We start from the raw sequence: 71,601 nt of genomic DNA on the forward strand, positions 1-71,601 counted from the left end.
TCATGGCCAAGTTTGCTTCTGGTGTTCATAAGGAAGGAGAAGCTGTTTACAGACCTCTTAATAATGCTTTCCTTTCTAAGAGTAGAGAAAAGTCAGTGGAATGCTAAAGACATTTGAAATACAAAGCAGCCAGCTGTTATTCTCATCAGAACATCAAGTGCTATGGATGGTCAACCGTTTAAGTTCTATTTTAACCTGGATGCAGCAGAGTATGAAAATCGCCATTGTTTGATATCACAGTGAGTCAAAACTAAGCTAAATTTAAGTGTGGAATAATTTAAATATTTAAAATTTTCTTCTGCCCTTCTTTTTAGAATCAGAATAAAAAGCAGTGGAAATAAGCAACGAGAGATAGGTCTCTAAACACTTTGGACTTCATTGGAAGATATTAAAAACAATTATTGACCTGTGATTCATTTCCTTACATTGATTTATCATGAATTATTTGTCTCTGTGAGTTAAAGCTACCACGTTTAGACTGATTTTTATGAGCCAGTGTGCTGTGCTAGGCAATTTTCATCTTAATCAAACCTACAACAGCTTTGTGTGATAGGTAATTTATGTCTAATTTGCAAAGAAGAAATTATTCTCTCAGAGGAAAATGATTGTCAATCAAGATCCAGGAAGTGACAGGCCAGAGCGTGAGCTCGTGTTCATCCCATCGCAACCCACTGTCATCATAGCCACAGCATCTAATGGTCCTGCTGCCTGAGAAGTTTCTCTTGTGCTTATCCTGGAATATTCCTACGTATTTGCTATCTGACTCAAATATAATTTCTTCTACTGAGTCTTTCTTGACTGTCAGGCAGATTTCATTACTCTCAGTTATCGTCCTGAGAATTTTGTATATGCATACCTCTTTCAAAGTACTTTTTACACTCCTTCAACTGTCTATCTATTCCTGAGACTCTGAAATCCCATAGGGTAATTGTTCACTTTATTGTACTCCTGATATCCAGCATTGTGCACACTTAGGGAAATCACAACCAACGTTTATTATTTGAAAGAATAAAAGGTAAAAGCTATTTCACAAATGAGGTAAGATAGAATCCAAACTGTGTATGCATGCAGTGTAAAATCAGATAGAAAGCAATCATGAGTGCTAATTAGGCTGCCTTGTGTAAGCGGAGCTGGCCTCTCTAACGAGGCCGTGAGTAATTTGCAGATACGTCTCTGGCCTTTAGAATGAGCTGCAATTCACCGACTTGCCAATTTTACTTATTCTTGTAGGTGATGCTCCCAAAGATATTTGTGCCTCAATTTATTTGTTGTATTCAATAAAAGGTTATATATAAACCAAGTTACAAATGAACCGATAAGATCATATGTCTGATTTTGAAAAATACATGTATTCAAACCATGTAGAAAGGAAACAAACTGTCCTCTTTACTTCTGTTGTCGTTGATGAGTTCCATACACCAAACATTTGCCAGGCTGAGTAGTTGACGTAGAGGTGATTAGGGCACAGTGTTTCATTTCACAGGTGGTGGGTGATAGGAATGCTCAGAAAAAAGTCTGAGGGCAACGCTCAAGTGCAGGTCCACGTAAGCAAAGGAGAGCAGAGGAGAGACCAGAGCGTGATCACTGCTCGTTCCAAGGTCATGGCTGTCCTGTGCGGCCCTCACTGGAGCTCAGTAACCATTTACAAGGTTATTCTTTCAGCAAAGCGAGTGCATAAGCAAACTAGAAACACTACGTGAGGTCGACTTGCATTGAGCATTCCCCGAAGCATCGCTGTCAGGTTGAAATAGCCTCATTTCACCACTCCCCAGTTGGTAGATGTGTGGAAAACCAGAAAGGACAGCGTCAGTGTCACCCTTCGTCACTGCCCGCCTCCAATAAGCCTACCCCCTAAAGAAAGAAGAACGCCCTTTAGCCACCTTCCATCAGGATCAGCAGTTCCCTAAACTATTATTTTTTGTAGCAACTGGGAGCCATGAGTGATAGTAAGTGGCTTCCTAAGAGCTAGCCTTGAGATGTTTACTTTTGGCAGAATGTCAGACTGGATATTCTCAGGGCCCCTTTCACAGGGGCGGGGGGGGGAGGGGTGTTGGAACACCTACAGCCTGCCCTAAACATCTTTCAGAGGCACGCATTCTAAGCATTATTCACATAAAAGCAAGGTTCCTCTGGAGTTCAGCTGCCAATAGACAAACAAGGGCTAGCAGAACTTGCAGGAAAGTGAGCGGAGCCCCTCGACTGCACCCCCTTCTCAGCCTTACCTCCCTGAAGCTGAAGGAGTTCTGAGTCAGAAGAGCTCCCTGGCTGCAGGCAGAATGCCCTTCCTTTCTAGAGAAAAACATTGCAGCCACTCAAGCTCTTCAAATATTAAATTAAATCAAACATTTTTGCATTAAAATGATTGAAGCTGTAATCAAAATTCTTTGCACAGAGAAATTAACAGGCCCAGAGGGCTTTACAAGTAAAATCTACCACAAAAGCCAGATGCTCAGAAATACATCTAGCAAGAGATGTTTAGGATAGCATGGAGAACATTAAAAACTGTACTGAAAGACAATAATAAAGACAAAAGCAATGAAAAAATCCTGCGTTCCTGGGTAGGAAAACCCAATATCATAAAACTCCAGACAGAATACACAGCAGTATTCCCTCTCCAAAGTAATCTAGAGTCAACCCAATTCTAGTCAAACACCTATTGGCTCTTCTTTTTTTTTAAAGAAACTTGACACTATGGTTCTAAATAACATGGAGTAGCAAACACATAAGAATAGACAAGATGCTGAAGAAGGACAATTTGAGAAATCATTTCCTACCAGAGAGAAAGACATATTGCAAAGCAAGGGTCAATTAAGAAAATGTGACGCTGGTACTAAAGTCAACAAATCGAGAAGAGGAACTGAATAGAGAGCAGAGAACTAGACTCACACACACGAAAACCCAAAATATACGCGATGGTGGCATTGCTGATAACTGAAAAAAGAATCAAGGTTTCCAAATAGCCCTGGGACAGTTGGTCATCCATGTGGGGAAAACTGATCCTTTCCACACACCATATATCAAAATAAGTTCCTGATGGATGAAAGACTTCAATGTAATACCAAAAAACCTCAGATATTTTGGAAAGCAATTTTATAAAATTAACAGTGAAGAAGGGTTTTCAATAAGGCCTAAAATGACTAATCATAAAAGACTGGTAGTTTGATATAGAATTATATCAAATTATTTAAAGTACATCAAAAGATTTAATAAAGAGCATAAAATCGACAGCCACAAGCTGGGAGAAGATTCATACAATACATGTTTAAGGGCTTCCCTGGAGGCCTAGTGGTTAAAAATCTACCTGCCAGTGCAGGGGTCACAGGTTTGATCCCTGCCCCAGGAAGATCCCACATGCCCAGAGCAGCTAAGCCTGGGAGCTGCCACTGCTGAAGCCCATGTGCCCAGAGTCTGTGCTTTGCAACACGAGCAGCCACCACGTGAGAAACCCCAGCGCCGCACCTGGGGAGGAGCCCCCGCTCGCCGCAACTGGAGGAAAGCCCGCGTGCAGCGACGAAGCCCCAGGACTGTGCGGTGCTAAGTCACTTCAGTTGAGTCCACTGGATGCCAGGCTCCTCAGTCCATGGGATTCTCCAGGCAAGAATACTGGAGTGGGTTGCCATGCCCTGCTCCAGGGGACCTTCCCAACCCAGGGATTGAACCTGCATCTCTTAAGTCTCCTGCTTTGGCAGGTGGGGTCTTTACTACTAGTACCACCTGGAAAGCCAATTTCTACTTCTGCATTAGATCAATTATTGGGAGAAGGATGTAGCTGACAAGCCACCAGGACTCCAGGTCAGCTGGAGAGAGACCTGTGTGACTGCAGCGCCACCGGCCCTGGAGCACGAGAGGTTCTATGTATATAGGGCAGGGCCAGGTGGCTGGATGGGAGAGCCCGGAGGGAACTCCACGATGGATGATGGTGGTGGTTTAGTTGCTAAGTCGTGTCCAACTCTTGCAACTCCATGGACTGTGGCCCGCCAGACTCCTCTGTCTATGGGATTCTCCAGGCAAGAATGCTGGAGTGGGTTCCTTCCCCAGGAAATCTTCCTGACCCAGGGATCGAACCCTGGTCTCCTACATTGCAGGCAGATTGTTTACCAACTAAGCTACAAGGGAAGTCAAATGCAAAGATGCAAACTGCACAGAAATTTCCTCCTGTGCTTCTCTGACAACCTCACTGGAGCTGGACAACCTTTTTTTTTCCCAATAGAAAAGAATCAAATTTTATTCCATTATGAATAGTATTGAGAATCTTCTCTATTGTTCTGTTTTTGATGAACCAAAAGTAAGGCAGTGGGGAGAGGAGTTTTGGCTCCACAGATCAGCCCCTCGGCTCCAGAAGGTGAGCTGTCGGGGATCTGCAGGTGCTGGCAGTTTTCTGGAGTGGCAGGTGGAGGCTAGAACGCAGCGAGGATGAAGCAGCTGAATTGCTAGGCCAGGCTCTTGCCAGCGGAGAGGCAATGTCCCACACAGTGTCTGTGGCTCTAAATAAAGGCTTGAATTATTTAGCTCATATCATTTTTTCATTTTGCAGCAAAGTCTAGTCAAAGCTGGTTTCAAATTGGATTTTTAATTTCCTTTGTCGTGATGGGAATTCACAGCATCATCTCATTCTGATCAGGGCATTGGCACTGCCAAAAACCAGCCTCGCTCTCTGGAAATTGGGCTCTTCTGCTCAGAGTGTGGATCATTATATCACCCTTAGCAGCTAAAGGAAAACAGCCTGTCCCCCGTTAGAAGCAGGGGCTTCCCTTCCAGTTGGTAAAGGATCTGCCTGCAATGCAGGAGATCCCAGTTCAATTCCTGGGTCGGGAAGATCCCCTGGAGAAGGGATAGGCTACCCACTCCAGTACTCTTGGGCTTCCTTGGTGGCTCAGCTGGTAAAGAATCCACCTGCAGTGCGGGAGACCTGGGTTCTATCCCTGGGTTGGGAAGATCCCCTGGAGAAGGGAAAGGTTACCCACTCCAGTATTCTGGCCTGGAGCATTCCATGGACTGTATAGTCCATGAGGTCGCAAAGAGCCGGACACGACTGAGCAACTTTTACTTCACTTCACTTTCCGTGAGAAGCATCTACTGCTTCTACAGACATTCCTTGTATGTTCTAATGATCAAAGAGGCAAGTGGTACCCAAATGAGGCCCCAGACGAGGGGACAGCAGAACGATGGTTGTGACTCATCCCTATGATCAAAAGTAGAATAAATCTAAAATATAACTAACTCATGAACTTTAAAATAATGTCAATTTCTTTAAAGATTTTTTTGATGTATGTCTAAAAATGTGGTTATTTTGCTATCAGTGGATCCAGTCATATAAAATGCCCATTAAATATTTCATTATGTGTTTCAGTGCTGAAAGCTTTCTGTTCTTAACTGGGGGAAGCTTTTGGCTTATGTTCATGTTCAAATGATCAAGAATAAAAATTTAACAGTCTTAAATATTTAGGAATTTTAATGGTACTTTCTGAATATAAATACAAGACATATTTCTTGAGGAAACTTGTAAAATACATCAAAATACAGAGAGAGGTGAATAAAAATCTCCTCTACAATCCCAGTGCACTATTCATATTCTGACTTAATTCTTTCCAGTCATCTTTATATTTCTAGAACCCAATTAACATAGCTTAAAAGGGAAACTTCAGAGCAATGTCAAATTTGAAAACAGATGGGAAAATTCAGCATGAAACACAAACACATGGAATCCAGATTTGGATTAAAAATTGAGATAAATCATACTGTTAAATGTAAATGTCAGGTTCTTTTGGTAAACAGTCCAACAAAGTTCCGTGTAGTCAAAGCTGTGGTTTTTCCAGTAGTCGTGTATGGATGTGAGAGACCATAAAGAAGGCTGAGCACCAAAGAATCTATGGCTTCAAATTGTGGTGTTGGATAAGACTCTTGAGAGTCCCTTGGACAGCAAGGATCAAATTCGTCAGTCCTAAAGGAAATAAGCCTGAATATTCATTGGAAGGACTGGTTCTGAAGCTGAAGCTCCAATAACTTGACCACCTGATGCAAAGAGCCAACTCACTGGAAAAGACCCTGATGCTGGGAAAGCTTGAGGGTGAAAGGAGATGGGGGTGGCAGAGGCTGAGATGCTTAGGTAGCTTCACTGACTCAACGGACATGAATTTAACAAACACTGGGAGATAGTGGAGGACAGAGGAGCCTGGTGTGCTGCAGTCCATGTGGTTGCAGAGTCGTACATGACGTAGCAACTGAACAACAAGCCTCATGGCTTGCTTTATGCTCACTGTTCCCACTAACTCCCAATAAGATGGCATGAGAAAGTAAATCTTAGGCCAAATTATGCCAAATAAACAATTTAATGGCTTATGTTGGAATAACATGACTTCTGGAGGCCTTATTTCCCCCTAGAATGTGGGTACTGAAATATCTGGTGAACAGGCCCCTCTTATCAGGGGGCCATCATCTGAACTCAATTTCTAAAAGGCCCTGTTGTTGTTTTTTTCTTCCACAGAAAACGATTCTAGTTTAGTGATATAGTGGCTGAACTGGGGAGGTGTTTCAAGTCCATTCCTGTGATGTCCAGACACAGCTAGGGGCACAGAAGCTTCTAAAGAGCTTCGTGGCAGCCAGAGACAGATTCATGGTAGCCAAAAAAAGCCTGGAAGGTACTACCTGTAACTGTTCAGGGGCTCTGCACAACGTGCCCTCCACAGCACCTAAGTATCTCTCATTAGTAGGAATTGTGATTCTGTTATGGGATGCTCAAGCTAAGACTGGACTCCAATGATTTTTGAAAACTCGAGGCCTACAAATTGAAGACAGGCTAAGGTAGGGTTGAGAGGGGAGTGACAGGAGGCTGCAGTTAAAAAAAAAAGTCTCAGTTCTGGATTCTGAATTCTAGATTAGTGTTCTGCTCACAGAATAACTGCGCCCTCTGATGGACACACCTGGAAGCTCTGATGGTTTCACACTGCCCTTTGGGAGACTTGCACCTACTTCCCTAGACTTTCTTCCCACCGGTTTAAAAAATTTTTTAAGTCCCTAAGTCAGCTGGCAGGCTTGTTAAATACTGTCCATGACTCAGGGCAGGTTTGTACCTCAGGCCATCTCTCTGTCCCATGTAGTGGACAAACCCAAATGCTAAAACTCCCTAAGAGGTTTTTTTTGTCAAAGCCACAAAACAGTATGAGCTTTGGCCCCAAGCCCACTGGTCTCTGCAAGCTGGGGGGTCTGGGAGACACACAGCCAGTAGGGAAACCTCAGTGGAACAACTGGACTCACGGAGTCTTGGAGTAACTGTATTCTTCAGTTCAGTTCAGTCACTCAGTCCTGTCCGACTCTTTGCGACCCCATGGACTGCAGCACGCCAGGCCTCCCTGTTCATCACCAACTCCAGGAGTTTACTCAAACTCATGTCTATTGAGTCGATGATGCTATCCATCCATCTCATCCTCTGTCATCCCCTTTTCCTCCTGCCCCCAATCCCTCCCAGCATCAGGGTCTTTTCAAATGAGTCAGTTCTTTGCCTCAGGTGGCCAAAGTATTGGAATTTCAGCTTCAACATCAGTCCTTCCAATGAACAACCAGAACTGATCTCCTTTATGATGAACTGGTTGGATCTCCTGGCAGTCCAAGGGACTCTCAAGAGTCTTCTCCAACACCACAGTTCAAAAGCATCAATTCTTCAGCGCTCAGCTTTCTTTATAGTCCAACTCTCACATCCATACATGACCACTGGAAAAACCATAGCCTTGACTAGATGGACCTTTGTTGGCAAAGTAATGTCTCTACTTTTTAATATGCTGACTAGGTTGGTCATAACTTTTCTTCCAAGGAGCAAGCATCTTTTAATTTCATGGCTTCAGTCACCATCTGCAGTGATTTTGGAGCTCCCCCAAAATAAATTCTGTCACTGTTTCCACTGTTCACTTCCAAATGTGGGGTGTGCGTGCATGTGTGCGTGTGTGTGTGTGTTGAGGGGAGGTGTATTTTTCTTTTCTTTTTTTGCTCTCACCAAGCCTTCAGAATTCAAAGGTTTCTGCTTGTTTGTTTGTTTTCAGTATTGCAGTGTGATCTTTAAAATACTCTGAATAATCAAAGGAGGGGGATGTGGACCAAGCCAGGTGGGGGGAAGGGGGGAAGCATAGACAGCTGAGAGTTGGGAGAAAGGATTGCAGCAGCTTAAAGGAAACCACAGAGAGACGGCAAGAAGAAGTCCTGAGGGACATACGTGGTGGTCCAGTGGCTAAGACTCTGAGCTCCCATTGCAGGGTGCCTGGGTTCGATCCCTGGTCAGGGATCTAGGTCCCAAATGCTGCAACTAAGAGTTCGCATGCCACAACTAAAGATCCCGCCTACCACAGCTAAGACCCAGTGCAGCCAAATAAATACATAAATATTGTTTGACAAAGAAGTCGCAAGCCATGGGATTCAACCAGATGGCAAGTGACAGGGGATGACTTTTTAGAAGACAGGTAAGCACTCGGTCTGTAGCACTAGAGGTCTTTGGGAGCGCACCTTGGTACCCAGGCCCAGGGTCGCCCACTGCTGGGGTCTCCTGTAGTTGGTCACTAAGGGGAAGTGGAAGTCCCCAAAGCTGGGGGACTCTGGAGCACGTGGTTTAAAGGACAAACTACTGTCTAAGAACTAGACAACCATTATATTTGAAAAGTCATGTGAATTTGAATTGAAGCAGTTGATTTGATTTAATGTTTCCAGATATATATCAATACACAGAATTTGTTTACATACATCATAAATTCAGTGCATTTTGTCAGATCCTAGGGTTTAAAATGAGGCCAAAGGAGGTACGAAAGTGCCATCTAGAGGGAAAGTGGAGAATTGAGAGGAAAATACTCGCAAGGTATTTTGTCTTTTTTTTTTTTTTCCTTGTAAAAGCATCAACATGATATTATGCTATAATGGGGATAATAATACCTTGTCTTGCATGGTGGTAACAGGAGTACAAGGTGTAAGAAGTAAAGCACACAGCAGGCATTCCGTAAGACGGACATATTGTAATATTCTCGGTTGCATTCTTTTCTTCTTCGGTTGGGCTTCCCTGGTATCTCAGATGGTAGAGACTCTGCCTGCAAATGCAGGAGACCCGAGTTTGATCTCTGGGTTGGGAAGATTCCCTGGAGAAAAAAATGGAAACCCACCCACTCCAGTATTCTTGCCTGGAGGATTCCATGGACAGAGAAGCCTGGTGGGTTACAGGCCATGGAGTCTCAAAGAGTCAGACACGACTGAGCGACTAACACTTTCCATTCTTCTTGTTAGCCAGAAATGATGCTCCTATTATCATTAACAACACTAATCGCTGACTGGTTGGCCGACTAAATTTTAAGTCTAGGATATCCGCTTAATAACCTGTTAACTCTAGGATGTCCATTTTAACTCTTTCGGATCGAATGAAATGATCGAACTGATATCCTTAGAGGATTGCTTAAATGGCTGCTCCAGAAGCTCCTAACTGAAGAATTCCTTGGTGGTGCAGTGGTCAGGACTCTTCTTTCACACCTGAGTGCCCTGCGGATCTAAATGAAAGTGATAATCGCTCAGTCGTGTTGGACCGTTTACAACCCCATGGACTGTACAGTCCATGGAATGCTCCAGGCCAGAATACTGGAGTGGGTAGCCTTTCCCTTCTCCAGGGGATCTTCCCAACATGGGGATCGATCCTAGGTCTCCCATATTGCAGGCGGATTCTTTACCATCTGAGCCACAAGGGAAGCCCAAGAATACCAGAGTGGGTAGCCAATCCCTTCTCCAGCGGATCTTCCTGACCCAGGAATTGACCTGGTGTCTCCTGAATTGCAGGCGAATTCTTTACCAACTGAGCTATCAGGGAAGTCCCCCAGAGATCTAAGATGGCCATAATTTAAAATTTAGAGACCAGGAAAGACCCACCCCTGGGGGCCTTGGAGGAAGCATGACCCTGCTGAACCTTGATTTCTTCAGGTTTCCAGCCTGTAGAATGGTGAGAGTAAGAGTTTCTGTTGTTTTAAAGCATTCAGCTTGTGGCAATGTGTTACCCAAGCCCTAAGAAACTAAATCTGCATCTGAAGATGAGAGATCATCAAGATCCAGACAAGCAGTGAAGCTGAGTGAGTGTTAAGTGTTATGGTTATCAGAAATATTCCTTTTCATTCATTCCCGCCCCCCACCCCAGCATGAGCCCTCGCGCACACGCACACACACAGGCACATTCCTGAAAAATTGCTTGGAAGAGTTAGCTTCAGTTTGTAGATGGCCTTGGGAAGGACAGAAGGAAAGAGAAGCTTGCCTGCTCTGATGGATGATCACTGCATACACACTCCTGGAGGGAAATGGGATGGATGTCGGGAGAGGCCCCCAGAAGCGCCCCCTGTCCCCAAGGTACCAGGCAGCTTCAGGCCTTCTCGGGGAGAGGCGGGCTGAGAGAGGAAACCACCCCCAGAGCACGGCACCACCCTTCATGGCTGCTGGAGCCTAGGGCAGTAGTGAAGTCTCTACACGTGAACTTTGAAGACCTTAACCAGAATGTGGGAAAGCCCCTTGCGCAAGGACAGGGACAGGCCCGTTCTGCCCCGTTCTGATGTGGGCCGTGGGGAAAGCCTGTAAGAGCAGAAGACGAGAGGATGAGGAGGACCCAGGGGGTGAAGGGAGGAGGGGGTCCAACAGGACCAGCTGGGACAAGCCTCTTCGTCAAAATGGAGCAAAGTTTCCCCGAGTCTTTAATGAGCTGGGACAGTAGCCAAGGTCTTAATGCCATTCCGGTCTTTTTTTGTTTTGTTTTGTTTTTACTGTGTCTTCCTTGGAAAATTCCTTTTTATCCCAATCTTTGAACCTGCCCCAAATTCTCTTTTCCCTTCCCTTCTCGTAGAACCCTGTGCTGCCTCATTTCCATTTAAAATTCTATATTTTATACGCGTGTAATTACTTTCTTTTTGTGGCTCCTGCTAACCAGACTGGAAGCTTCATGAAGGTAGAGATATATTGACTGGCTCACCACCGTATTCCCCCCAGTTCAGTCTGCTCAATCAACACTGTGCATATTAGACAGAATCTTGACACAGGTTGTTGGCATGGATTGAAAACTGTTGGCGGTAGTGCAAATTTTAGATTATTAGACTATATCAAAAACAATAACCATGTAAATATTTGCATGACAGGGAACATCCCAGTACTGAGAATACAAGGTGCTGCCTTGAAAATGCTGAAAACACTATTGTACCCATCCATGTGTTCCCAAATCATTGTCTCCTGTAGGACTGGTGTATGTTACATTGATTTCTCTCCAATACATTTATCATCTACAAATGTAGACTTGTGAACCCATACTCGCAGAGGCAGGTTGTCTAAAGTCTCTAGCTTACCCCCCTCATCTTCACCAGCCCTCCTGTACCCAAAACTATGCCAAATGCATATGAAATCCATGCACAAACAGAGGACCCACTTCCAGGTGGATTGCTGCTTTTAATCCTTTCCCTTACAGAAATTCTGGAGTCCACATTCTCACTTATTCATAGCTTGTCTCTACCCAAACCCATTTAAAAATTAACGACAAGAATTCTTGATTATTCTGAAACCTGTCATCAAATTCAGTTCTTTTTTTCCCAAAAGAGTTCCCCGTACGCAGAGCACAGAATCTTGCGATTGGATGACTGTCCCGGTTCCTATTTTCTCCGCTTCCCATGTTTCATTCACCACAGCTTTTTACGTGGTTTCTTTGAGCAGTTCTACCCAATCCTTTGGTGCCGCCACTTGATCCTTTTCTGGTCTATCTGGCTATGCTTTCATCTTTAAATATCTTAATCTTGATTGTATATCCTTGGTTTAGGAGAGGTATAGCCAACAAAACAGAACCTGGATACTGAAGTCAGACTCTGATCATCACGGAACCCTGGGAGCTTAGGGGGCATGACAGTTTGCTTTTTCTTACTAATACCCAACCTCTCCAGTCTGTTACAGTTTCAGAATTGTAGCCTGTGGAGGAAAATGAAGGTGCAGTGTCCTCTGCAGTGAAATCCAAACCCTTTTCAGGGAATGATCCGATTTACCCTTCAGGAAGTTGAATGGTCTCTGAGGACCCTTTCAAGGGCCTTGCGTTTTCTCCAGAATCCAGTCCACGTACTCGATCACGTTGGTGTAAATACCTGGCCGCTCCTTTTGGCCGCAGCCTTCACCCCAACTCGTGATGCCTACCAGGTGCCACACCTCGTTGTGTTTACAGGACAGGGGCCCCCCCGAATCCCCCTGTGACAAACAGAAAAGAAAAGGGCACGCAGATCAGTTCAGACTTCGCATCTTAAATACCTTGCCCTGGGAGTGATTTCACCTGAAATTCTGTCTTGGCCCTTTAATAAATTTCAAAGAAGCAGATTACCTGTCCCCCACACCAATCTATCCACGTCAGATTTTAGGGTAAGGAAAAAACAAGCCCACTGTGTTCCCTGCTCATTGGCAGAAGACTGTTTTTTAAAAAATGCACCAAACCGAGGACTCCCTGGTGGCCCAGTGATTAAGAGTCCACCTGCCAATGCGGTGGCGGGTGGGGGCTGGGTTCGATCCCTGGTCTGGGAACTAAGATCCCACATACTGTGAAGCAACGGAGCCCACGTGTCACATTACTGAGCCTGAGCACCGCAACTTGGGAATAGTCCCCAGGCCCTGCAACTAGAGAAACCCCCTGCGCAGCAGCAGAGACCCAGTGCAGCCAGATATAAATAAATTAGTAAAAAAATTTAACTTAAAAATTAAAAAAAGTTTAATGCATTAAACATTCCAATTTGAGTTTATTCAATTGGCTGAAGACAGGGTTACCTTACAGGCATCCTTCCCTCCTTCTCTGTAGCCAGCACAGACCATCTTGTTGGTTATTCTGTGCTTTCTGTAACCTTCCTGGCATTCTTCATTAGTCATCAAAGGTACCTTGGCTTTCTGGAGAGTATTCTGTATTTTGTCTAAAACAAAATTTTGATTTATAAATGGAATAATCACATACATATAATATAAATTTAAATATAAGTACCTATATTTAAAATCAAAACCGCACCTATTTAACAATCTAGAAGAAAACAAAAATCAGGTTTAGCTCACAGACCTTTGTAATTACAGCGTGTAGAGAAGATGGTATTCTCACTATTGTACCATTTTGTTCATGTTAATTAAGCTCAAAATTAATTACGGCTCTAACTGGAATTACTTTCCAGAGAAAATAATTGGATAACAGGCTAAGACATTTACTGAAAAGTGCTAGGTTTTGAATTACACTTCATTAAAAGTAATGAGTCTTTAAAGAGATTGTCATATTTAAAATTTCCAATCAAATAGGCGAGGTATCATCTTCATTTGGGTGATTTTTGCCTTTCCATCCTTATGAATACACTTTCTGCAATTGAATAATGTTATTATTTTACTCTCATTTTAGCTGTGTGACTTGAGATAGCAGAAAATGTTGTGATTAAACTGTGTTCTGTATCTTCAGCTGTAGCACACAGAAAAATATAGTTTCTTACCTCTTAGTTTTCTGTATCCCCATCCGGTCACCCAGCATTCAGTATACATCACATTTCTATCTCCTTTGGAAGGTAGGCATATGGGCCATTGAGAATCTAAATTTTAAAAATCACAGTTTAGTTATCAGAAACAGAATACATCACATTTCCCAGGAAAACTCTCTCCCTTCACTTTCTGTGATTAGGGTGTGTTCTCAGGTTATTATATTCGGGTTTTTGTTTCCTCTTTGTCATGTGTTTTCATTCCTCATGGTCAGAGTTATCTATCACACATCAAGGATGAGGGAACAGAGACAGCCTCCTCCTTAACTCTGTTACTCTCACGAGGTCTGGGATCCTATAGAAACTGCGTCCTCATTCTGACTTGCCATCCTTTCTTGCTGAAAAAGGAGATATAAATCATCTCTAACATTCCAATATATTATGAAGTCATGTCATTCTGCGAATCTGAAGAAAACTTGCCATTTGAACCCCTCCCCACAAAAAAATAGATTCAATCATCAGGACAGCATGCCAGCCTTTTATATGCATATGCATTTTTTAAAAAGATGGACCATTTTGAAAGCCTTTATTGAGTTTGTTACAATATTGCTTCTGTTGTTTATGCTCTGATTTGTTTTGCCTGTGGGATGCGGCATGTGGGATCTTAACTCCCCGACCAGGGATCAAACCTGCACTCCCTGTATTGAAAGGCAAAATCTCAACCGCTGGACCACCAGGGAAGATCCCAGCATTCAGTCTTAATGGACTGAAAGCGGAGCTTTGCAGCTCTTCTCCCTTTTTAATGACAGTAATACGTGGAGGGATTGCCAAGGTCAGGCCATGAACCTGGGAGTGTGAACCCCAGCATCACTGTAGACAACTTTCTGTTTGAAATTTTCCATACCTGTGTAATTCATTACTGTTTCTAGTTTCAACAAGGCAATATCATATCCACTTTCTGCCTTTTCATATTGATCATGAATTATTATTTCTTGAACCCCAAAGAAAGATGTATCCTCTTTTATTTCTGATTGATTCAAAATGCTGCTATAGACACGCAACACATTAGGTGACTCGACCCTAAGGAGTAAGCAAGAGAGGAAAAGAGATTTCCGTTAGCAAATAATTCCCAACCTTTTGAGATACAGTGCTATTTAACTCACTATTCCTAGTCAGGGAGGGGCTTTTATGTGGAAAGAAGTGATTTTCTGCTAAGATTTTTCAGTCACATAGTCCTCTTTTATGGAAGGTCCTGGGCTATCAATTACCTTATATTAAATGCACAAACATCAGTGAATAATTTTTCCACCCTTCAACACACACACACACACACACACACACACACACAGAGTTCTGGGTTTTACTTTAGGTGTGGCTGTCGATTGGCTGTGACCCTGAGAAATTCACTCATACTTTCTGGCACCCCACTGTCCCATATGTTAAAGCTAAAAGACACTAATGACCTCAAATCTTTGAGTTATGAGTAAGCTGCATAATGATAAAAATAAACCGACAAAACCACAAATCTGAGTCTAAAAACAACCTAGAAGATACTGCAGTGCAAAGAGGAAATCTGGTCAACTAAAATTCCCTGGGATGCACACAGTCCATATGCTCTCGATGGAGCTTTTATATCTGGCCGGTAATGAAAATGACTGAAGTAGGGAATCCAATATGATGATGCATAATAAACCCTTCTTTCTATGTCTGGAAATAGAGTGAGGGGTGCGGACAGAGGAAGAGAGAGAGAGCGGAGAAGAAGGAGGAGGAGGAGACAGAGTCAGAGCGGAGAGGGAGAATAAGTGGGAAATTACATTCAGGACGCAGGAAATTCTCTTTGAGTTTAGTCCTAAACCCAAAGCCCAGGACAGTGCACAGAAGGTGATATAATCAACAGGAGGTAAGCAGAAGTCCCCTGGGGATGTGTCTACATTTAGCCAGAAAAGTGGAATATTATGGAGTCAAACAGCCATGCTCCTGCACCTCTTCTGATGCTGGTATAGAATATGAACAGCTCTTCCTTTTAACTTTTTTCCCCACTAAAGACAAAAGTAATTTAGCAAATAGGAAAATTGACATCTTTGAAATAAAATACTAGAGTAGATTTAATATTAATATATGCATGAGCATGGTGAACGAGTAAAAGCAGCAACAGTACTGAACTCGTTGAAACAGTGAGCAGCTGTTAGTATCCACTGGTTTCCAATGATGGCGCCTCCGCACAGGTGTCTCTGGGTGGGTGATGTCATGTGCAGAGTTATCTGCCACGGCCATTCTCCATGAACAGACTGGGTTCCTCCAACAATTCTGGTCTTGATTTTTGTTGTACACACTACGACAGAAGGATTGCAGTGAGTAGCTTCCTAAATCTTCATTTTCTATCAGTAGTTACGTTCCTTCAGGCACACAGGGAATGCCCTTCCCTGGGTTCAATAATGTACCGTGACCTTCACTTGAAGATACTTTAGACTCAAGTTGGCAAAGCACGATATGAACATGAAACCTGAGTGAGTGGTTCACCTTGTAATTGCACGTTCCCAGATAATTCCCCAAATAATAGAGAAGGACAGGGCAGCCTGGCATGCTGTAGTCCATGGGGTCGCAAACAGTCGGACACGACCGAGCGGCTGAACAACAACAAAATAATGTCTCATCTGGGACTTCGAGGCTTGCCCTCCCTCAAATGACAACCCCAGCGATTCTTTGAAAGCAATGGTTGTCAAGTGTGGCCCCCAGACCGACCTCCCAGGCATGACCTGGGAATTTGTGAGAGATGATCATTCCTGGGCCCCACCTTGGACGTTGTGAAGCAGAAACTCTGACAGCGGACCCTGACCGCCTAAGTTCTGATCAGCCTCACTGGCGTTTGAGAGCTCCGGTTAGAGGTGAGCACCATTTGCAGCCTTTGTCCAGTTCCTCCCACTGCTCTCCCACCCCAGCTGCCCTTTGGCCCGCTTGGCCCCTCCAGCTCCACCCACACCCCAACCCGGCTTCTCTTCTGTTTGTGAACAGCTTCTGCCCTTTGGTCTTATTGACAGATTGGGGTTTTATGCTCGACCCTTGATATTTCCAAGGACTTTGATTCAAACTCACCCCTCAGTTTCTTTCTTGACTTGGAAAATTAATATGTCAGCAGTAACTAAAATATATTAATATATAATATATAAAGACCTTGTTAAGATGAATTATAGATCTCAGTGTTCATTTCTCAGTTCAAACAAAGTGCTGAAAATACCCATGCTTGGCCTTGCATTTTGAACTAATAGATGTTTCTTTGGATGGCAATTGCTCTGTGTCTTCAGAAAGTTAAGTTATAGTATAAACCAATGACAGTGAAAGATATAAGTGTCTCAGTCAGATATTCCCTTGCATATTAGCACATTTTTAATCTAATGCAATAAAACCTAATCAACTCATTTCACTTATATCAGAAGGTGCATTAAAAAGACATAAGATTTTATTTTCCTTTATCTTATAGTTTCTGTTTAGCTGTCAGTCTACACCTGATATAGTCTGCAACCTTTAGAGACCCGAGGCCATAGATTCATTAGAAAGGAACATAAGGAGGGACATTAGAACATTAGAAGCATAAGGAACATTAGAAAGGAAAGAGGGAAGAGAATGGATTCTGCAATTTAAGGTGTAAGTGCTGGCTCCCCTTTTTAAAGCGATGTCACCATTACTGACAATAAAATCGACTCCATCCTTTCTACTGCTTGGTAGCACCAGGACAACAGAAAGATCGTAAATGCTCCTTTTTGTCTTAGGGAAATTTATTGTAAGAAAAACAGAGAAGGTATGAGATACAACTCAACTGACTGTAAAGAAGCTAGAACCATCCAGAGTCCCATCAGAGCCCCTCTAAACCCTGCTGCTCCTGCTGCTAAGTCACGTCAGTCGTGTCCAACTCTGTGCGACCCCATGGATGGCAGCCCACCAGGCTCCCCCGTCCCTGGGATTCTCCAGGCAAGAACACTGGAGTGGGTTGCCATTTCCTTCTCCAATGCATGAAGGTGAAAAGTGAAAGTGAAGTTGCTCAGTCATGTCCGACTCTTCACGACCCCATGGACCGCAGCCTACCAGGCTCCTGAGTCCATAGGATTTTCCAGGCAAGAGCCCTGGAGTAGGGTGCCATTGCCTTCTCAGCTCTAAACCCTAGGAAGGCAGAATTTCCCAGCTAGGAGGGTAATATTGGACACAATGTAACATTGTCTGTTCTACAAAACAAGTTCTCAGAACCTCAGGATTTATTTATTCACCTCTCAGTAGAGCCAGTATTTCTGACACAGAAGATTTTCATACTTTGAAATCTACTACAAAGCATAATTATAGCGTCCATTTCACTCATTAAATCTCAGCTGCAACTTAATTTATATTACATTGTAATATTGGGCAGTAAGCAATAAAAGTCTAGAAACATGCAGTGTATATAAATCATGAACACTAAAGTCGTCATAGGTTATTATGATAATTTAGGGAGGAATGCGTGTAGGGAGAATGTTCCTATTCTATCCCTTAGTGTTGTTTTGTTACTATGCTCAGAAATTGGCCCCTGGAATGGAAGTACTGCTGACCTGGTATTATCATTTTTATATTATTATAGGTCTTGCTTAATATAGATAATCTTTTTATTTCCACTCTCTTATACTCATTGTTACAAGTTAATAAGGTTTTACTGTAACTTTTGCTAATATTCATAAATACTCTGAACACTTGCGGGAAATCTGAAGGCCCTGGAGAAGGAGTTACTGAATATTTCTTGTATATATAACAATTTTCCAAACATAAGATGATTATTTATATTTCAATTAAAGATCAAGTAACAACCAATAGAAAGAAGATGACTAATCAAGATGCTGGTTGATATTTCTATTATAAAGGATAATAAGAAAGATCACTGACCTTGATATCAACAAACAGACATAAAAATGTTGACTAAACCTGAGCCTCACCAGGAAATACTGGTTATATAAATGTATCAAATTATAAAATGTTTAAGCAAAAAATGTTAGTCACTCAGTGGTGTCTGACTCTTAGCAAACCCATGGACTATATAGCCCACCAGGAGCCTCTGTCCATGGGATTCTCCAGGCGAGAATACTGGGGTGGATTGCCATTCCCTTCTCCAGGGGATCTTCTTGACCCAGGGATTATAACATATATTTAATTAATGCCAGGCAATGCAGAGTTTAGTTAAAGCCCAATATTTACCTTTAAAACAGGTCAGCCTGATTGACAGCAGTGAAAATAACAGAAAATTGTAACTACATTCATTGTTGTACTAATCTTCTCCCCTCTGTGGCCATTATTGATTCTCTTAGTCATGACATACTCAGGATAAAATAACTCCTTCAGGTTATTACTTTTTTTCAAGTGACGTTAAACTCACCATTATCCATTTTACATAACCTTAATGTGTATCCAGAGATGCTTCCTGTCCCATGAAGTATTTTAGTTGGAGATCCATTTGCAGAAAGTTTTAAGTAGCATTTACCCCTGCAGGTTGGAAGCAAAATGGTATAAACATAACACATCTCTCAACAAGCTGGGACAGGAGCGTCTATGGGACTTGACATGTCTTACTTCCTTCCGTTGCACGATTCTTGAGATGGAAAATAGGTAAAGAATTGGCAGCGGATGCTATTGGTACATGTTTTCTGGCAGGCTTCATGCCCGTCCGCGTCTACGATGTCCAGTTCTTCTCCCAAGAACTCAGTGTGGCGATAGAATGAAGAATGGCAGAACACTGCACCGCAGAAGCACAGATTGAGATGCGAAATGCAGAACCCTCCCACCCATTTGCTGACCTTGATCAGAAGGAAGAGCTTGCACTGATTACCTGGGACACTGTGCCGGCAGTTTTGTAGACTAAAACCAGAAAAGGCTTTGTTCTTTCTAAAGCGTGCGCTTGGCAATCCACTTAAAGATGTTTTAAGGAGACACAGATTTCTAAGAGTGAAAAAGGGACGTCAAGAGGCACCATGTAAACCGTATCAAAGAAGAAGACATTTTCATAATGCATATAGAAATCAATTCCTGTTGGTATTCAATAGGGAAGGGGTTTCCGTTTTGAAAGTACACTGAGTCAGACTCTAGGTTGCATAGGTGGCAGACATTTTCCAAACTGCCTCTCAATTTTCTGAGCTTGCTCTGTTCAACATCACTGTTCCTAGCACCTTCCTTTTTCATTTCCTTTCTCTCAACTTTCCTAGACTATCTCAACTATCCAAGAATTTTCACACTGCCTAGAAATCTGCTACTGAAGAGTTGCTGTAGGCTTAGACAGAGATAAATGCAGGCTCCACACCCAGGCGGCATTTCTCTGGGAGGAAGGAACCTTTCCTAACTAGTACAAAATCACAGTCTAGGGCAGTGATGTCCAACAGAGTTTTTTGCAATGATGTAAACACTCCACATCTATGCTAGTCACTACAACAGCCACTAGCCAGCCATATCATGAGTCCTTGAAATGTGGCTAGTACAGCTGAGGAAATGAAGATTTAGTTTTATTTAATATTCATTAATTCGAATTTAAGAGGCCAAGTCTTGGCTTGTAGCACCCATGTTCTTCTCTCATCCTGTAATGATGATAAAATACCTCCTCTTATAGGTATTGATTGGAAATTTTATAAATGGAATATGAAAGAAAGAGAACTGTGATTAAGACAAAATAACACCTTACAAAGGCATCTTTCTAAGTTCTGAAATTTTTAATGCCCTAAGGCTCAATCTGTGCCCTCCTCTCTGTTCAATTTTTTGATGATCTCATCAGTTTCAGCAGCATTAATTACCAGCTGGGGATACCTAATCACTGACTTAAATCTCTCTTTTTAACTGCCAATTCGATATTTCTTTCTCATTGACTACCAGACACCTCTTCCCTCTTGAAATCAACTCTATAGGAAATCTTCCCTCATCTCTTCATTGGTATTTCCATCCTTCCAACTTTCTTGAGCCAAAAAATTTTGCAGCCATCACTGACTTTTCCTTCATGCTGGTATTCAATCCATCAACAAATCTTACTGGCTCTACGTTAACAATATATCCCAATCTAATCACTTCTGTTTTACTTCCACTCTGGCCCAAGTAGTACAAGATTTTTAATCTATTGAGTGTACTTATCACATCTCCATGTTTAGAACCATATTGAGAAAATGAAAGTAACAAAGATATTCTCAGGTGACAAACCTACTATTGATACTTCTATAGTTATATCCTCCCCCGATTTAAAAAAAAAAAACCAGCCTTGCTTGATAAACAGGAGCTCAAGGGCTTATTTTGGCTGAATTTCTCTGGAGGACACTCCCCCCAGGAATGAACAGCCATGTCAAGCAAATGCCAAGAACTCTTAAGAATTCAGATTCAGATAATACCTACAACCTAGATTTTAAAGCAAACAGTCTTAAGATGATTTCTCCTTTTTTTTTTTTAGTGAATTTTGTTAATGGGGGCAACAAACATCCTTTTGATGATCATAGCAATTTCCCGTGCTTTTATTACAGTTTCCTGTGTTAATATGCATCATTAGGGAAATGACCTAAATTCTCAAAGCGTCCTCCACCATTATGCCCAATTCTTTTGATGAAGGCCACTGTTTGCCCCGCTCTCCACTTTGAATTTGACAGGTCACTGCAATTTCCAGCTCTTTGTACTCCTTTATCAATGATCTTAAACCAGGCGTTGGGCTGAGATACCTCTCAGTGACTATCATTATTTTCTTCCTTCTATTCAGAACTAGCAACCCTCTCATTGTTGCCACTGTGGTTCAGTCACTAAGTCGTGTCCGACTCTTTGGGACCCCATGGACTGCAGCACACCAGGCTTCCCTGTCCACCATCTCCCGGAATTTGTTCAAATTCATGCCCATTGGGTCGCTGATGGTATCTAATCATCTCCTCCTCTGTTGCTGTCCTTTTGCTGAAGGCAAAGACCTCCCTCACCTAAAGAAAAGCAAAAGTCCTGTGGTCACTGAGTGGGAAATGGAAAGAGAGGAGCTAGGATTCTTCCTTGCGGTTTTTATCTATTCTAGAGAGACATTTAGATAAAATTTGTAGTTGCTCAGAATTTTCAAGGGTGGGTTTTGATCAACTGTTTTAAAAGATAACACATGACCCTTAATCTTAACTCCTTACCTTTCAGATGCTGTTGGCCATTCTTCAGATAAGAAGGTAAAAAACAGACAGCTGGGATGGTGAGTACAAATGCTGCGACAGACAAAGGGATCTGGGGCCACGACAGTGTCGATGGTGATGTCCACAAACGCCGTTCTCGGGAAAACGTCCCTAATGCAAGCTGCACGGCAGAAGAAAGCATATTCAGAAGGTCAGTCCATTGGTAGCATCGGTAAAAGTAAAACCCCACTCACGGTATTCATAAATTCCATATCAACATTTGTTGGGAGGTGAGGGAGGGATGAACAGGCAGAACACAGGGAAATTTTAAGGCAGTGAAAGTATTCTGAATGGTACTCTGATGATGGAAACGTGCCACTATGTATTTGTTCAGACCCATACAATGTATGACTCCAAGAGTGACTTGTAATGTAAGCTTTGAACTTCGGGTGATTATGATGTGATTATGATGTTGGCTCGTCAGTTGTAACAAATGTACCTTCTGGTGAGGGATGCTGGTAATAGGGGCGGCTGACTATGTGTCTGGGCAGGAGGTAAAGGGAAATCTTTATCCTTTCCTCTCAATTTTGCTGAGAACCTAAAACAGCTCTAAAGAAACAAGGTCTTACTAGTAACTTTAAAAGATTTGTTGATCCCCAGATCTTTTACACTTTTAAAGTTAGGATAACTGAAGTGATTGCTGTAAGCTTTAAATTCCAATATAAATTTTTATCATATAGAACATCAGGAAGTTTTTTTCATGAGGAAAATAAAAGGTCAATGGATCCATTTCATCAGGGAGCACAAATTGGTATCCTAAGTGAGGCCTATTGTACATATCATTAGCACTGAATGGCTAAACTACCTCATTAAGAAAATAAGAGTTACCCAGGTTAGAAAGGCCACAGGACTTCAAAGAAAATCCAGATACCACTTCACGGAGCTTCGTTATGCCGGTTGGTGTCCCTGTTTGGGTGTTCTTCAACAGACAAGTGTTACTGAATAAAGACCAAAATGGAAAATTATTTTATCCCTCCAAACGCAAGTAAGGAAAACTATAAGATAATAAAAAAAATCACATTTAGAGATGGCCTGGGCATGGAAGCTAAAGAATTGCTCTGAAAACTTTGATCTGAGAGACTAGACAGCTGCTCTTGAGTCCCATCTCTGCTGGGAGTTGGTGGTTCTGTGAATTTTGTCAGTTTTATTTTTTCATCAGTAAAATGACAGCTTTAGATGGGTAGTGACATAAAGAGTGGAGATGTAGGAATTAAAGACTTCTCAAGCTCGTCTCAATTTTACCATTTTAACTTTTCCAATAATACCTAGCAACTCCTGATGTCCTGGCTTGCTGTTCACTTTGCATTGAATCTTACACATAAAATATGTAGAAAGGTGGGTTTGAGCTGAGCTAAAGACAAACCACAAAACCTTAATTATTAATTTGAGAACTTCATCTTGTGTTATCATTCATTGCTTTTCTTCAAGTAAATCTTTGACGCTTTATTTCCGCTCATCTCCTTTTTGTGAATGTGTAGACCAGAATGTGAAAATCCAAATACTAGTCATTTTGAGTTCTTCTTTCATTGTTGGATTTCAGATAAGTGTAGTACATGTATGTGCTGAGTCTCTTCGGTCATGTCCTACTCTCTGCGAACCCGTGGACTGTAGCCTGCCAGGCTCCTCTATCCGTGGAGTCTCCCAGGAAAGAATACTGGAAAGGTTTGCCCCTTCCTTCTCCAGGGGATCTTCCCAACCCAGGGACTGAATGCACACCTCCTATGGCTCCTGCATTGCAGGCAGATTCTTTACCCCTGAATCACCAGGGACGCTCCAGATAATTGTACCTCCCTATACAAATCCAATTTCTGGCAAGAATACACAGAAGAACTATACAAAAAAGATCTTTACAACCAAGATAATCATGATGGTGTGATCACTCACCTAGAGCCAGACATTCTGGAATGTGAAGTCAAGTGGGCCTTAGAAAGCATCACTACAAACAAAGCTAGTGGAGGTGGTGGCATTCCAGTTGAGCTATTTCAAACCCTGAAAGATGACGCTGTCAAAGTGCTGCACTCAATATGCCAGCAAATTTGGAAAACTCAGCAGTGGCCACAGGACTGGAAAAGGTCAGTTTTCATTCCAATCCCAAAGAAAGGCAATGCTAAAGAATGCTCAAACTACCGCACAATTGCACTCATCTCACATGCTAGTAAAGTAATGCTCAAAATTCTCCAAGCCAGGCTTCAGCAATACGTGAACCGTGAACTTCCAGATGTTCAAGTTGGTTTTAGAAAAGGCAGAGGAACCAGAGGTCAAATTGCTAACATCCGCTGGGTCATCGAAAAAGCAAGAGAGTTCCAGAAAACACATCTATTTCTGCTTTATTGACTATGCCAAAGCCTTTGACTGTGTGGATCACAATAAAATGGAAAATTCTGAAAGAGATGGGAATATCAGACCACCTGATCTGCCTCTTGAGAAATCTGTATGCAGGTCAGGAAGCAACAGTTAGAACTGGACATGGAACAACAGACTGGTTCCAATAGGAAAAGGAGTACATCAAGGCTGTATATTGTCACCCTGCTTATTTAACTTATATGCAGAGTATATCATGAGAAACGCTGGGCTGGAAGAAGCTTGTGCTGGAATCAAGATTGCTGGGAGAAATCTCAATAACCTCAGATATGCAGATGATACCACCCTTGTGGCAGAAAGTGAAGAGGAACTAAAAAGCCTCTTGATAAAAGTGAAAGAGGAGAGTGAAAAGGTTGGCTTAAAGCTCAACATTCAGAAAACGAAGATCATGGCATCTGATCCCATCACTTCATGGGAAAGAGATGGGGAAACAGTGCAAACAGTGTCAGACTTTATTTTGGGGGGCTCCAAAATCACTGCAGATGGTGACTGCAGCCATGAAATTAAAAGACGCTTACTCCTTGGAAGAAAAGTTATGACCAACCTAGATAGCGTATTGAAAAGCAGAGACATTACTTTGCCGACTAAGGTCCATCTAGTCAAGGCTACGGTTTTTCCTGTGGTCATGTATGGATGTCAGAGTTGGAGTGTGAAGAAAGCTGAGCGCTGAAGAATTGATGCCTTTGAACTGCGGTGTTGGAGAAGACTCTTGAGAGTCCCTTGGACTGCAAGGAGATCCAACCAGTCCATTCTGAAGGAGATCAGCCCTGGGATTACTTTGGAAGGAATGATGCTAAAGCTGAAGCTCCAGTACTTTGGTCACCTCATGCGAAGAGTTGACTCATTGGAAAAGACTCTGATGCTGGGAGGGATTGGTGGCAGGAGGAGAAGGGGACGACAGAGGATGAGATGGCTGGATGGCATCACCGACTCGATGGACATGAGTCTGAGTGAACTCTGGGAGTTGGTGATGGATAGGGAGGCCTGGCGTGCTGCAATTCATGGGGTTGCAAAGAGTCGGACACAACTGAGCGACTGAACTGAACTGAACTGATACAAATCCCAAATATCTCAAATAAATCTAAATTAAAAAGTTAATGATATTTTTCCCTAAAAATATTTCTCAAGAGAAAAGAAGTTAATCAATTGCAAATCAGATCCTTTTATATTTTTACATAATATATTTACCCCTGGAATATTTCAAAATCTAGTAGCGGGACAAGTTTTGAAGTATTTCACATAGGTTTTGGTTACTTTGTCTCAGGTGGGGAACTGTTATTTGGGGGGATATCTGAGTAGGTTTTTCTTTTTGATTCTACAAGTTCAGACTGTAGCATCCTTTAGGCTGAGAAGGGAACTGACTGACCATTGCAACTGTTTTAAAATTGCCAACTAAGAAATGTAGCACTCTATAAATTAGCAGCAGACAGAGGTTCAGTCCCTGGGTCAGGAAGATCCCCTGGAGAAGGAAATAGCAACCCACTCCAGTATTCTTGCCTGGGAAATCCCATGGACAGAGGAGCCTGGCAGGCTACAGTCCATGGGGTCACAAAAGAGTTGGACACAACTTAAGAGACTAAACAGTAACAACAATAAATTAGCTAAGAGGTGGATTTAACATTTTTGGTAAGTGTCATTGAAAGACAAATTCTGTATTATATAAGGAAGTGCATCCAAGCTGGACTTTAAATACATTTTTCACCAAAAAATCTATAGTATTAGTATTTTTAGAATTGTCTTGCATGGGTTAAAAATAAAATTTGACATCAAGTTGATAGGAAAAAAAAAAAAGAATTCCGTTTTGTTTTCCATCAGCCCATAGCTCACTCACCGATCCTTTATGCTTGGAAAGAGACTTGTGGAGAATGTAAAAAAATGACAGTGCATGTCGTCTGTACACCTCTGTTGGCATTCCTGAGCACTCTGGGTAATAGAGCTGTTATAGTTCATCCCCTTCATGTTTAGGTCCACATACACATCTTTGTTGCAAGCTGGAAATAAAATCAGAATATATGGTTATTTTCCAGTCTCTGGCGTCAAGTATGATCATTCAATCTCAGCCACTGTTCCTCCAGACTTGCTCTTTCACTGACTTTTCCTCAGAAATCCTCTAATTCTATTTTAATCTGCTCAATTCCTACTCTTCCATGGAAACAGTAAGAGGATGCCATTGCCTTCTTACACTGCAGCAATATGGTGCTGCTGCTGAGTCGCTTCAGTCGTGTCCGACTCCGTGCGACCCCATAGACGGCAGCCCACCAGGCTCCTCCATCCATGGGATTTTCCAGGCAAGAGTTCTGGAGTGGGGTGCCATTGCCTTCTCCAGCAGCAACATGAGACTTGTACATTTCTGCTTCAGTTTTATGAGCTGGCCTCTCTTGTCTCCTTCACTCCACTAATGGACTGATTCACTAACTAACCTATACTACTAGTATCTATTTCACTATTACGGCAAGTGTCATCTCAACCTTTATAGCTGCTTTCCTTGATTTGAATTAATGTATTTAATAAGGACTTTCATATAAAACTTTAAGCTGGAAAGGAGAGGGGAAAAAATGAATGATGTAGTTGGATGTGTCCGATGAGATAAATATTAATGACCTGTAATAGGATGGGGCTTCCCAGGTGGCGTTAGTGGTAAAGAATCCACCTGCCAATGCAGGAGGCACAAGAGACAGGGCTTCTATCCCTGGGTCAGAAAAATCCTGTGGAGTAGGAAATGGCACCCTGCTCCGATATTCTTGCCTGGAAAATTCCACTGACAGAGGAGCGTGGTGGGCTATGTCCATGGGGCCACAAAATGTCAGACACACCTGAGTGATTAAGTACAAGCACAGCATAATGGAGTGTTGGGGGAAGACACGCATGTGTGCTAATTTTCACTCTGTGTGAAGAGTGCTTCACTGAGAGGGTTTGTTTCCATATCGCAGGATTTTATTTTATAGCCATAAAACCATAGCTGGTGTAACGACCTGTATACATCACAGTAACTAATCAATATCAATTCTAGCAAGACATCTTACCACTTATTTGGTGCAAGCATTGCTTGGAAGAATATCCAGAAATTGCTCCTGTCATATTCACCATTGGCAGTGTTCCTGTAACACTGTCTTTCAGGATGCAAGTATACCTGTTTTTTTAAAGAAATAACATTACTGGGTGAAAATGTATGTTTTAAAATAATGGATCTTAAAAGTCAGCCCACAGAGAGTCAAAGAGAAGGAAACATTCCTCTATCTCATGCCAAAACAAATATTTTCTTAAGAGATTGTGAATTTGGTTTTCATTCCAACATCTCGACATTGGAAAAAGGACATGAAATTTTCCTTCCAAACACAAAATAGGAGTGGGTGAACTATGGCCTTTAGGTTAAATGCAGCTCTCTGCCTGTTTCATTATATAGTTCATGAGCTAAGAATGGTTTCTATAGTTTTCAATGATTATATTTTGAATCATTATATAAGTATTTATATAATATCCTTGATTTTGCTATTAGATCCACAAAGCCTAAGATATTTACTTTCTGCCTATTAAGAAAAACTTTGCCAACCTCAGTCGTAAATTCTAGAATAGTAAGTTTTATAAGTTCAGGGAACTATCTAAATACTCTGAATGCAGCAATAGTGCATAAAGATGCTGATAATGTCATCCTGCTGTAAAGCTTTATTATTAAATGTTAAACTCAATATGAAAACAAAAATGGTAGGTGGAACGTCCCAAGATTTTTAAGAATATGACTATAGACACAAAACCACCAAATGTAATTTGTGAATCTTGATAAGATTCTGGTTAATTGCTGTAAATTACATTGGAAGGACAACTGAGATGATATAAAGGGATTCTTGTTAATTTTTAATGTCATTTGTGTACGATAATATATGCTGAAATATTTGAGTGAAATATTATGATGGCTTCCAATTATTTCAAATGGTTAGACATCTACATATACATAATAGAGAAGACCAAAATGACAAAAAGACTTGGGATGATATGAAATCATTGTACTGTTCTTTCAAATTACCTTTATAAACAGTGAATTTTTTTTCCTAATAACATCATTGAGGGAAATATACTAATTTGAATAATATAAAGTATCAATCTGGAGAAGGAAATGGCAACCCACTCCAGCATGATTGCCTGGAGAATCCCATGGACAGAGAGGAGCCTGGTGGGCTACAGTCTATGGGGTCGCATAGAGTCGGACACGACTAAGCGACTTCACTTTCACTTAAAGTATCAATAATCAATTGAAAGGCAAAGAACAAAATGATGAACTGGCTTTAAAGCAGAAAAAAAATCAGACAGAGAGTACTGTTAATACTGAGACCACCAGAGAGTTGTAAAGTCCACACTGAGGGGCACGGCCGTTCCTCCTGACCTGCCTAAATGCTGCTCTTTCTTCTGTAAATATTTAGTATTTCAGTTGAAGGAACATACATTTTCCAGTGTTAACGTCAAGTTTTATAAAATGGTAGATGACAGTTCATTGTTGGTAACTGTCTGTCATATACAATCTATTTCCTCTATGTAGAAAAGCAAACATTTACCACTTGGTAGGATCTTCGGATGATGACTCCGTCATAAAAGTGAAGAGCAAACACCTCGGATGGTGGGTGCAGGTGCTTTGGCAGTGCTTGGCGTTTGGCGTGAAAGCCACAGAGATGTCTCCTCCTTTAAAGCAGGCATCTTGGAACAGCGTGGTCACACACTCTAGGCCGTAATACATGACGCATGTGATTTTGGATTTTATGGGGCACATGTCTGATCAGGTAATAATCTCACAAAGGCAAGTGAAATAGGTCTACTTAACGGGAAATATCAGAACTTAGAAACCAGGGCCATCAACACTTTTAGTTTATTGGATAAGCAGCCACAGATAGAAAAGAAAATTATGAAACGGCATGTGTGTCTCAATAGAACAGCGCTTCTGAGTGATTGTCTGGAGATGTGGGTGCTTTGCAAGTAATTGATTTGTTTCTCAGATCTTTTCGGGCAAAAACACCTTCTAGGACCCCATCCAGGTCTAGAATGGTCTCCTCTGCTTTTCCTTTCCCCATCACTTCTCTATGTCTAAACACCATGCTTGTGTAAGGCTCCGTGTAGCCTTTGGGTAGCCACCCAGTTTTGGGTACCTACTGCTTTGGGTAGCATTTGATGGCCCTTGAGGGGATAAGGTATCATATCACTTCACTCTTTTAAATGGACCAGTTCAATTGACCTACAACACTATGTTAGTTCCTGTTGCACAACATAGTGATTGGATATTTCTGTACATTTCAGTTTATCATCATGACAAATCTAGTTACCATTGGTCACCATACAAAGATAGTACAAAATTATTGCCTATATTCCCCACACTGCACAGTCTGTTACAATGAATCACTTATTTTGCAGCTGGAAGTCTGGACCTCTTAATCACCCTCACCTATTTCTCTCTTCACCTTACCACCTCCTCTCTGGAAATCACCTGTTGGTTCTGTGTTTCTATGCCTCTATTTCTGTTTCATTATGTTTGTTCACTTGCTTTGTTTTTAGGAATTAACATAGTATTGTACATCAATTATATTTTAAAAATAAACATTTTTTTAAAAGAGATCAGATTTGTGTATACCAGAGACAGTCACTGGAGGAAAAGGGTATTGGATATGGATAGTCAAAAGGGGGATTCCCTGGCAGTCCAGTGGTTAAGACTTCATGCTCCAAATGCAGAGGGCCTGGGTTCGATTCTTGGCTGGGGAGCTAAGACCCTGCATGCCGCATGGCATGGCCAAAAAAAAAAAAAAAAAAGTCAAAAGGTACAAACTTCAAGTTATAAGATAAATAAGTACCAGAAATGTAATGTGCAACATGATAAATGTAATTAACACTGCTGTACGTTATATGTGAAAGTTAAGAGAGTAAATCCTACGAGATAGAATCATAAGGGGCACATTTTTTTCTGTTTCTTTAATGTATCTATATGAGATGATGGCCACATTGTGGCCACCATTTCATGATGTATGTAAGTAAAATCATTGTGGTGTAGACCTTAAATATATACAGTATGGTACATCAATTATATTTTAATAAAACAAAGCCAAACAAATAAATAGGTCATTTTAATAACAAAAACTTTAGACTCTTAGAAAAATTACTGAAGCCCCTTCCACTGAAACCATAAATAAGTTAAAAATACAAACAAAACTAAATTACATAAAATTGAAATTTTCTTCTATTTCTAGAAAGAAACATCTAATATTCCAGATTGTGGATTTTTAGGTCATTACTATTTTAATCACTGAATAAATGTATTAGAGTTTTTAATCTTGGTATATTTTCCTTGACAAATACTAAGATATAACCCTTGGTCTTCTTAAATATATATATAACAAAAATTAAAATATTTGGGCAGAACAAAATATAACTCAAACTTATTGTAGCAACAAAAAAATAAGTAAAACTAAAAATAAGTAATTTTGCCTCAGTAATAACCAACATGCCAGTAAGTATGTGGAAAAGTATACAGGTTAAAAAAACAGTAGAAATTATCACTAGAGGCTTAGAGGATTATGTAGTCCATGGACTTAAATGAGGAGAAATTTCAACTTCATTTTCACTAACTTCTAACTAAAATATGGCATATCTTTCCACGGCTAATGTAGGAGCAAAATGCATTCGTGTCCACAGGACCTGTGCCTTTGGCATAATAAAAATAGCCGTTTCAGATATCTCAAAATATCATTATCACTCATTACTAGTTTGATTGTAATTACATGCAGGTTTAGACCCACCACTAGACCTTCTTAAATAAAACATTAATAAGACCATGTGTGATTTTGCCTTTTGGGTTTATGCCCTCCTGTTTTCTAATCCATAAGTCGGGGAACCAAGCTATTTCCAGTCCACACTAAAGATAAGACTCTACTTACCACCAGCAACGGAGGCAAATAAAGTGAAATGTACCATTTGGTATAATAAAGCCATCCTATAAAAAATGAAAAATGTGCATATGCTTACAACATAAGACATGAATTTTAATTAATTTACTGATGTCAGAGTTTACAAGAAATGTGGAGGGAGAGGAGTAAATAATTCAATAGGAGTCACAGAGCTCCTTATCATAATGCTGAATTTTATCTTCCCCCCAATCCTAGAATGTTCAACATGCTTGTTTGTGCAGTGGTCAACACCTTCACGATTGGGAGGAACCGAGGACTTAGAAGGGTCGTCCCCTTTCCTTCCTTCCCTCCCTCTCTTTTGCCTCCAGCTCACTACTGATCAGACATTTCTCATGATCATCTACCCTCTCTCCATCTCCATTTTTCCATATTTATCTTCTCTTCCAATTCATTTCCTTTCTTTCCATTGTTGAAGTTTCTTTTCTAAATCTATCAAAGAAGCTATAATTGATTTTTTACTTCTAAAATGTTCTATTTTTAAAATGAGGTTGCAAATATATTCCTAGATTGTCTTGGTCTTCTACGCACATACTTATCTCCACAAAGCCCTGAATTGACATCTCTATGGAAAACTTGAGACAGTTTTCCTGTCTCAAGGGAAATCTTTGAGACAGATTGTCTTCTGATGTGTTCATATTACTCTTGAATATCTTTTCAATTCCTAAAATACTTGCTACTGAGTACAAACTATTACTCTTCTTCCATTCTGCAATCTCCTCCCACATTGCTTATGGGTATTAACTAGAAACTTCCAAAATATTAAATCAGACACGTTTTATTCTCTATTGTAAAAATTTTTTAACTCCACAGAAAAAGGCACATCAAGGAATAATTGTTTGAGGGACATCTTAAATAATACTTTTTGAAATCATACCTGAAACACCTTGTTTGTTGTGATTCTTAATAAGAATGTTTTTTGTCTTCCAAAATGGCCATCCTCTTCTCAATGAGTTTTTGCAGGTACTGTTCACTTAACTTTAATATTTACTTTTACTGATTCCCAGTGTGATGTAACATCATTTCCTTGTGCAGAATGCCTGTCAAAGTACTTAAAATGTTTGCATATCAAACATGTACTCTGGTAGAGGTGCTTGCTTTTTCAATACACTGATTTTTTTTCTCTCTCGTTTTCCTGTGTATCCCAACAAGTGACCAGAGAGAAGCTTAGAGAACTTAAATTTGCCTGTGTGCCTTAACCCACTCCAGTATTCTTGCCTGGAAAATCCCACGGACAGAGGAGCATAGTAGACTACAGTCCATGTGGTTGCAAACAGTCGAACACGACTGAGTGACCTCACTTTCCCTTCTTCACTTCTTAACCATTGTTGCTAAGTAGCTTCAGTCGTGTCTGACTCTGTGCAACCCCATAGATGGCAGCCCACCAGGCTCCCCCGTCCCTGGGATTCTCCAGGCAAGAATATTGGGGTGGGTTGCCATTTCCTTAAACTCAAAATGAGGATGCCCGCTGGCCAAAGCTGCACTTAACCACATTTTCAAATAGCAACTGTTAATCATTAATTTCAGGCTAACTGGAATCTCACCATCTGAAAAGAAAACAAGGAAAGTCTGATGGACTAACTGATGTTTGGAAAAGTAGAGAATTGAAACTCAGCTGTTCCAGGGTTGTGGAGCAGGTGGGGTCAATTGTAGATCCCTGCTTTTCTGCAAGCCCGTTTCCCCTTACACAGTGTTACCTTGGAGACCTGGAAAGGATTAGTTGTAATGAGCACTAGTAGCTCAGCGGTAAAGCATCCACCTTCAATGCAGGAGACCCAGGAGGTCTGGGTTGGGAAGATCCCCTGGAGGAACACGTGCAACCCACCCCACTGTTCTTGCCTGGGGAATCCCATGGTCAGAGGAGCCTGGGGGACTACAGTCCATGGGGTCTACAAAAAGCAGGACTCAACTGAGTGACTAACACTTTCAGGGAATTAGATCCCATGCGGAGAAGGCAATGGCACCCCACTCCAGTACTCTTGCCTGGAAAATCCCATGGATGGAGGAGCCTGGTAGGCTGCAGTCCATGGGGTCGCTAAGAGTCAGACATGACTGAGTGACTTCACTTTCACTTTTCACTTTCATGCATTGGAGAAGGAGATGGCAACCCACTCCAGTGTTCTTGCCTGGAGAATCCCAGGGACGGGGGAGCCTGATGGGCTGCTGTCTACGAGGTCGTACAGAGTCGGACACGACTGAAGTGACTTAGCAGCAGCAGCAGTAGCAGATCCCGTGTGGCAGGGCCAAAAATAAATAAATGAAAATAAAAGTAAATTTCAGCTACACAAAAAGCATATGTCTATAATGCACTGTTCTTTATGCAGTTCGAACATAGAATAGCAAATTTATGCCAGGAAAGCTTTTTGTGGAAAACTGATACATGAAATTATGTAAGGTCCTTATTTCCCTGTACTGTTTACTTCATGAAACCCCATCTCTATCCTAAAGCCTTAGTACAAAGATTATAATGATAGGCCTCCAACTCTATTGAGAGAAACAGAAAGACTCTGACAAACGATATACATCATTGGGAAACCAAATAATATTTTCCTAAATTTGTTCTCGCTAAATTAGTGAAATTTCTAAAGCCTTCGAAATAATATAAGGATTCTGAAATATTCTTGTCTATTCAAATGAAAATAGAATAAGAGTCTTACCTGTGTAGGAACTCTTCCATATTAAATAGAGCTTCTTTTCAAATTGACACCAAGTATTCTAAGAATTCTCTTCGACCAATGTTTTGCAGATTAGAATTCTAATGTTAAATACTTTTCTCTTAAAGCTTTCTCCCCCCAACCCCTGCAGTGAAGTAGAATGCTTTTGAAGCTTAATGAAAATAGGGAATTACTGGACAAAATCTCAGGAAAAATTCAGAACTTGGTCTATAGAGACCCAAGAATAAGTTAGAAGCTGGAATCCTTGGTGGCCTAAAATTCTCTGTCTGGGACAGGAAGAAACACACAGGTGCACTTTCTCAGTCACAGCCAACGTCAGATTTCTCTTGGAGCTCCTTTCTTATCAAGACTTGCTTCGAAGAAAAGCACAGACTCCAACGTTCTGAAACCTCTTCCTTGCTGTCCCTGAAATATCCCCTTTTCATTCTCTTTTAATACTGACCTTTCAACCCTGGCATTACTAATATTTGGGACAGATAATTCTTTGTTCTGAGGGGCTGTTCTGTTCATAGTAGGATGTTTACCAACATCCCTGGCTTCTACCCACTAGTACCCATAGCATACAGGTGTGGCAACCAAATGTCTCTAGATATTGCCCAAAGTCCCCTGGCTGGGAGTATGTCCAGGTGAGAACCACTGCTTTAGATGATAATGAAAATAGCGAATGACAGCTATATGTGCTCCTGTCATTTTTTTTTTATCTTCCTCATAATACAATATGATACTGACTTAGGATACATCAGTTCAGTTCAGTCGCTCAGTTGTGTCCAACCCTTTGCAACCCCATGAACTGCAGCACGCCAGGCCTCCCTGTCCATCACCAACTCCTGGAGTCCACCCAAACCCATATCCATTGTGTCGGTGATGCCATCCGACCATCTCATCCTCTGTCATCCCCTTCTCCTCCTGCCCTCAATCTTTCCCAGCATCAGGGTCTTTTCAATTGGTCAGCTCTCCACATCAGGTGGCCAAAGTATTGGAGTTTCAGCTTCAAAATCAGTTCCTCCAGTGAACACCCAGGAGAAGGCAATGGCATCCCACTCCAGTACTCTTGCCTGGAAAATCCCATGGATGGAGGAGCCTGGTAGGCTGCAGTCCATGGGGTCGCAAAGAGTCGGGCACAACTGAGCAACTTCACTTTTGCTTTTCACTTTCATGCACTGGAGAAGGAGATGGCAACCCACTCCAGTGTTCTTGCCTGGAGAATCCCAGGGACAGTGGGCTCCTGTCTGTGGGGTTGCACAGAGTCGGACATGACTGAAGTGACTTAGCAGTGAACACCCAGGACCGATCTTTAGGATGGATTGGTTGGATCACCTTGCAGTCCAAGGGACTCTCAAGAGTCTTCTCCAACACCACAGTTCAAAAGCAGCAATTCTTTGGCGCTCAGCTTTCTTTATAGTCCAACTCTCACATCCATACATGACTACTGGAAAAACCATAGCCTTGACTAGACGGACCTTTGTTGGCAAAGTAATGTCTCTGCTTTTTAATATCCTGTCTAGGTTGCTCATAACTTTCACCTGGGATATGAATGCCAGTTCTAGTCCTGACTCTGTCCTTGCAGGTGACCTTGAAGTGGTCTCTTTACCTCTTTAAGCCGCCATTGCTTCATCTTGAGCCTAAAGACATACTCATTCATTAGACATGAATGCCCATTTATAATCTATGAGATGTGAATGAAAGTGGCTCCCACTTTAATAAATTTTAAGTATACCTTAGATGTTTCCCACACCTCGGCGAGGAAGGAGACAGATGCGGGAGCCCTTGGCTAACCAGATGTGTTCACATGCTGGGCTTTCTGCAGCTTGCTATGCTGGTGGCACAGAGCTGGCCTGCAGGCTCGGTGCTGCCCCATGCCTCTCTGTCCATTCGCCCTCGTGAAAGTGAAGTCATGCCAGCCTCTGGCCCTCTTAGCCTCTTACACACATCTCAGTTTGTTGACGCTGTTACTGGGTGAAGTGCTCTTTCTGTTCCCCCTTGTACTGAACACATGATGGGTAATAAAGAGACCAGTCCAGCACCACTGGTTCCAGTTGGCAACTTTAAGATGATCAGCATATCCCGGAGGAGCTTCACATTTAAGCTCTCCTCTTTTGCCCAAAGCAGGTCATTCCTTGACCAGCAAGAGCCCGAGGGTGAAAAAATAATTTATTTTATAGCCCAAGGATTACACTGCAAGCCCTTCAAGTCCTATTCAAACATCCTTTAGGACACTAGTAGTGAAGATAAAAGATTTTCACTGCAAACCGCTTTTTTTCTTTTTAAGTATAAAACAACACTCACAGTATCTGTGTTGTACACTAAAGTAAAAGATGAAGTTGTGGGGTTTTGTTTTTTTTTAATCATTTCAGGGAATCCAGCCAGATATAGCAAAATCTGGGGAATTTATTTGCGGAGTAAGCCCTTAACTCTTCAATTTCCTGCTATGTGGTTTATGAATGACTCAGACCTTGTGGTTTTCTTTCAGTCAGTCCCCTCCATCTTTAGTTCTTTCCACCTCTCATTGTGTCTGTGAACATAGAAGGAAAAACTCAACCTCTTTTAGGAACTTTGCTTTTCTATTTTTCTAATTCATTTACTCAGTATTTTGTGAATGGTCAAATTCTGTGTCAATGTCAAGTTAGTTCAGTGGGATGGAATATAACTTCCTGATATCAGTTGTGGTGGTGGGTCACTGACAAGTTTGGAATTTGTGTTACATAAGAATTAATATCATTCATTCCAGGACTGCTTCCTACCACCAGGAATTTACTTATGACTGCCTTTGGGTTACTACTGCAGAACCCAGGATCCACTGTGTACGCTAAGTCAATGGTGTCCAACTCTTTGCAACCCTGTGGACTGTAGTCTGCCAGGCTCCTCTGTCCATGGGATTCTCCAGGCAAGAGTACTGGGGTGGGTTTCCAAGCCCTCCTCCAGGGGATCTTCCCCACCCATGGATCAAACCTGTGTCTCTTATGGCACATTCTTCACCACTAGCGCCACCTGGGAAGCCCCCTGAACCCCCAGCAAATCAGATCCCCCGCCTTCCACGAAGGCTATGTGAGGATCTTATGGCGGAAGTTGCACCCAGACAGTTGCAGCCCCACAGGTCTCCCCTGTACGGCCAGTCTGGAGCCCTGTGGCAACGTCCAGGGAACCAAGGTAAGAAGCTGACATGGAAAGCTGCGCTGCTAATCTTCCAGGTTCAGATAACCCATCTCTTCCTTGCAAAAGTGCACATTTCACAGGTTTCTTCCATTCCGCTTGGCAGAACAAAATCCAAGATCACTGGCTCTTCACCCCAAGAGAGGCAGGCAGTAGTAGGTATGAATGACTGTGCAGGTGAGGCCAAGAGAAGAATTTATTATCCCTGGATAGACGGAGTTCTGGAGGCAGTGGTAAGGTTAGAATGATCCCAGGCAACATGCTACAACCTGGAGTCACTTGTCTTCCATTCTGTTTCACTATCAGAATAAAACACATTAATCACACTCTTTTGCCATTTTTATTTCATAACAAACAATTGTAGACGTACTCGGTTGCTTTTCTCTCCCATTACGGTATCATTACCGAATGCTGAAAGCATTATGCATCGTTCCTTTAACGACAAGGACAAGAGGTAGACACCACTCCTCTTGTCCTCTGTGGGGTTTTTGCAGATGAGAAACCCCAAGTTTCAGCACATGAATTGAATACAGGTTGTTAATCGAATACTCCAAGGGAGGCTCTTCCCCATGTCTATGAAGCTTCTCAAGCTGGCTGCTTCCTCAAAGGCTGACCGTGGCTGTCCTGGGTTTTCTCTAAAATCCAGTCCACATACTCAGCAACTTTGGTGTAGACTCCTGGTTGTTCCCTGCGGGCACAGCCTTCACCCCAACTAGTGATGCCCACCAAATGCCATGTTTCTTCATGCTGGCAAACCAAGGGACCGCCTGAATCACCCTGTGCCACAGTGAGTGGAAAAAGCAAAATGGGAGAAGGTTATGATGGATGTGCCTTTAAAATTCTGTAGTCATACCACACACACCACGCAAACAATTTATCGTAGCTCTTCAGATATTTCATGCGTCTCATGAGCCGCTGGACATAGTAAGAGTGACCTAATCAACAGAATATAGTTGGCATTTTCTCTTCATTCCAACACCGAAAATTTGACATCATCACATCCCAAGGTGAGATGAACTTAATGTGCTTGTATTTTAGCACAATGATTTGTCTGCACAATTGTCTTCCCTTAAAGATGGCATACTCCTGCTGTGAGATAGATAGTACATAAAAACTATAGGCATATATTCTATTTTTTAAAGATTTTACATATAATTATCAGGTTATTTGGTTACAAGTCATTTAGAAAGCTATGGAGAACTACTCTTGGAAAAACATATTTTGAAATGATTTTTCTCAAGTGGCCTATTGTGTGTTTTTCGTACTCTAACGCATTACCTTGCAAGCATCTTTTCCTCCTTCTTTATAGCCAGCACAGATCATCTGTTTGGTTATTTTATAATCTCTGTAACTTTTCTGGCATTCTTCATTTGATATCAAAGGAATATTTGCCTTTTGTAGGGTATTTTGGATTTTACCTGAGAGGCAACATCAGAAGGAGGCAATAAGATAAATATATGAAGGTCATTTCTTCACATAATAATTTTTGTATGTCTGTGTCTGTAATAGGGGCTTCCTAGGTAGTACGAGTGGTGAAGAACCTGACTGCCCATGTAGCAGACATAAGAGATGCAGGTTTGATCCCTGGGTTGGGAAGATCCCCTGAAGGAGGACATGGCAACCCACTCCAGAATTCTTGCCTGGAGAACCTCATGGATGAGGAGCATGACAGGCTACAGTCCATAGTGTCCCAAAGAGTCAGGCTCTACTGAGGTAGCTTAGCACACATGCATCTATAGTAGATGATGGATGCTAACCAAATATATAATAGTGATCATTTCACAACATATGAAAGTCAGAACATCATTCTGTACAGCATAGACTTATGCAGTCATGTATGTCAACTGTATCTCAGTAAAACTGGAAAAAGTATACATACGTGTGCTTAGTCACTCAGTCGAGGCCTACTCTTTGTGACCCCATGGACTGTAGCCCGCCAGGCTCCTCTGTCCGTGGGATTCTCCAGGCAAGAATTCTGGAGTGGGTTGCCATGTCCTCCTCCAGGGGATCTTGCTGACCCAGGGATCCAACTCTAGTCTCTTACATCTCCTGCCTTAGCAGACAGGTTCTTTTCCCCTAACACCACCTGGGAAGCCCCTCAACACATATAGCAGGTCCTTATTGGTTATCTACATATACACACTACTATACATAAAATGGATAACCAGTTGCCCTACTGTATAGTATGGGCAATGCTACTCAATACTCTGCAATGACCTGTATGGGCAAAGAATCTAAGAGTGGATATATGTATAACTGATTCATGTTGCTATGCAACAGCAAGTCACACAACATTGCAAATCAACTATACTGCAATTTAAAAAAGTTTTTAAAATCTATAGTTCTCAATTTGGCAGGAATGAACTATACAATTTATAATAAAGTTGATTTACATTAATTGTTAAGAAATAAGAGCTTCCCTGGTGGCTCAGATGGTAAAAAGTCCACCTGCAGTGCAGGAGACCCAGGTGTGATCCCTGGGTCAGGAAGATCCCCCGGAGGAGAACATGGCAATCAACTCTAGTACTCTTGCCTGGAGAATCCCATGGACAGAGAGGAGCCTGGCAGGCCTCAGTCCAAGGGTTCTCAAAGAGTCTGACAGGACTGAGCTATTAACACTGTCATTTTCAAAGTATTCTGATAAGTTGCAGTTTCATTGGTTTTCTTTGTAATCCTATGTGTTTTATTTATGGGTGTAAAAGCATTAGAGAAGAGGTTCGCAGGCTTTACCAGGTTGCAGGAAGGATGTGTTTTCAAAAAAGATTTAAAAGCCTTCCAGAAAGAGAGATGACATGTCTGCCTATACTCCTGGTTATTAATCCAAGGGATAACAGTGGCCTTGGGAGATGGGAACTCTATTAATTCTGAGGACAGGATGGGCTTGGGGAAGTTGTTAGTCCTGTATGGGACCAATCCTTTAGAAGAAGTCAAACAAAGATGCTTAAGAGATTACCCTAGGAATTTTTCCAGGACCAAGCAACACTGTCTTCTCAAGAATTACTGAATACATATCTGGGAATGAATAGTTAGGAAAAATATCACGAATCTGGATATAACTTTAGAGGCCAATTAAACAAATCCACTCCTGTGTTTTAACGTATAAAATGCCACGAGGTACCTTTTTCCTCTGTGAAGCCCCATCCAGTTATCCAACAGTCAGTGTAAACTGGTTTTGTATCATCTTTGGAAGGCAGGCATATTGCTTTTTGCAAATCTGAAAGGTAATTTTTACATTAGAGTTTGGCTAGATTTAGTTATGGACATTGACTTTAAAAATACATACTCTCCCCGCCCCTATATTCTCTTTCTCTAGAGTAGCACCAAGTAGAATACACCTTTTACTTTCCACTGAGTTTCCAAGGTCAGGGACTCAAGAAAATGTCTCAGCAATCACAGTCGTTTTGGGTGTCAAATTTTAAAATTCCGAACCCAAATTTACTGTCAAGAGCCTTTACAAGTTCTTATGTATGATTCCCTCAATAGTAATAGCAGAGGGATCTACTCTGTTTTAAGCATGATTTTTAGGCACTTTAACTTATTAACTGATTTTAATAACAATCCTATTAGGGGGTAACTGGAGTCAAGGACATCCTGCCCTGAGGTCACAGAATCTTTAGCAGACCCAGCAGGCATCCAGCAACTGTGGAGCTTTTTATACGTCCAAACGCACCCCGTCCAACCACAAAGCTATTGTCTCCCAGAATTGCCTTGTCCAACAGTCTCTTCCCTACTCAGGTTTTACCTGGAAATTAATATTTGAATATGCTTGCCCTCAGATACTCCCAATATGCCTAGGCCCAAGGCAATGCTAATTCTGCTACTCTTGTCAAAGGAAGTCATGCTCCCTTCCATGTCTGTTATTATTTCAATAGTATAATATGCAGCTGAAAGAACTAAGTAACACATCTTGGCCCTTAAGTAGAAGACATTCTATGTCAAGTTTCAAATTATTTTTCCTGGCAATACTCATCTTTCCCGCAACTTTACTAACCAGAAAATAAAGACAGTCTCCTTAGATTCTGACCCCTCCTTGAAACTGATCTGAAAATTTAAACCAACACAATTCAGCAATACGTGTCTCCTGAAATATGCTACGTACCAGTAAAATTCAAAGGAGCCTCAAGTTTTATTAAGGCAATGTCATGACTGCCTTCTGAGGTTTTATAATTTGGGTGGACAATAATCTCTTTGATTTGTGAGAAAGATGTCTCTGTTGTTATCTCTGACAGATTTAAAATGCCACCATAAATGCGCCAAATATTTGACAAGAGAAGCCTAGGAGGGAAAAATAAGAACTGATTTGAAACCAGAAAGACTGGCCTTTCATATTGCTCTTTTCTCCTTTCTCTTTACCTTTCAAAAAAGAACTGGGAAGAAAATACTACATATAACATGTTTCAGTTCAGTTCAGTTCAGTCGCTCAGTCGTGTCCAACTATTTGCATCCCCATGAATTGCAGCACGCCAGACCTCCCTGTCCATCACCAATTCCCGGAGTTCACTCAAACTCACGTCCATCGGGTTGGTGATGCCATCCAGCCATCTCATCCTCTGTCGTCCCCTTCTCCTCCTGCCACCAATCCCTCCCAGCATCAGAGTCTTTTCCAATGAGTCAACTCTTCGCATGAGGTGGCCAGAGTACTGGAGTTTCAGTTTCAGCATCATTCCTTCCAAAGAACACCCAAGGCTGATCTCCTCTAGAATGGACTGGTTGGATCTCTTTGCAGTCCAAGGGACTCTCAAGAGTCTTCTCCAACACCACAGTTCAAAAGCATCAATTCTTCGGCACTCAGCCTTCTTCACAGTCCAACCCTCTCATCCATACATGACTACTGGAAAAACCATAGCCTTGACTAGACGGACTTTTGTTGGCAAAGTAACGTCTCTGCTTTTCAATATGCTATCTATGTTGCTCATAACTTTCTTCCAAGGAGGAAGCGTCATTTAATTTCATGGCTGCAGTCACCATCTGCAGTGATTTTGGAGCCCCCAAAAATAAAGTCTGACCCTGTTTGCACTGTTTCCCCATCTCTTTCCCATGAAGTGATGGGACCAGATGCCACAATCTTCGTTTTCTGAATGTTGAGCTTTAAGCCAACTTTTTCACTCTCCTCTTTCACTTTCATCAAGAGGCTTTTTAGTTCTTCTTCACTTTCTGCCATAAGGGTGGTGTCATCTGCATATCTGAGGTTATTGATATTTCTCCCGGCAATCTTGATTCCAGCTTGTGCTTCCTCCAGCCCAGCGTTTCTCATGATGTACTCTGCATATAAGTTAAATAAGCAGGGTGACAATATACAGCCTTGACGTACTGCTTTTTCTATTTGGAACCAGTCTGTTGTTCCATGTCCAGTTCATATGTTTACATACCTAATTTCTCCTTGCAATTTAGCACCAACAGCAGCAGTGCTGAACTCTGAAGATTTAGTTTAAAATATTGGGAAGTGTATAATTATGTCATGTTTTCTGTAAGTGAATATAGAAGAATGTTGCTGTCTCTTTTTGAGATAAACTGTTTGGGAGATATCTCACAGTTTATCATGGAAAATCATTCACCAAGTTGAAGCAATCACTTCCATGAAATTCAGAACTGGCAAGAAAGAATGACTGTACACAAGTCTCTCTGTAACCAGATAGGATAGTGGGTCCCCAGAGAAAGAGATCCAGTTGTGGTTTTCTTGATATAAAAGAAACCATTTTTAGCTTAAGCCATTTTGTGATCTAAGCCAGACCGCAATGCTAGTCCTTGAATGTACTCAGTCGCTTCAATCGTGTTGGACTTTTTGCAACCCCATGGACTATAGCCCGCCAGTCCATAGTGTTTTCCTGGCAAGAATACTGGAGTGGGTTGCCATGACCTCCTCCAGGGGATTCTCCCCAACCGAGGATCAAACCTACGTCTTTTGCATTGCAGGCAGATTCTTTATGGCTAAACCACAGGAAAGCCCTGTCCTTGAATAGGTCTCAGTAATTAATGATCTTAAAGGGAATAAAAGAATGCAGAGACAAAGGACTATTACAGATAAGAGAAGTAACAAGAGCAAAGATTATGGATCAGTTGTAAAGACTCCTAGTAGTCTTTCAATGGCAAAGATTAGCCAGAAGCACTCAACCACCAGATCAACTGGAACCTAAGATATGGTGATGTTGACTTTTTTTGACCCTCATGACTTCAATCAACCAAGGCCTGAACTCAGGCCAAGGCCCTTCAATAATATGCATGTACCCTTAGCTTAAAACTTCTCCAGTTCTGTTGTTTGGGGATACAATTTCTTTGGGAAAGGTCCCCAGTGTTCTCCTTACTCACTGCAATAATAAATCCTTCCTTCTCCCAGTTTTTGGCTTGGTTGTATCTTTTGACATCCAACCAAGAAGAAAACCCAGTTTTTACGTAATATCTCTAATAGGGCAAATGAGAGGAACCTCAGCACTATTTAAATTATATGTATATTTTGGGAAGTGTGAAAATTTAAATTAACCCTTTAAATATGGATATATGCAAAATAAGTCTAAAATTACTATGTAGAGCAAAGTTATAGGATAAATAAGTTCTGGGGATATAACATACAGCATGGTGACTACAGTTAACAATGGCGTGCATGGGCGCTCAGTCATGTCCAACTCTGCGACCCCATGGAGCCCACCAGGCTCCTCTGTCCATGGAATTTTCCAGCCACAAATACTGGAACAGGTTGCCATTTCCTCCTCCAGGGAGGCTTTCCAACCCAGGGATTGAACCTTCCCTGGAGGCAGGCAGATTCTTTATCCCTGAGTTACCTGGGAAAGTTGCTGAGAGAGAAAATCTCCAAAGTTTTGACCACCAAAAGCTATTGAAACTTTGTAGAGGGATGGATATTAATAAACTGACACAATGATGTAGAAATTGATCATAGAGTCTTCAAAATGAAGAGGCAAGATACAACTCCAGATAAGATGCAGCCAAACCTTACCCATCGAAGCAATGGGCAGCAGTTAAGACCCACTGGCGTCCAATGATTGACCCTCCGCACAGGTGGCTCTGAGCTCTCAGCTTCACTTGCAGGCTGACCTGCCAGGGCCACTCTCCCCAAGAAGCATCTGTTCCTCCAACAATGCGTCCCCTTTTTGTTGTACAGACTGAAAAGAGAGCATTGACGTTAATGGTTGGGATCAGAGGGTGAATCACAGTCCCCTTCAATTAAGGAAAACAAGACACATAGTTCCATTATAGAAGATTTAAAAAGGTATCTAAACAACTCAGACATCCCTCTACAGTTTTATGAAAAAAGTGAGATTTACTCACCACGGCTGTCCCCACGTTTACACAACCTCAAAGAATAACCAGAGCTTGCTCGCGTGCCATAAGTAATGTTAGTTGGGGAGCCATCCAAAGACAAGCGTAAGGAACACTTACACCTAGACAAGACGATCAGCATGAGAGTAAACCTCAGAGGGTGAAAGCCCAGGAAATTATCTGCCAACCGTTTTTGAAAAATAAGCATTCACTAACTTCTCTCCTCTACAGTCTTCTGGGAATAAAGAATAAGTGAAAAACTGACAGCGAATCATCTTTGTACAGGTCTCTTGGCAATCATCCACTCCTTTAACGAAGGTCGCATGCAGCTCTTCTCCTTCAAAAGCAACTTGCGGGTAAATTTTGGAGTGGCAGGGCTCTGTGCCTATGATAAATGTAAAAGAGATAGAAAATGCAAATGATAAGCCACACATACACAAGTTTCTGGAACATTGAGGCTTGTTAGAAGATCATAGAATGTATCACATTTTGTGTAATATTTTTTTATCAGATCACATTACCAGGCAGAGTTTGTTTGCAGGTTAGAAGGCTGTATCCAGAGATGGCATTTTCCTGAGGAGTAGGGGAACTCGGGCTCCCACTTTGGGAAGTCTTAAGGAAACAAACATTTCTATGGTCAAAAAAAAAAAAAAGGCAAGAGAAAGAAAGAAAACCCCATTAAAGGCAAATACAAGAACACCTCATATCAAACCCCGCCCCCCCCCCCCCCGCAAATTTTATTCTTCTGAGAAATTCCCTCCAAAGGACATCAGACTACAGGACTCTAGTGAATTGCAGAGATTAAATGTAAATCAAGCCACATCTCCCTCTGAAGAAAACTTATAGGCACAGATAGCCCGAAAAGAGGAGAAAGGTAAAGTTCTACCTTCTAATTTAAAAAAAAAGAAGAAAGAACAGATTCTGGGGATTTATGGTGCTGATGCTATCATAACTTGATACCCTTCTCTTAGCTCCATCTTGTGTGTAAAGAAAAGGACAGGTTATCTATGGGTCAAGAGATGGAACTGGAACCTGATCAGGATAAACAGGGCTCTAGTTTCTGAAACACTGGGGTCAGAACAAAGGAGCTTAAAGGATATGCTCCCAGTGAGTGGTTTACTTCAAGCTAATACAAAACATTAAGATTAGTAGGAAAGGTACCCATGGCTATTGTTTCATTGATTGGACGGTCTGTTTAAGTAAGAGAAGATGGGTAGGAAAGTCTGCTAATCTCTTAACTAATCTGCACCTGGCAGAAGAGCCCCTGTTTAAACTATGAGTTCAAGTGTTTTTTGTTGGTTTTTTTTTAATTAAAAAAATTTTTATTTTATATTGGAGTATAGCTAATTAACAATCTTGTGATAGATTCAGGTGGACAGCAAAGGGACTCAGCCATACATATACATGTATGCTTCTTCCCCGAACTCCCCTCCCAACCAGGCTGCCATATAGCATTGAGCAGAGTTCCCAGTGCTATACAGTAGGTCCTTGTTGGTTATCCACTTTAAATACAGCAGTGTGTACATGTCCACCCCAAAGTCCCAAGCTATCCCTCTCCCCCGCCACTTTCCCCTCTGGTAACCATAAGTTCACTCTACGAGTTCAAGTGTTTTGGGGGAAATGAACAAAACCTGGGAAAAACTCGAAGTATAAAATGAAAATGATGCCAAGACAGTAGCAAGCGTGACCCACGCCTACTGACCTCTGTGAGTCTATCTTCCACGCATTTGTATAGAATGTGAAGAAAAGGCAGCTGGGGTGATAGGTGCAGATGGTTCGACACACAAAAACATCTGGTGCGATAATTCTGGCAACATCTGCATCTGAAAATGCACGATGTTGGAAAATGTCCACGCGGCAGCCTGTGAACCCACAGGGGAAGACGTACATGTCACGATGCTACACATGCTTGTACTTTGTCATCATAACTAAGGAAACTATGACTGTTGTTTGTACACAGAACTACACATCCTTAGTGGAAAAAATGTCTGTTGAAACATCCCCAAGCTTGTTGTTTGCCATTGGGGAGAAGAAAAAATTGGTCTGAATCTGATAAAAGACAGATACCTATGTCAGAGAAATAAAATGTCTTAACCTGTGCTCTATCCTACTTGGTCCGAAATACCTAAGCTACTCAGCTTTTGTTTATATTTTCTTTATATTACCCTGACCCTGAAATTCAGGCCTTAGGCACATGAGCTTTTGTGTTATGTTTTCCTGAATATTTTAATAAAAACATCATATTTTAATAAAGACATCAACAAAAACCTGAATTTCTAACAAAAATGCTATGTACCCATTAGAAGAGGAAATCCACTTTCCTTTTTGCATAACATAATTATATCTCAATTATACTTTTACTTATGTTCTTATTATTTACTCAATTTGATAACACATAAAGTATTTCATTTCCTGGGTCAGGAAAATCCAATGGAGAAGGGATAGGCTACCCACTCCAGTATTCTTGGGTTTCCCTTGGTGGCTCAGCTGGTAAAGAATCTGCCTGCAATGTGGGAGACCTGGGTTTGAACCCTGGGTTGGGAAGATCCCCTGGAGAAGGGAAAGGCTACTCACTCTGGTATTCTGGCCTAGAGAATTCCATGGACTGTATAGTCCACGAGGCTGCAAAGAGTCAGACACGACTGAGGAACTATCACTTTCACTTTAAAAGTCTATTAGGGCCTCTCAGGTGGTTAAGCAGTAAAGAATCTGCCTGCAATGCAGGAGACACAGCAGGAGCCGCAGGTTTGATCCCTGACTCAGGAAGATCCCCTGGAGGAGGAAATGGCAACCCACTCCAGTAGTCTTGCCTGGGAAATCACATGGACAGAGGAGCCTGGCAGGCTACAGTCCATGGGGTCACAGAGTTGGACATTTGCAAGGAAAGTTATAACAAACCTAGACAGCCTATTAAAAAGCAAAGATACCAGTTTGCCAGCAAAGGTCTGTATAGTCAAAGCTATGGTTTTTCCATTAGTCATGTACGGATGTGAGAGGTGGGCCAAAAAGAAGGCTGACTGCTGAAAAATTGATGCTTTTGAACTGTGGTGCTGGAGCAGACTCTTGGGAGTCCCTTTGATTGTAAGGAGATTAAAGGAAGTCAACCCTGAATATTCATTGGAAGGACTGATGCTGAAACTGAAACTCCAATACTTTGGCCACTTGATACAAAGAGCTGACTCATTGGAAAAGGCTCTGATGCTAGGAAAGTTTGAAACCAAAAGGAGAAGAGGGTGGTAGAGGATGAGATGATTGTATAGCATCATCGACTCAATGGACATGAATTTGAGCAAACTCCAAGAGATAGTGAAAGACAAGGAAGCCTGGTGTGCTGCAGTCCATGGAATTGCAAAGAATTGGACATGATTTATCCACTGAAAACAAAAACAAATTCTATTAAAATTATGTAAGCTTAAAGAATAATGGTAGCAATTATGAGAAAGACAAAAAGAATCCAAATTTAAATGAACATAGTTGGATCAAGAGAGTGTGCCTGCCACACATAATATCTTCAGATGGGAAGTTTAGGAAATTAGAGCTCAACTAATTAAATCTTTTTTTTAAAAAAATCAGACTTTAAGCTGGAAGAGAATTTATGGGATTCCATGTCTACCTACAACTGCATCCTCTCAAGTAGTTCAACCTTTATTTCAGATGTTTATAATGACAAGGAGCTGACTACGTCATGGCGAGGTTCATTTCTGGACCACTCTAGGAGTCAGAATTTTTTTCTTATTTTCATCATAGTAGTATCTATTTTATGAAACCACACAGATTAGTCTAATCCTTTTCCCAATGACCGCTTTTCAAAAACAAAAATTTAAAACAGTCATCCTGACTTTTTAGGGTTAAATGTCCAATCTGTTTCTTTAATGGTATCTTATTTGCCTATGTTTCTAGGTATCTCAGGATCTTGGTTACTCTCTTTTGACGTGTCTGTTGCTCCAAACAAAATACGGAACATATTGCTGAATATAAAGTGCAGTCACAGTCTGACCTGTCAAGATGACAAAAGAACAGGGGCTAACTATGTTCCAAAGACCATGCTGTTTTTTAAAGCTAGTTTCGTTTTCATTTGTTTTGTTTGTCAAAAGCACTGCAAGATGTCAGTAGGAATGACAGAGTAAAGACCTTCCAAAACCCTTTCCTCTGTTAAAAAAAAAAAAAAAAGAAACGAGCACTGGCCAGAATGTCAAAATTAATGTTGTTTCAGAACTCTAGAAGTGAACCAAAGGCTGATAACAGCCCAGGGAGTTTTGATCCAAAAACAACAGCCAAATCTCAGCAAGAGCCCTGAGTTCTGTGAGGTTTTTAACTTGCCCTCTCATCCCCTCTCCACAGCTCCATGGAAGCCTTGAAAATACCCACAATTATGGGGAAAACCAGCAGGCTAACGGGCCTCAGGAGGGGGCAGAACGGAGTTGGAGCTACTCCCAAGCCCTGTCCCCAGATAACTGTCATTATTTGACTGGAGGTTCTCAGGAAAACCTCACTCCCAAGGACTGAGTTTCTTTGACCTGATTCAGAACTTCCTCAGTGTCAACAGCCTTTTCCTTGAAAGTACTTGTCAAAAAAAAAAAAAAAAGATTGTGACTATTATACAACATTGTAGCTGCTTAACTCAGTAGTAATAACAGGGGCATACCACAAGCCAATGAGAATCTTAGAAGGAAAACCAAGGAGAGTTTGAAAATCTCTGAGATATTCCTAGGGATCTGGAAAGCCATACACTTGACTGTGTGCACGACAGAGGCTCTGCACATTTCCCGTGCTGGGAAAGCCCCGGGCCCTCACCGAGGACTGACTTTGACCTCTGGGAGCTCCGTGTCAGCACAAAGTGGAGGCCAGGGCAAAGTTGTAAAGGGCAGGGCAGGGTAGTGAAACGCATGCCCTAAGTCTCACAAAAAGCCCCTTGTCCAAGGCTGGCAAACTCACTACTTGTAGGCACCCAAGGAAACTTCTGTCCTGTCATTAGAAAACTGTGGGGGAAGCTGAGCACAGACATCCGTGGTCATGCCACAAAAGAGACTAACCACTGTGTGCAGTTAGCTCAGGAAAGTCCCCAAACAAACAGCAACAGCATCACAAAACAGTAACAACAACAACAATAAACTCTGAGGAAGGAGGGGATTTGATGTCCAGAGTTTGTCACATGCTTGTACTTAAAAAGTCTAATTTTTTTTTTTTTACAAAAGAATCGTGAGACATGTCAAGAAACAAGGAAATATGGCCCATACACAGAAGTAGAGGTCAATATAAACCATCACTAAGGAAGCAAGAACATTGGGTTTACTATACCAAGACTTTACATCAGCTATTTTAAATATGTTCAAAGAACTAAAGGAAACCATGTCCAAAGAACTGGAGAGGGAACTTCCCTGTTGGTCCAATGGTTAAGATTTCGCCTTCCAATGCAGAGGATGTGGGTTTGATTCCTGGTAGGTGAGCTAAGCGGAGAAGGCAATGGCAACCCTCTCCAGTACTCTTGACTGGCAAATCCCATGGACGGAGGAGCCTGGTAGGCTGCAGTCCATGGGGTCGCTAAGAGTCGGACACGACTGAGTGACTTCTCTTTCACTTTTCACTTTCATGCATTGGATTAGGAAATGGCAATCCACTCCAGTGTTCTTGCCTGGAGAATCCCAGGGATGGGGGAGCCTGGTGGGCTGCCATCTCTGGGGTCGCACAGAGTTGGACACGACAGTAGCAGCAGCAGGCAAGCTAAGATCCTGCATGCCTCATGGCAAAAAAAAAAAAAAGCCCCAAAACATAAAACAGAAGCAATATTGTGACAAATTCAATAAAGACTATAAAAATGGTCCACACATCTTAAAAAAAAAAAAAACAAAACAGAAAAAAGATCTTAAAGGACTGAAGTATGAAAACAATGTCTCACCAGACAATACCAATAACCACAAATTAAATTACAGAAAAGAACCAAATCTGTATATTAAAAAACAAAATAATACTTAACTTGAAGCAATAAATCTGGAGCACACCACGGAGGAGGTGTGTTGGGGGAGGCTGGGAACCAATGGGAAAAGAGAGGCACTGCTGCCAACTTCCCAGTCTTCTAAGGCAGGATCCTAGCCCAGCTCCCCATTCAGGGCTTGGCACAGAGTCAGCACTTGATACTGTATAGAAGTGGCTATTGATAATTTGGTTTCAATAACATGTTATCATTGACATGCTGATACGCTAAATAAGACAGACTATCTTAGCAAATTTTCTGGTTCTTTCAATTAAAATTACCCCATGTCTGAAACATAGGGTTTCATTGATTGATTTTGCTAGATAATAGACACCACCAAGAAATGACCATATAGTTTTCTCTACAATCTCACTGTACTAGTTTCCTATGGCTGCTTAAAAAATTATCCCAAACTTAATGGCTTAAAACAATACAGATTTATTATCTCACGGTTCTGAAGATCAGAAGTTGAGAAGTCTGAAATGGATCTTTGTCCTTGTTGTTTAATTCTTTCATGATGGGAATAACGTGTAGTGCTTAGTCATTAGTCGTGTCTAACTATTTGTAACCCCATGGACTGTAGCTCACCTGTCTCCTCTGTCCATGGGATTTTTCCAGGCAAAGATACTGGAGTGGGTTGCAATTTCCTTATCTAGAAATGGGTCTTAAGTGAGTGAGTGAAGTCGCTCAGACATGTCTGACTCTTTGCAACCCCGGGGACTGCAGCTCACCAGGCTCCTCTGTCCATGGGATTCTCCAGGCAAGAATACTGGAGTGGGTTGCCATTTCCTTCTCCAGGGGATCTTCCCAACCCAGGAATCGAACCCAGGTCTCCTGCATTGCAGGCAGATGCAGGCAGATGCTTTAATCTCTGAACCAAATGGGTCTTGCTGCTAAGTTGCTTCAGTCCTGTCCGACTCTGTGTGACCCCATAGATGGCAGCCCACCAGGTTCCCCCATCCCTGGGATTCTCCAGGCAAGAACACTCGAGTGGGTTGCCATTTCCTTCTCCAATGCATGAAAGTGACAAGTGAAAGTGAAGTCGCTCAGTGAAGTAAATGGGTCTTCAGTTCAGTTCAGTTCAGTTGCTCAGTCGTGTCCGACTCTTTGCGACCCCGTGAATCACAGCACTCCAGGCCTCCCTGTCCATCACCAACTCCTGGAGTTCACTCAGAGTTGCGTCCATCGAGTCTGTGATGCCATCCAGCCATCTCATCCTCGGTCGTCCCCTTCTCCTCCTGCCCCCAATCACTCCCAGCATCAGAGTCTTCACCAATGAGTCAACTTTTCGCATGAGGTGGCCAGGATGCTGGTATGGCTTTGTTCCTTTGGGAATTTATATAGAACTTTTTTCCCTTACCTTTTTCAGATTCTAGAGGCCACCTGCATTCCTTGACTTAGGGACCCTTCCTCCATTTTCAAAGCCAGAAGTGTAACCTCTTCTGATCTCTCTGTCTGATTCTCTGATCATTCTGCTTTCTCTTTCTTTTATCAGGACCTTTGTGACTACATTGGGTCTATCCACATAATCCAGAATAATCTCAAAGTGTTTTTTACCATAATCACATATTTAATCAAGCCTTTTTTGCCCTGTAAGGTGACATATTTACAGATTCCAGAGATTAGGATGTGGATGTTTTGGGGAGGCTCTTTTGCTGCCTAGTACAATCACACAGTGAAGTGTGTGTGTGTGTGTGTGTGTGTGCACACTCAGTCATGTCTGACTCTTTGTGACCCCATGGGCTACAGCCTGCCAGGCTCCTCAGTCCATGGAATTTTCCAGGCAAGAATACTGAAATGGGTTGCCATTTCCTTCTCCAGGGGATCTTCCTGACCCAGGGATTGAGCCTGTGTCTCCTCCATCTCCTGCATTGCAGGCAGATTCTTTACCGTCTGAACTACTAGGGAAACCCTTAGTTCTCTATGGTGCAAATCAAATGAAGGACTATGTAAATATCCGCCCTCATTGACTTCCTGGTTGGTTACCTTCCTTGTGGTACAGTGTTTCACTGACTGATGTGAAGATTGCTCAAATGTGCATTATTCTACAAAGCCAAGGTTCGTAGCATAATGACTAGCATTCCCTTGTTCGTTGTTGTTTAGTCACTAAGTTGTTTCTGACTCTTTTGCAACCCATGGACTGTAGTGCACCAGGCTCCTCGGTGCATGGGATTCTCCAGGCGAAAATACTGGAGTGAGTTGCATTCCCTTCTCCAGGGGATCCTCACAACCCAGGATCAAGCCATTAAGTTTGGGATAGATTTTTAAGCAGCCATAGGAAACTAGCACAGTGACATTGCAGAGAAAACTATACAGTCATTTCTTGGTGGTGTCTATTATCTAGCCACTGGGGAAGAAGTCCACATAAGGAAGTAGGAGCCATACAGTTACCAATTTTCGAGTTTCCACAGGCCTTCAGTGAGAAGCCAGACTCCACATCAGTCAGCACCTTTATACGCGAAGGTGTCCCCTGTGAGCTGCGTTTTAATAGGCAGGTGTTCCTGAATGTGAAAAACACAGGTTATTTTGCTTCCTAAACTTCAAGGTGCCTGCAGAAGTCCATTCCCTGTTGAAAATGATCCATGGTCCGTGGAAAATAAACAAAGCAATCAGAACAAAGCAATCACAGTGATGAGTGAGTTAGGGATTGCGTTATTCATCAAAGAGACATCTCCCCCTCTTTAGAGGGAAGGTTAGGGTGAGGGTGCAGTAGGAACTGCTCTTCTCCAGAACATTATTCTACTGAACTCTCACTCCACAAGCACAGGGTATTTGCGGACCAAATGGAAATTTTTCTCTTCAGGAAAAATGATGCCAAAATGGAATAAAATAATAAGAAGACTGTTGTTCAGTTTCTAATTCGCGTCCACCTCTGCGACCCCATGAACTGCAGCATGCCAGGCTTCTCTGTTCATCAGTATCTCTGAGTTTGCTCAGACTCATGTCCATTGAGTCAGTGATACCATCCAACCATCTTATCCTCTGTTGCCCCCTTCTCCCCTTGCCCTCACTTTCTCCCAGCATCAGGGGCTTTTCCAGTGAGTCGGCTCTTTAAATCAGATGGCCAAAATATTGGAGCTTTGGCTTCAGCGTTGGTCCTTCCAATTCAGGGTTGATTTCCTCTAGGATTGAATGGTTTGATCTCCTTGCAGTCCAAGTGACTCTCAAGAGTCTTCTCCAGCACCTCAGTTCAAAAGCATCAATTCCTTGGTGCTCAGCCTTCTTTATGGTCCAACTCTCACATCCATACATGACTACTGCAAAAACCATAGGTTTGACTACATGGACCTTTGTCATCAAAGTGATGTCTGCTTTTTAAAACACTGTCTAGGTTTGACATAGCTATTCTCCCAAGGATCAAGCATCTTTTAATTTCATGGCTGCAGTCACTGTCCACACTGATTTTGGAGTCCAAGAAAATGAAATCTGACACTGTTTCCACATTTTCCCCATCTATTTGCCATGAAGTGATAGGACCAGATACCATGATCTGTTTTCTGAATGTTGAGTTTTAACCCAGTTTTTTCACTCTTCTCTTTTACCTTCATCAAGAGGCTCTTTAGTTCCTCTTCACTTTCTGCCATTAAAGTGGTATCATCTGCATATCTAAAGTTGATATTTCTGCTGGCAATCTTGATTCCAGCTTGTGATTCATCCAGCCTGGCGTTTTGCCTTATGTACTCTGCATATAAGTTAAATGAGCAGGATGACAGTATACAGCCTTGATGTACTCCTCTCCCAATTTTGAATCAGTCCGTTGTTCCATGTCCAGTTCTAACTGTTGCTTCTTGACCTCCATGCAGGTTTCTCAGGAGGTAGGTAAGGTGGTCTGGTATTTCCATCTCTTTTAAGAATATTCTAATTCTCTTGAAGACTAAGACAACTGATTAGACCTAAAAACTCTCTCTCATTTTCAATTGGGGGAAAAAATGGTTATGAAGAAAAAAAACGTTATGTTTCTGAAAACACCATCAGAAAGAACAGACACTGAATTTTACTCACCGGTACTCTGCATTGAAGAAGGTTTTCGTGGCATATGTGAAAAACTGGCAGTGAATGTTGTTGGTGCACCTTTCTTGGCATTCTTCAGCACTTTTCACCTTAGATACATTGAAATTGACTCCTCTCATATCAATTCCTTTATAAATGCTTCGGTGGCAAGCTGTCCAAATAAAACACATAGAGCAAATTCAATTAGTTTCCCTTCTGGAAGTAAATCATCCATTTGGGCTGGGTAGCTTTTTAAAACTTTTATAGTGGACTATAGTTGATTTAAAATGTTGTGTTGGTTTCAGGAACAGCAAATTGATTCAGTTATACATATACGTATATCCATTCTATTTCAGATTCTTTTCCCATATAGGGAATAACCATATAGGTTATTATAGAATATTGAGCAGAGTTCCCTGTGGTATATAGTAGGTCCTTGTTGGTTATCTATTTAAATATAGCAGTGTGTACATGTCCATCCCAAATCCCCAATCTATCCCTCCCCCCACCCTTCTCCATTAGTAACCATTAAGTTGGTTCTCTGTTGGCCTGTTTCTGTTTGGAAATCAAAGGGAGACTATTATTCGGTTGTGTATTTACTTTCTGTACATCTTACACCAAAGTGCCAACCTCATAAATGATAGAGGCTCCTCGAGTGTGAGATGACTGCTGAAAATAAGAGGGTACGTCCAGAATACAACCCCATCTCTACTATCTTATCTCCGTTCCAAAAGTGCATGATGCTACAGAGTTTGAGCAGAAGCTTTTCTAAGGTAGACCCACTGTCCATTCAAACTGAGCTCAGAGATCCACACCTTACCACTAATTTGATGACCACATCGCTTTAGGGAATGTCCTGAAATTGCATGTGTCCGTGACACTCTCGGCAGGGTTCCTGTAACACTGTCCTTCAAGAAGCAACCAAACCTGTTTTTTTTAAAGTAGCTTAATAAGAAGTAGAATCATAAACACACATTGAGAAAATGTCTAGCATTTCTATGCACTCATAAATACAGCCAGAAATAAGGAAAATACTACAGCATGCTTGACACCTGCTGGAAAAAAACATTCTTAGAGGCAATTCCTTAATACCTAACAATCTTTGTAATACCTAACTTTAGCTTTGTTTTCCTTTATATTCACATTTCAAAGTACAGAAAGTCAGTCATATAAAAGAGGGAATGATTCTTCCTGTGTTCCCAAACTTTGTGGGAATTATGCTCCCACCTGGTGATTGTTGTTATAAATATTTTCATTTACTTAAGAAATTAAATCAGTCATGAGAGTTGCATCTATATTTGGTATTCCTCCTGACTGCTAACTCCTTACAGTCCACACCTACTAAAAAACTTCATTCTGTCTTTAATGTCAACTTTCATGTCATTTCCTTATTTAAAAGGATTCTAGAACCCAATTCAACTTTTTAAATGAAAAGTTGCTGCCTCTAACATACAGTCTCGATTTGCTATACAAGTTTTCCCTTGTAGAGGGCTTCCCTGGTGGCTCAGATGGTAAAGAATCTGCCTGCGATGCAGGAGACCTGGGTTTGGTCTCTAGGTTGGGAAAAATTACCTGGAGAAAGGAATGGCTACCCACTCCAGTATTCTTGTCTGGGATAATTCCATGGACAGAGGAGCCTGGTAGGCTACAGTCCATGGGGTCACAAAGAGCCGGATGCAACCACACGACTAACATTTTCACTTTTGTTTCCCTTGTAGAATTGGGAAATGACAGTCTAACTCCTAGTTTTTAATTCAAATAGAATAAAGATGAAGGAAAAGAATGATGGATATGGAAATGGGAACAAGGAAGAAACATTCATTCTGGATATTGATCAAAATTAAAGAAAATTATAATAAAACTGTGGTTGTGCTTGAGCAACTTTATGACTGAATAAGACTTTTCATTACAACTACTTTGCAAATGCTCTTACTTTTTCAAATTACCAGTTAACAATATATATTCATGTCCACACATGCGTGCACACACACACACACATGCATGCACATGTAGGCGTACACACTCCATGAATACTATAGGTGCCCAAACTGGCTCATTGTAGGCATCATTCAGACCTACCTTCTCCCAAGGTTACAAGACAGATTTTAATTATTTTCTCAACAAAATGCTTGCCTTCTATAGTATCTTCTTAAGAACTATGCTATCCATAGTTCATGCGTGTGATCCATAGTGTGATCATGCGTCAGACAGCAGTACCTTTCTTGTTCAGGTGAAATATTCACCTATTATTAGACCCTTTCTGGAGAAGGCAATGGTACTCCAGTACTCTTGCCTGGAAAATCCCATGGACGGAGGAGCCTGGTGGGCTGCAGCCCATGGGGTCACTAAGAGTCGGACACGACTGAAGCGACTTAGCAGCAGCAGCATTAGACCCTTTCTCGAGATAATCTCTTAACTCAATGATTTTCAACTGTTTTCCTTGAGGTCTTGGATAGGAAAAGACTACTTTCTATGGCTCTAAGTCATTGTTTAAAATGCAGATTTCCAGGCCCAAGAGACTTAGGTTTGATAGGTTTGGGCCTGAACCTAAGAATCTGCTTAGGTAAGAACTCCTCAGGGTGATTCTGATGAAGCTGGCCATGTAGAAACATAATCTTGCTATCTGGCGCACACAACTGATTCCATTTTGAAAAATGGCTTCTCCAGGAAAGAAATATCACCTTTTACCTTTTGTCTGCATCACTGGTTGAATTTTCAGGAAGAAAACTGAATAGCAAGCACCTGGGATGGAAGGTGCACATCAGCTGACAGTATTGGGCATCTGGGGTGTACATGGCTGATACATCCCCACCTCTGAAGAAGGTGTTGCTATATAGTTGAGTCAAGCATCCTGTGACAGAATCATTGAAAAAAGACACATTAATTTGGAATAAATAATAATTTTAAAAGAAATGTATCTGCGTTCTAAACCTTCTTAATTGGTCCATGGAATACCCAAAGATCTTATGACATGACTAAATGCAGAGGCAGGATGAAATATACTAGCTGTACAGTATGTGGGATCTTAGTTCCTTGACCAGGGCTCGAACCCATGTCTGTAGTGGAAGAACAGAGTCCTAACCACTGGACAGCCAAGGAGTTCCTGAAATAGTGATGTATTAGGGCGTGATCCATGATGTTAAAATTAGTTTTGGGGTGCCTATGCATAAAAATACTTGGTTGATTTTCATTTATCATGCTCAACCATAATAATTTGTACATAAATTATTTTCCCTCAAATGCAATCTTAGCTTGGTTTCTCCCTATCTTCTAACATGGAACAACTTTTCTGGAAGATAATTTGATGATATAAATCATAAAACCTTCAAAACTATGCACACCTTTACTATATCTGGTGTTTTAATTTCCAAAAAAAATTTTTTACAGAAATAAACATGTATATAAGAATGGGCATACAAAACTATCATGAATAGAGAAGAATATTAAGCTCCAAAAACATGATATATATTTATCTGCTTGAAAGATCACTATAGATGGGAAACATAAGTTACAAAAAAGTATCTAATAACATCTTTGTTGAGTGTGTAAAGACACATGCAGAAAAATATCTGAAAAAGATATTTTTAACAAAGGCCATCTCTGTATTACAAGACTACAGATGACAGGTATTTTCTCATTTTCTGCTAATTTGCACCTCTAATTTCCCTAGCATAATCATAATTTTCAAAAATAATTAAAAGCATCTCTGGCTTCTACTCTTCAGCATTCAATGTATTTGTATGTGGTAATGATTATGGCTCAGAAGAGCAATTTGGAATGAGGGGACAGATGGAGAGGAGTTTGGTTTCGGGGAAAAAAGCTTCTTTCTTAAGAATTTATTTTTTGCCAAATGTCACCCTTACCCTGGACACCTAGAATTGTTTGCCTTAGCCATAAACATCTTTGCAATGTGGTCCTCTTAAGTCAACAAAGACTCAGAAACCACCCATAATGGTGGCATCATAAAAACTCCATTCTACAATGATTAATGAAAAACAGTGTCTAAAATCATTCCTATTCTGTGAAATTTTAATGGATAGCAGGAGAAATAAGGTCAAAACCTGATAGTGAAACTCAAACTATTCAAATAGACAACTTCCTAAATTAAATATAAATTAGGTACTTTCTTTTCTGAAATGATTCTCCAGAAGTCTAAAAGAGTAAAACTATGTACTAAGTACATATTATGGTACTCGGGTTGGACCCAGATGCTATAAATACCTAGCACTCTTCTGAATATTCAGATAAAGTTGATTTTTTAATGTTGATAATAAAAATAGAGGGCTGCCTGTTTTAAGCTCTGCTTTGTAGAGAGTCTTTTTCCAAACAGAAGTTTCTGTTGACACCTGCCAAAACATTCTTGTTTCTGGGCCCCTCCTTCTGGTGTGTCTAGGATGATATATCTGCAAAGTGGTAGTTGGTGCTGAACCTTAAAAGGATATGTGTCCTGAGGGTCAGATGTCTTGCTTGATTACTCTCCCCCTCACCCTTAACTTTGCATCTTAGAGATAATCCACTCACCACAGGAAACTGTACCAAACAAGCAAATGAAGTAAGCGGCTTGCCTGAGTGCAATCATCCTAAAAGAGAAAGCAACAGGCACATAACTCTACTGTTTATAGGTCATATTTAACATGAATCTTAATTTAAGGTAATACAGATTTTCTTGTAAATGTCTGGATAGCAAATCTAAGCACACAATTATCAGTATAGAAAGCAATGGTTTTCCGAACATTTTACGCTCAAGGACTTGGCATGAGATACAAATTGAGACCTCTAGATTACTGTTGTGTTTATTGTCCATTTGGCACCTATGTTCTTAGCAATTATGCGAAGGGAATTGGTAGAGGGAAATTAAACATTTGTGAAACCTCTTGATATGAGCAAAAAGAAAATTATTGTAAACCATGGTAATGGTATCTGTCCAAAAATCCCTAAGGAAAGATATTCCAAATATTCAAGCCCATTTAAAATTTTTTAATCAATGTTCTCTTTGATTGAAAAATACCTTGCACTTATGTTTCCACGTATAAGAGCATCAGTTCCTTCTACGTTCTCTAAATACACAGGAAATTAGAATGTCAACTAATAGTTGCTTTATAAACTAAAAACAATGCTTAATGGAAAAAAAAATATTTGGAAGCAATCAGAATAATAGAAATCCTCTACCTGAAAGCACAATTGCTTCTGTGGTTCTGGAGCTGAGGGTGTCTCTTGCCATTGAAAAATGGCTGGTCTTCAAGCTTTCCCGATAGGGCTCTGCAAGCAGTATTTGCTTGGCTCCAATATTGACTTTGGTTTTCTGCCAAGAGTTTCAACTTTTTGTCCTGTCAACATATTCTATGAACATCCCATTTCTGTGTTCAACTATTTAATACGTTAACTATTTCATAATAGGCCCACATAATTTATGTACACATTTCCATTTTTTAAAATGTCCCCAACATTCCTAGTTATTTGGGGCTCATACTATATCTAACTAGACATTTCCAATATAATGACCTGGATACATATGAATAAGGGGGTGGAAAGGGATCCATCCTCCTGGAAGTCATGATGAGCCTTTTAGCAAATGGTATCCATGCCTTCCTTTGTGAAGGAATCCTGTAACAGTGAGGTTTGTAGGATGGAACGAAATTGACCAATGTTTAGGACTTCCTCCCATCCAGTTCAGGAAATAGAACATAACAGGATTTGACAATTTGTTCACAGACCAAATCTGGTCCAGTGCCTGTTTTCATAAATGAAGTTTTATTGGAACACTCTTGCTCGTTCACTCCTGTATTATCCATGGTTGCTTTTACCCTATATAGTTAAGTAGTTGTGATAGAGACAGTATGGCCTGCAAAGCTGAAAAGATTTACCATCTGCCCCTTTTCAGATAAAGTTAGCACTCCTAGCATAGAATGTAGACTTCTCTTTCAGGACATCTAGACCTGAAAGAAACATACTGGTTTTCCTAGTAGCCTATTCTTGTTCAGGGAATTTTATTTTAAAGAAAAAAAATCTCCCTATATACTGAAATAGATCTCCTTGCCACTTCTATCTATCATTCTAGATTGACCTACTAAATCTATATGAAATGATTTACTCTCTTTCGTGTACTTTTAAAAATATGTAAAGACTACAATCCCTTACCCACTAAATCTCCTTTGTTTTCTAACTATTCTTCAAAGATGCAATACATCTTTCTGGCTAGTAAATTAGATTTTTTAGGGAGTTCTTAAATGAATATTTAACGCATGTTACTGCAGTGCAAAACTGTTTATTAAGAATGTAGGAAAATGTTGCCAGTAAAACATTTTTTCTGGCTATAATGAAGTAGCATATTTCAAATATTCATACTGCATGTTTAAATATCCATTTAAATTCGGTGTATCAACTGACACACCAGCAAACAACAAAAGGGAATCCTCTGACTTGTGCAGTATTAAAGAATCTAAATTGGTGATTTCCTTTGCTACCGGCCTCATTAGGATAAAAAAGGTGACTGGAAAAAAACTGCCCTGTCTCCAGATTAGAGCAGAAACCCTCAGAGGTTTTTTTCCCTAAATGGTGCGATTACTGGTTTAAATCTATTTAAATATACTCCTGTGTTTCTTCTGAATTTTTCTCATAGTGGAACATATGTTCTCGTAATATAATAAAACTAAAGATTTGCTTGTGGATTCAGAAGGAGCAAATCAGAAAGAAGATGAAAAGAGGCAACGGTAGGCAGAATTCTAAAATGTCCCCCAAGGCTTCCCTCTATCATCCCAGACATCAAAGAAAATGGGGTACCACATTTGTCCATGATTACTTGATGTTACAGGACAAAAGCAATTTCGCAGATGTATCAATAATTACGGTTACTAAACTGTTTTAGTAACTAGTCAAGTGGGGACTATCTGGCTGTGCCTAATCTTACCACGGAGCCCTTTAAAAAGAGCTTGCTTCTGCCATCAGCATAAGAGTCCTGGAGAGTCAAAGTGGGAGAGCCTTTGGGCAGGAGGGGAGCTCTCCATGGCTGGCTCTGGAACCACATATTTACAGTGGGTGTGGTTTGAAGAAGCAAAAGGAGAAGAGAAAGTGGGGGTATCACAGGATAATTCTAAAAATAAAGAAGGTGCTGTTCCTAGAAAGAGGGAGTCTCTAGGCAGAGTAAACGAAGTTAAATGTACCTGTCAACATCTCATTAGATGCTGGAAATTAATACATTTGATTGATCCAAATACATTCCAGGGTAAAAACTGACCTTTTCATGACCAGCGTCTCTTTGTGACACAGGTCAGGTGGTTCAGAAATTGACATCCTCGGTTGTCTGTGACGGAGAATAGAGCTTCAGCTCAATAGGCCCCGTCCTGGAGAGGTTTCCAGGCTGTAAACCCCTGGGACCCAGTGATGTTATGGTTTTTGCTTACTCCCAGGGAGCCCTTAAGAGGGATTTTACTTTTTGCTATCAGATGAACAAAACGTTCTGGGATTTCTGCTTCTCCTCTAGTTTATGCTTCAAAGTATGGGAAACTTGAAATCAGTCTATGATAGCAGCATAAGGATCATTTTGTTAGAAAATGTGAATGACACTAATGATATCAACTCAAAAGTACTAATACTTTTATTACATTATGAATCAGTCATCCACTAAATTATCCTTTAAAGTTATCCATATTTCCAACTGATGTCAACTCTTAGGATAAAATGTAGCACCCATGTTTAAAATGTAATTTATTTTTCTTGAGTTTCCTCTTTTGAGTAGAAGACAGGTAATAGGGATATTTGATCATCCTTTTATTTAAAAAAAATCAGCATCTGCATTTCCATATTACAAAAAATGACATATTTCTCAGTTACAACTCTGACACAGTTTCAGAGAATTTCCATGTTAAAAAAAAATAAACAAATTATTCTGAGGCTAAATGAAGATTTTAGACCAAAACACAACATGTAGTAATATTTTACTTTACATTTAACTTTACATCATATTGTAGGGTCACTTAAACACACACAAAGGTTTACATGTAAGTGCATGAAATTCAGAAATAAGACCAATTTCCACAAATAAAATTCCAATTATCCAGGGTCATTAGGGAGCAAGATTTCTACATACCCAGTTTTTAAGTAAGAAGGTTAACAATAAGATGGAAATCTTTTCCTTCTATTGTATATGTTCTTGACTTTTTCTGCTCAGCTTAGGGGCTGGGTGGTCCACACTGGGGATATGAAGGTGGGAGGATCTGCTGACCCTGCCCTTAGTACCACAGCCCATGGTGCTTCCTAAGTGGTTTTGGTTTTGTAACCTCTTTCTTTGATATCCATTGAAGAATACATCATGCGTCTTCTTAATTTGTTGTTTCTATCGTTATTGTCTTGGAAAATTGAAGAAATAATTTTATTACAATTATTTCTTAAAAGAAGTTTCTAAAAGTCACTGAATGAGGGACTAGAGACATTGTCTATGGCATTAAAATTTGGGGAACAGGTGTCTGTTATCAGCTTGACAGGTATGTCCTGGAGGATTCAATTGACTGCAAGTCTAACCCTATACTAAGTGAGATGTGACTGGGTTACTTAATATGGATGAACGGCTTCTCTTTTCCTTTAATAATGGAAGAGGAAATATGCCAAGGTCAGAGGCAGAACATCTACATTCTAATAACATATCTAGGCATGCGTGCCATGAAGCAAGATCCTATTGTGGAAGTGGCACCATATTGGGAGTGGAGAGATTTAAAGATCTCCATTGCCGGCTTTATCATCACTCACTAGCGGTGTGGCTTTGGGACTTACCTTTCCCCTGAACTCAGCCTGTTCTATTAAGAGGGAGTACCCCTTGGTATCCACAAGGGACTGGTTCCAGGACCCCCACAGACACTAATCTATAGATGCTCAAGCCCCTTACACAAAATAGTGTAGCATTTGCACATGGGTCTGCACATCCAACTCTATACTTTAAATCATCTCGATTACTTACAATACCTAATACAATGTAACTGCTATATAAATAGTTGTGAATACAATGTAAATGCTTTGTGAATAGTTTTGCTTTCTGGAACTTTCTGGAATTGTTTTTTCAAATGATTTCTATCAGTCCTTGGTTGAATCCATGGATTCAGAACTTGTAGACAGGGAGAGGTCACTGCATAACTAGAAAATCTCTAAGGTCCTTAGACCTTCCAAAGCCTTAGAGCTCCCAATCAATGCCCTGAGGCATGGAAAGGGACTGGAGATTACCAGGAGGAATCTCTCCCAATAATATACAACATAGAAAGGTAATTGTGATGCTGTGAAAAATGAAAGGAAAGCTTAAGTACACAGTCCAAGGGGAAAGAGGAACAGAATCTATGAGTGAACATAAATGATCATGATTAAATGTACATGATTAAATCTTTGAAAAGTACCATAAGGATTATTCTCCTCAAAACTGATGCCACTGATACAACTCTTGAAATTTAAGCTCCTTAAGTCATAGTTCTTAATTACACAGCCTTTTTGAACAAATGTATATGCGTACATGCAAATATTTATTCCTGAGTCAATAAGAACATCTTAAAAATATTCTAGAATTCCATTTACATTGTATCTTTTGGGTCTGTTGATTGGAATGGAATTGGCCTGTGGATCCTTCTGTGGAGAAGTTTTTATATGTTCATTAGCGTACAGTCTAATGAACAGTTAATTTATCTTGGGATCAAGACCAGGAGTCAAAGCTATGATGGTGATGAAGATATGGAAACTCTTGCTTTGGTAGACTTGACCTTAAGCTAAGTGGGACAAGAAAAAAATTAAATTGAGGGATTAAGAATACTGAATCCATGATCTACAAATTGTAAATGAAAAGTTCCCTTTAAAGAAAGACCTTTTTATGATAAGAGCATAACCCAGTAATACAGTTAGGATTCATCTGTGTTTCTCCTCTTCAACTTGATCCAGATGCCGTTGCTTGGACGAAGAATGAGCTCTCCTGCCAGACCAAGTTCTTCTCTTTTTTGGTTGGATTCTACCCAAAAGTGCCTCAGGATGCAGGAAAGAATGGTTTTTTCTTCCATTATGGCGAACTTCTGACCTTCAAATTAAAGTAAATACCAACATCATTAGATAGATATACCTTAAATGAGAGAAATCAGAAATCCAATCAGAGGAAGCAAACAATTTTATATTTTTGCGATGGGCCCTGGGAGAATCAGAATCATTCGGGATGCTTGTTAAAAATAAAGATTCTCGAGTGCCCTTTCCTTCTCCCACCCAGTACATCTGAACAGCTGGGATGGGCCAGGGATTTATATTTTAGCAAAAGCCTAACCAAATCCTGGGCTCATTCAAGCCTGAGAACCACTACTCTAGATTACTTTCTTATTGAGCCTTTAATTTAATTTACTACAGAGTCACCAAATAAGCTTCAGACTCACCCGTTTAAATCTGGTCTTATTTTATGAATGCCTGTATTTGCAAATGATAAAATGCTAGAGATTCTGAAGCTGAAAGTGTTTATAATGCTTGGTGACGTGCATTCACTTCGTCTCAGCACTTCAGCTGGCCTTAGGGTGTTTTGTGCTTTGGTTTTACAAAATGAAGTTCTTAAAAGCAACAAACAGAAATTAAATATAACAAATCATTATACATAAGTTTTCTACCATATGAAGTATATTCTTTTTTCATCTAAAAGCTACAATATTGTCAACGTCTACCAAGGAAAGAATTATGCTTTATGTTATGGGCTAAACTGTGCCCTGATTCCCCAAATTCATAGCTTTTTTATTAAGATTCATAAATCTTAAAACTCAGTATCTCAGAATAGGACTGTGTTTGGAGACAGGAAAAGTAAAGTAATTAAATTAAAATGGTCAGATGGGTGGATCCTAATCCAATCTGACGGGTATCCTTATGGAAAGGAAAGATTAGAACACACACACAGAGGCCATGATGCAGGGAGAAGAGCAGCATGGATCCAATAAGCTAAGGAGAGGCTTATTACCAATTCTGTTGTCACCTTGATCTTGGACTTTTAGCCTCCAGAACTGGGAGAAAATAAATTCCTGTGGTTTAAGCGCCCAGTGTAGGGTACTTTGTTATGGCTGCACCAGAACACTAATATACTTTGTGACAGTCACATTTTAAAGCAATAATGTGTAGCACAGGGGAAGAAAAGGAAGTCAGTTTTTTTAAAAGACAGTTGCCTATGGGATGCTATATCTCAAGAAATTTTTGTAAGAAAACCACTACCGCTCTGTCAGCCTGAACGGTGAGACAAGTTCTGGTGGATACAGACCTATACAGTTTCGGGGGCCCGCAGAGAAGGGCACGTATGCGTATGCATGACGTCCTTTCGAATTCTCGGGAAAGAACCGCTCTGGCTTGAATTCCTCAGGATCCGGGAAGTACTTTGGATCTCTATGCAGTGCATAGGGCACGATGATTACTTGAGAGCCTTGCACGATTTTGTAACCCGCTGTCAAGAAGTAGTCAATAGGCCATGAGGATGGAGCAAGACAGACCATAAAAATAACCCACTCTCCCTGCTATTCAAATTATACAATCCTTACCAACTTCACAGTCTTCGGTAAGATTACGGGCAAAGAAAGGAACAGACGGGAAAAGGCGAAGGCTCTCCTTAATAACACATTCCAGATATTTAAGTTTCTTCAGGTCTTCTAGGGAAACAGGACGGTCAGACTTCCCTGGTTTTAACAGAATACACAGAATAACAATGAAAGAATTATTTGAGCTTGGGAGATGTGACGTTGATGAAGAATACACATCAAAACACTGAATGTTAAATATCTACCGCTAAAGTAGAATCTCTAATATTACCCATAATCAAAATAAAATGAGATCTATTTCATGAAAGAAACCAGACACCAACAATCACATATTTGTAGGATTCCATTTATAGGAAGTACTCTGTTGTTCAGTTGCTAAGTCATCTCTGACTCTTTTGCGACCCGATGCACTGTAGCCCGCCAGGCTCCTCTGTCTGTGGGATTTCCCAGGCAAGAATACTGGAAGGGGTGGCTATTTCCTTCTCCAGGGGATCTTCCTGACCCAGGGATCCAACCCACATCTCCTGCATTGGCAGGCGGAATCTTTACCACTGAGCCACCTGAGAAGCCCAGGAAGTACCCAGAACAGGTAGTAAGTCCCGTTAGAAACAGACTGTAAATTAGAGATTGCCAGGGGCTGAGGGAAGAGAGGAGAGTGGTCAAGTAATGAGACAGGGTTTGCTTTTGTGGTGCTGGGAATCTGAGGACATCACTGCTGGTGTCAGCCTGTAGATTGCTGGCTGTGTAATAGAAACGTACATCCTAGCAGCTTAATGCGTCTTTTCTCTCATTCGTGGCCAGATGCGAGGCGGGATGAAACAGGTTTCCTTGACCCCATGACTCAGTGCTTTTGCATGTACACCTGCTTCATCTATTAACCAGTGAGATGCCTGAGGATCATAACATTTATCTGTGCATCACATGCCAGGCACTTAGCAAATGCCTATATTCTTAACCAGGCCTTGCTAAGAAAACTGGCATTGGAAGGGACCCCACATGGGAGCCTTCCTGCTTAGTGTGGTACCTTTAGAACAGATCCTACTGCATACCCTTCCTGAGCAAGAGCAACTCTTGCTTCAGCGGACATGGTGCCCACGGTGTAACTAGCAAAGGGGCTGAACATACCAAACACTTCTTCCAGTTCACTGTCCACTTTCTGCTGGACTTCTGGATATGAACCCAATAGATACAAGGACCAGTTTATTGCAGCTGCAGTTGTATCGTGGCCCTACAAATGCAAGGAAAAAAATAGCTTAGCAGAGTTGTATGGCAAAGATGAGAAGAGAGAACTCCATTTTGAACTGTCTGGATCTGACAGCTGCACCGTGACTGCAAACATAATAAGTTAACTGGGTGCAGTATTTCACCTTGATAAGAAACAAAACAGTCCTTCAGAGGGGAGATTCATGCTTAGAGAGGCATTTCAACGACACACAAGGTTCCGTATGTGGGGGGAAGTGGCTGGGTTGTGATAAGGGAGTTTCCCAAGGGGACAAGGTGCTCTAGACTGTTTTTAAGGGGGAAATGTCTGACTTTCATGAGCCAGTCTGCCAGACCTGTACTCCTGCACCTTCTAGCCTTTGTAAGGTGGGCTTTACCTGCGGACCTTGGAGGCCAGGAGTCTATGTGCGGTTCTGAGTAACATCCTCCACGTCCAGAAGTTGATACGCCCCCTCCTGTAATACTGGCTGAGCTTTAGGCAAAATACTTAGTACTTTGCAGAAACTAACTCAATTATTCTTCAGAAAAACTCCATGAAATACTTGATACCACTATTTACACTTTAGAGATTAAAAACAGATCCCAAAATTGTTTACCTGAGTTCTTCAGAAAAAAAAATTATTTGGAAAATCAATAATAATAGTATAAGCTCTATGAATAAGACTTTCAGGGGCACTAAAGGCAAAATTATTCCTCTGTGGAAGTTCTCACTTTTCCATTTTCTCTAGGCAACACAAGTGATAATTGTCATTTTTCTTTCTCTGGGCAGAAATCTCCAAAGCACCTGCTTCCTAAAACAGCTTCTAGTTGAATTTGTTGTTGCTGTTGTTTAGTCGCTCAGTTGCGTCAGACTCTTTGTGACCCCATGGACTATAGCCCATCAAGTTCCTCTGTTGATGGATTTCCCAGGCAAGAACACTGAGTGGGTTGCCACTTCTTTCCCAAGGTGTCTTCCCAACCCAGGGATCAAACCTGCATCTCCTGCACTGGCAGGCAGATTCTCTACCACTGAGCCACCAGGGAAGCCTCTAAGTTGAATTGTTTGAGGCTTATTCTGCAATTTTATAAAACGTGTATTTTTGGAGTCTCTGATATTGGTGTCCTGGCCTTTTCTCCGGCCTGCAGCGCCTTCACGGAAGCCACCCTGAACTCCAGACAAGATCTGGCCCCTTTCACTCAGCTGTTCACCAAAGCCACAGAAGGAGGTGCTCTTGCTAAATAATTCTTAATAACTACTCTTGAATTTGTAAGCAGAAGCCTGATCCAAACAAGTAAGAGATGCCTGCTGAGCAGAGGGAAGCTGTGACAAGGATCTGGGGTGACAAGGAGCATCTCATAAGGCTAATCAGGAGCGAGCCAGAAGGAGAACTCAGGTCTAGGGACACTCGACACAGCCTGCTCTCCTACACTGCGCCCTCAGGAGCATGTGTGTTCCCCAGACACCTGCAGGCAGGGCGGCTCAACCCACCCAGGGGCGGCCTGCACTGAGCCATGCTAAACCACCCATGCACTTCACGTTCCTCCACTTCCGGGATATTACCACGTGGTGCTTTTTAAAACATTTCTTCATCTTTATTTGGCAATCCATCCACTGAATGATTCATTCTTTATAATATTTAATAACACTAGAATTACCTTTTGTAAAAACCGCAACTTTCTTTTAATGATGTGAAGGCCAGAAATCCCTTTAGAATCCACAAACTAGTTAAATTCGCTATCAGAGGGCTCTTGCTAATCTTCTTTAGTTTGGGCAGCTCATAGCAGGAGTTCATTTGCTAGAACTTCAAAAAGGAGGTAGTGAAAAGATGGACTTGTGGATTTCAGGGTTTTTCTGTTTTTTAAGCATGAAGCAATACAGGGAACTGAGAAATTTCTGGCTGCTTTTTTACTTGGAAAAGTCTGACGGGTTTTAGGTTATCCCAAGAAAACTGCTTTACTCACCACAAGTCAAAGGCTTTTTTCTGAAGAAGGAAGTTGATCTGATAACTTAATCAGGCTCTTTTGTAATTGCTAGTTGTAATTTAGTGACTCATCCTCAGTTATATGAAGCTACTTTTAAACAAATAAACTTTTAAAAATTATGCTAAAGATTCAAAAACATAACTGGAATTTTAAAAATGATACCCAAAAATAATATGACAAGATAAAATACCTCAAACATAAAGGTGTCGACTTCTTCTCTTATATCTTCATGACTCAGCTTGTTCCCTTGGTCATCAGTCACATTTAAAAGCAAGTCCAGAAAAGCCCTGCATTTAGTTTTGCATGGAGGAAAGTCCTTGTCCTTGTCGTTACATGTACCTTCTTCATGTCTCTTCATTTCATTGGCTCGTTCAGTGATGACCTGTATGATTTAAATAATATGCTCTTGTGTGGAGTTTGATAGAGCCCCATAATACATTTTCCCATGAAAATATACTAGTTTCTTTCATGGATTTTTTTTTTTTTCTAAACCTTTCCTATTCTGACTCGACAATAACTTAGGCTGTTGTGGAAAATATAGATAAAGCTTCCTGTTAACATTTTAGGACATTATTTGATAAGACTTTTAAAAACAAATTTAACATCAGAAAAATTCAGCATATTCAAGTGCCATCCTCCTAACACAGGAATAGACTTGGTAGTCCCCTAAACAGTGCCCTAGAGATCTGAATGAGCTACTGAGAAAAAGCTTGGGTGGTGAAGAGAATGCAGTCATTACATAAGAGGCTAATGATGGATTGCGCTCATTACTGGTTGGGTTGGAGAAAAGAAACAGCTAGTTCATAGGTGACGTCACCTGATGTGCTTGCTGTTCCTGTTGCCTAGACGTCTCTCTCTTCAGACACCAGTGTGGCTGGCTCCCTCCTTCTTTAAGGTTTGTTCTCTCTGCACACCATCAGAAAGACCTTCCCAGATCACTGCTACCCCAGTCTCCAGCACTATCTTCCTAACTCTATTTTTTTCCATTTCACTCACCCCCTGACATTCAGAGAAGACGATGGCACCCCACTCTAATACTCTTGCCTGGAAAATCCCATGGATGGAGGAGCCTGGTAGGCTGCAGTCCATGGGGTCGCGAAGAGTCAGACACGACTGAGCGACTTCCCTTTCACTTTTCACTTTCATGCACTGGAGAAGGAAATGGCAACCCACTCCAGTGTTCTTGCCTGGAGAATCCCAGGGACGGGGGAGCCTGGTGGGCTGCCGTCTATGGGGTCACAGAGTTGGACATGACTGAAGCGACTTAGCAGCAACAGCAGCAGCCCCTGACATTATATTATACTTGCTGTATAATATAACGCATACCTCAAATATAGCATCCCCACGGCAGCAAATCTGTCTTTGTTCACTGATGTTAGTTGCAACCCTTCCCTAATAGCTCATTTGGTAAAAAATCTACCTGAAATGTGGGAGACCTGGGTTTGATCCCTGGGTTGGGAAGATCCTCTGGAGAAGGGGAAGGCTACCCACTTCAGTGTTCTGGCCTGGAGAATTCCATGGACTGTATAGTCCATGGGGTTGCAAAGAGTCGGACATATCTGAGTGACTTGCACTTTAACTTTCAGAGCACTGCCTGGCATTTTAGGACGTTCATTTGATCTTTTCTGAGTGAACAGAAGAACTAAAGCCCATAAACTTAATTTGGTCATGTATTTCAACTTTCTCCTCCTATCAAGCAATTGACCAAACCTGATGCTAAGTGGTCTGAATGAATGGATCCTAAGTTCTTTGGGGACAAAACACCATATTTCTCTTCATCCTTGGGGAAACCCCTAGTGCCTGGCACTCAGTATGCAATTTTCAATATTTACTAAGTAAATAGTATCCTTCATCCAATTTGCAGTTCATTAATTATTGGCATTGATAGTAATGCATGTAATTTGAGAAAATAATTAATTATAGTTAAAAGACACAAACTGTTGGTCATTCTCCCACCACCCAGTAATGGAGATTACTCTGTCTTCCACTGTGGCCACCTTGATCTAAAACTTCATTCATCCAACATCTCCTGCCAGTAACCACATACATAATGCTAACACATAATTAAGATGCAATTGTGCTGTCTACTTTTTCCCATTATTATTCACCTTTTAAGAGACATAGGTTCCAGGCTATGGTAACACGATATAAAAATCTTGGACTTGTAAAGATCTGGAAGTGGAGAGTGGCGATGCTTCACAACATCGTGAATGCACTTAATGGTAAATTTTATGTTGAGTATGTATTATCACAAGTAAAAAAAAAAAAATCGAGGGCTTACATTGTTGGTAAAATCATGTACAATCTTTAGGCTCCTTCTGTGTTCTCGTCCATTTTTAAACATATAGAATATAAGGTCAAGCCAGAGCCAGGGTGTCTTCATTCTCTGATGTATCGAATCACTCATCCTATAAACAGGATAAAAACACATCAGCTGACATACTGAGAATGTGTATTTCTTGGGCCCTGATGTGACGCGTCGTCTCAGCATGGGTGATTTGGGGAATGGCGATGATTTGTCTCAGAGGCTATTGAGAACTCCAAGCTTCACCATCAACATGAAGGCATGGACTATCCAGGGAAGCTTAAACATTGAATGCGTTCTTGAGAGGAACGAAGAATCCATTATAAAACATTCTGGCCAGATGGCCATCTGGTCTCTGGGGCTTCTTCTTCATGGAGAGGTCTTGCCCTCCCCAGGCCACACATGGCCCTTGCACCACAAGATCGTATGAAACCTGCTTCTTTTTAATGTCCACTGATTTGCTTGCTTATTCCTCTTCAGTGCCAACAAAACAACTGACTTCCCTCTTACAAGGAAAAGTGCTCATTAATCCCCGTCTGTCACACAGCTGTCACGAGCACCACCCTCAGCATTTCCAGCGAAAAGCAGAAAGACCTACACAACCTCCTCCTTTGT

The 71,601-nt window shown here is 41.2% G+C and overlaps 3 protein-coding genes across 7 annotated transcripts in view; all 3 read right to left on the reverse strand.

Annotated features, from left to right (window-relative positions):
* Positions 1–10,765: 10,765 nt before the first annotated feature.
* F11 (coagulation factor XI) lies at positions 10,766–31,894 on the reverse strand. 2 transcript variants are annotated; one of them, XM_068971746.1, is made up of 15 exons: positions 31,802–31,894; positions 30,898–30,953; positions 28,537–28,699; positions 27,013–27,119; positions 25,821–25,980; positions 22,457–22,566; positions 21,590–21,749; positions 19,297–19,406; positions 19,041–19,203; positions 18,847–18,953; positions 15,621–15,789; positions 14,362–14,537; positions 13,476–13,571; positions 12,781–12,920; positions 10,766–12,213 (listed from the first exon to the last, which is right to left on the reverse strand). In XM_068971746.1, the coding sequence occupies exons 2-15, from the start codon at positions 30,950–30,952 to the stop codon at positions 12,052–12,054; spliced, it is 1,878 nt and encodes a 625-aa protein (XP_068827847.1). In that variant the 5' UTR covers position 30,953; positions 31,802–31,894; the 3' UTR covers positions 10,766–12,051. The 2 variants fall into 2 exon arrangements, with proteins under 2 accessions (XP_068827847.1, XP_068827848.1); XM_068971747.1 differs by having other exon boundaries at positions 12,060–12,213; positions 12,786–12,920.
* Positions 31,895–37,087: 5,193 nt separating this feature from the next.
* On the reverse strand, positions 37,088–59,218 carry LOC138078880 (plasma kallikrein). Of its 4 annotated transcripts, XM_068971635.1 has the most exons (15): positions 59,152–59,218; positions 58,504–58,562; positions 56,671–56,833; positions 54,803–54,909; positions 53,995–54,154; positions 52,384–52,493; positions 45,724–45,883; positions 44,543–44,652; positions 44,238–44,406; positions 44,031–44,143; positions 43,699–43,864; positions 40,849–41,024; positions 39,868–39,963; positions 38,028–38,167; positions 37,088–37,526 (listed from the first exon to the last, which is right to left on the reverse strand). In XM_068971635.1, the coding sequence occupies exons 2-15, from the start codon at positions 58,559–58,561 to the stop codon at positions 37,335–37,337; spliced, it is 1,920 nt and encodes a 639-aa protein (XP_068827736.1). In that variant the 5' UTR covers position 58,562; positions 59,152–59,218; the 3' UTR covers positions 37,088–37,334. The 4 variants fall into 4 exon arrangements, with proteins under 4 accessions (XP_068827736.1, XP_068827737.1, XP_068827738.1 ...); XM_068971636.1 differs by lacking the exon at positions 44,031–44,143 and having other exon boundaries at positions 44,287–44,406; XM_068971638.1 differs by lacking the exon at positions 38,028–38,167 and having other exon boundaries at positions 37,420–37,526.
* Positions 59,219–61,829: 2,611 nt separating this feature from the next.
* Positions 61,830–71,601, reverse strand: part of CYP4V2 (cytochrome P450 family 4 subfamily V member 2) — a 15,410-nt gene continuing 5,638 nt past the window's right edge. Inside the window, exons 6-11 of the mRNA XM_068970845.1 lie at positions 70,963–71,089; positions 68,872–69,063; positions 66,624–66,726; positions 65,502–65,636; positions 65,228–65,407; positions 61,830–64,024 (exon numbers count right to left, since the gene is read on the reverse strand). Of these exons, the coding sequence (XP_068826946.1) occupies positions 63,852–64,024; positions 65,228–65,407; positions 65,502–65,636; positions 66,624–66,726; positions 68,872–69,063; positions 70,963–71,089 (910 nt within the window). The 3' untranslated portion in view covers positions 61,830–63,851. The remainder of the gene's footprint in view (positions 64,025–65,227; positions 65,408–65,501; positions 65,637–66,623; positions 66,727–68,871; positions 69,064–70,962; positions 71,090–71,601) is intronic.

Source organism: Capricornis sumatraensis, chromosome 4 (genome assembly GCF_032405125.1).
Source record: "Capricornis sumatraensis isolate serow.1 chromosome 4, serow.2, whole genome shotgun sequence".
NCBI lineage: Eukaryota > Metazoa > Chordata > Mammalia > Artiodactyla > Bovidae > Capricornis > Capricornis sumatraensis.

Excerpts from the sequence above, each read along its gene's own strand:
- F11 (XM_068971746.1), bottom strand. The coding sequence starts at position 30,952 with ATGGCTTTATTATACCAAATGGTACATTTCACTTTATTTGCCTCCGTT. Across the intron at positions 22,567-25,820 it reads TTTCCAAGCATAAAGGATCG|TAACACTTGTCTGTTGAAGA; the intron begins GTGAGTGAGCTA and ends GTCTTTATTCAG. Across the intron at positions 12,214-12,780 it reads GAGGGAAGGATGCCTGTAAG|GGGGATTCGGGGGGGCCCCT; the intron begins GTAACCCTGTCT and ends TGTTTGTCACAG.
- LOC138078880 (XM_068971635.1), bottom strand. The coding sequence starts at position 58,561 with ATGATTGCACTCAGGCAAGCCGCTTACTTCATTTGCTTGTTTGGTACA. Across the intron at positions 54,910-56,670 it reads ACCAGTGATGCAGACAAAAG|GTTTGGTTGCTTCTTGAAGG; the intron begins GTAAAAGGTGAT and ends TAAAAAAAACAG. Across the intron at positions 39,964-40,848 it reads GGCTCCTTTGAATTTTACTG|ATTTGCAAAAAGCAATATGC; the intron begins GTACGTAGCATA and ends ATTACCTTTCAG.